At 39.5% G+C, this 72089-nt stretch overlaps 1 protein-coding gene and 1 non-coding gene across 3 annotated transcripts; both read right to left on the reverse strand.

Moving 5' to 3' along the window:
* Positions 1-5630: 5630 nt before the first annotated feature.
* Positions 5631-47348, reverse strand: Nedd1 (NEDD1 gamma-tubulin ring complex targeting factor). 2 transcript variants are annotated; one of them, XM_027392626.2, is made up of 15 exons: positions 47217-47348; positions 44329-44472; positions 40777-40871; positions 37365-37481; positions 35471-35611; positions 25842-26071; positions 24254-24455; positions 23697-23892; positions 20526-20654; positions 18262-18309; positions 16894-17099; positions 15706-15853; positions 14746-14902; positions 7646-7712; positions 5631-7217 (listed from the first exon to the last, which is right to left on the reverse strand). In XM_027392626.2, exons 2-15 carry the CDS (start codon positions 44462-44464, stop codon positions 7113-7115), a joined length of 1977 nt encoding a protein of 658 aa, XP_027248427.1. In that variant the 5' UTR covers positions 44465-44472; positions 47217-47348; the 3' UTR covers positions 5631-7112. The 2 variants fall into 2 exon arrangements, with proteins under 2 accessions (XP_027248427.1, XP_027248428.1); XM_027392627.2 differs by lacking the exon at positions 47217-47348 and adding an exon at positions 46903-46921.
* On the reverse strand, positions 14410-14554 carry LOC113833054. The gene has a single exon (XR_003480596.1). It is a non-coding gene; the product is annotated as a small nucleolar RNA SNORA79 (small nucleolar RNA).
* Positions 47349-72089: the final 24741 nt, after the last annotated feature.

The following is a 72089-nucleotide window of genomic DNA, read 5'->3' on the forward strand; positions in this document are numbered from 1 at the left end:
ACCAAAGTCAGCCCCCTGCCTCCAGATGCACATATAGGGGAGGGAGGGAGGGGAGGGAGAGAGGGGAGGGAGAGAGTATAAGCTTGACTAAAACCATTATTCTGATTCCTTGACTGTACTCCCCTGATAAGTTGTGCAGACCACACTTAAGACTTCACCTTTTGAGCAAATGCTGGATCCTAGCCAGGAAGATTGCACTCTCTGATTTCAAAGGCTGAAGTAAGAGGGCCCCATGTTTAAGGCCAGCCTGTCTCAAATATAAACAGATTCCAATGAACAAACAAAAGAAGGAAATGTAAAACTCTATTTGACAGTTTCATATTTCTCAGTAATGATTTATCATTTATCAAAGAAACTGTAAGTGTGAATGACAACCATCAGAATCCCCTAGGAAAATAAATCAACCTCATACAGAAATTCCTGATTTCTGTACTCAAAACACTCGGCTCATCAACAAACAATCATTTATAGATGTATACGAGGTGAGAGGAAAAACGTTAAAATCGTTAAAGTTGATGAACAACAAACTGTCAAGCAGCCAAGTTCAACTGTTAAACACTTAGAGGTTACCACCAAAATGCTACTTAGTTTTCCAGAAACCAAAAAACCAAATTTTATCCTGGGGAAACATTATTTTGCTGACTTTATTAACTATAAAACCAAAAATTTGGAAATTCTCAATCAATTTGTTTACCCTAACACTGCAAATTCCTATAGTTCCTAATAACTATTATCTGTAGACACGGCATGAATATGATACTTACAGGTTCAGTATGGATGGCTCTCCTCACAGGTGCTGTGGGGTTTAGTTCTGTGGAAGTTCTGCCAACATGACGCAATCTGTAATCACCTGGGATAAGAGTCTTGAAGAACTGTCTAGATGAGTTTGGCCTATGGGCATGTCTATGAAATGATGTTCTTAATTAGGTCAACTGAGGGGCAAAGACCCATCCTGGATGTGGGCAGCACCATCTCTTGGGTTGGGCTTCAGACTGAATAAAAAGTTGAACAGATATATATATATATATATATATATATATATATATATATATTATATATATTCTCTTTCTGCTCTTGACTGTAGATGTGACTAGTTGCTCCTAGTTCTGGCCACCTTGTTTCCCTGCATCGACAGACTGTGACCTGGAATTATGAGCTAAGTAAGCCCTTTCTCCCTTAAGTGACTTTTGTCAAAAGTATTAATAACAACAGGAAAGCAAACTAAGATTTGCATGCTAAGCTGACAACAAATTAGTATTTCACTTTATATCCATTTCATATTTTGAAGTATAATAAAGGTGTGAGGGATGGGAATGAAGTAATTTCAACATACTTGCACCATACATGAGAAATGATCACCTTTGTTGGTGGCACATGGGAGGGTAAAGATGGGATGCTCAAAAGTTCAGGGTCAACCTGAGCTACATACGAAGTTTGAGGCCAATCTGGGCTATGTAGACCTTGTCTTGAAAATAACAAGTTGAAGTAGTTGATATTATTCATAACAGAAGCATATATTTTGGAAAATATTGTCATGAATTCTTCCATCATCAAAACCCAAACAATGCAGTCATCAATGACAGAAATCTTCCTGTGACCTTTTGGATGTTTACAGACATTGGTTACTGCCAAGGTAAGTTTGCATTTTCTAGAACTGCATGTCACCATATAGCACTGGCTTCTATTGATGCTTTTGTAATTAATCCACATCACTGCATGTACCGTGGTTTGTTTATTCCTTTATTTGTTGACAAGTGTTTGGATGGATATATCCAGATTTTGGATATTACAATGGAGCTGTTGTGATCATTCCTGTGCAAGTTTTATTTAGTTGTCTGGAATAGAATGGCTTAGGTAGCTGCCTTGTGGATAACGGGAGAAACTGTAAAAATGTTCCCTAGGATGACTGTACCACTTTGTATTCTTCCAGAGTAAAAATCACAGTTGTTCCACTTCCTTACCAACCCAGGACCACGCCAGATTTCTAGGTCTCAGTATTTAAATAAACATGCAGAACCATCTCCTGGCTTGGTCTGCATTTGAAGATTGAGATTACATAGCTCTTCCCATGGGCATACTTACAGTCTTCCCATCATCACTGTCAAAGTGCTTATCTAAATCATTTGCCCACTTAGAAACTTATGTTGAATTCAAGATACTAAATGGCATTTCCCCAATATGCCTAGTGCTTTGAATCTTTCAGAGTATTTTTTGAAGAGTGTTATCAATTGTTGCTCAAGTCCAAGTTAATAATTTTTCTTTCAAAAGTTTTATTTGTTGACATACAAAAAACTGATAAGCTCAAGACTTCTGCTTGTTTTTTCTAGAACTTTCTTTTAGTTAAAAAATATAAATTCAATCTATTTTATTTAACTTTTATATAGTACAAAGTATGCCTCACAATTTTTGTTCTAAATAGACACCCAGTTATCCAACAAAACAAAATATAACCTTTCTCTATTGATTTATATTTTTATGCCAGAAATCATTTGAGGGATATATATGTTAGCACAAGACAGTGCAGAGGTTCCTCCATCTTGTATAGTGGCTGAGGACATTTTAGATTTAACTAGAATTTGATTACCTTGATAGGAAGCCCCATAGAAAATTACCCAACTCTATTCTAGGAATCTGAGGTCAAGATACTCCACTATATCCTAGCTTCTGTTAAGCTGCCTGCTTGTGCAAACCTCCCCACTTCAGCTAACTGTTTAATCTTAGCTTCTGCTTAATCTTGCTTACTTGTGCAAAACCTCCCCCTGAAGCTGCCAAGTGAGACTTGGAATGTGGTTTTTGCCTTTAAAAATCACTCACTCTAAACACCCAGTGCTACTCTTGGGTCCCAAAATACCTGAGTGTCGTCTTAGCCAACTGCAACAAAGACTTACAATTGGCTATCAACTGTGTTATCTCTGGTGGGCTCTCCCTAACATGTGTACTAGTGTGAGAATCTATTTCCAGACTTTATTGTACCATATTGATATGGCTGTATTTACACTTATCTGTTATCTTGTCTAGCTATACCTTTTAACAAGAAATTATGAAATATATACACCAATGTGCTATTTTTTCCAAGGTAGTTTGGTTACTCAAATACTTTGCACTTCAAAATTTTGAAGACAGACTCACAAATGCTATCTAAAAAACTGTTAAGATTCTTATTGTCATTCCATTGAATACATGTCAATTTGAAAACTGACATTTCACAGTACTGATGCTTTCAACCCCTGATGTGCATGCCACACTACTAAAGTTTACCTTCTCACTGGAGAATGCAGCATACAAGTCTTATCAAATCTATTTTCTCACTAGTTCACAATTTTATGCTCCTCTAAGTGGTATGCAATTTTCTCATTGTTACTTACATAGATATGAGATTTTTGTATATTCATTTGCATCTGAGTTTTAAATCAGGAGTGAACACTGGCTTTGTCAAACATCGTTTCTGCAACTACCAAAAGAATGTTTGCTTTGTGATAGACTGTTAAATTTCCTCATTATCCCAAATTTGAGTTCTTGAGAATCTCCTTTGGCTGTATCACTTTTTAATAGACTGCTGGATTTGAACTACTAAAATGTGATGTGGGATTATCTGCATTTATGTCAGTATGCTGGCCTTTCTGAGTTGGGTATCATACCCTGGTTTTACAATGCTGCAAGCACATGCTCAAAACGTGGTGCTTTCTTTAAATATATGAAAGAGCTAATCAGTTTTCATACTTGGCTTTTTTTTTGTCAGAAATACTTGTAGAATAGGTGATTTCTTTTATTCCCGATATTGATCACTTATGTTTATTTTTCTCAGTAGTGTGGCTGGTGGCTTATCACTTTTATTGCTAAGAACTAGCTCTTAACTTCACTATTTTCTCCCAGTTGATTTTGTTCCCATTGCATTCTTTTTTTCCTTTTTCTCACTTTGGAGCTCACATATTTTTCTACTTGCAGGTGGAAGCTGAGGTCACTGAATATAGAAATCTTTCCTAAAATAAGCTCTTGATGCTATGCATTCCTCTACAAATACTACACAGTGTGGTTTCCACACAGTGTGGTTTCGACAGTTTTAAGGATTTATCTTTAATTATTCAAGAGGAAGAGATAAGGGAGAGTGGGGGAGGGGAAGAGGGAGAGAGAATGGTTGCAGAGGCCATAGGAGGTTGTCAAACTCTGTGGAGCTGGAGTTACAGGAAGCTGTGAACCACCCAAGATGTATACAGGGAACCAAATTTGGGTTCTCTGGGAGAGCAGTATATTCTCTTAACCACTGAGTTTTCTCTACTGAATCTCATTTTCATTCAACTCAATACACTACTCATTTTATTTTTCATATTTAAAGTTTATATATTCATGTTTAAACTAGATTTCATATGTTCAGTACAGTTGGATAGTCTAAAGGTTTCAATCTGAAAAACTAACTTTCACAACCTAGTCAATGTAATTCTAGATATGTGTTTAATCTCCCTGTTTATTTTTTATTTGTCCCATAATTTATCTTTTTAACTACCTTCTTTCGGATCTCTCTCTCTCTCTCTCTCTCTCTCTCTCTCTCTCTCTGTGTGTGTGTGTGTGTATGTGTGTCTGTGTGTGTGTATGAGTGTATTAGTGCAGCACATGGGTGCCACAGTCCACAAGCAGAATCAGAAGACAATCAGGAATGTCAGTCTTCACCTGCCAGAGTTCTTGAGGCCAGGTCTTTTGTTTGCTGCTGGGTATGTCAGTCCATCGGGGTGGTCCACAGGTAATAGGGTTTCTGTTTCCGCTTCACACTTCATAGTAGACACAACAGTATTACAGATATGGTCTGCAGATTTGCTGTGGATCCTAGGTATTCAAACTCTTGATTCTCATCTATGTGTGACTACCCATGTAACCATTTCTAGACACTTGGGTTTTTTGTGGTTGTTGATGTTTTATGGTTGTACCTTATCATTTTCACTAGTTTATTAGTTACTTATAAATTTTTTTTCTATTACAGCTGACATTCTTTCTATGGCAGTCTACTTCCTGGTAGTATCATTCTGCTTCAGTTAGTATCAACACCTCAGGGCAAGACACTTCACTGCATCCTCCCAACCTTATCATAGCCCTACATCACCTTCACCTTGCTTAAGAACGCAGTAACATTTTACATTCACCTTTGAAAACCGGGAAATGTCTTTTGTATTTAACATTTTTCGTCTTTGTTACTTTGTGTTGTTATAATTTTATGGTATCCTTTGCCTTTGTAAACATTTCCCGGCGCTCCTCTCTTTGTGGTGGAACTCTTTCAGCCTTTCTAGGTCTGAAGAAAAAGTTTCATTTTGTTTTCAGTTTCAAAAAAACATTTTCACTGAGTATAAATCTGAACTGCAGATCCACCTTCAGAACTTTGAAGACATTCTGCCATGCCATCCTTTTCCTTCTGTGTCCTTTTTCTTCAGCTTCTTTTTCCAATTTTCCTTGCTGGCTTTAAGAAATTTGCTGTCATCTGTGTGAGTATATTTCAGGGATGACTGTGCTATGGTGCCAATGCTAACACACAGTAACTATTTTGCACATTTTTGTCTTTTGTTTTCAAATTTCCAATGGGGAGGTAAGGTAATCCCTATTATTCCATTTCAGCCAGATGAAAAAAGGTTCAAGTTCAGATTGTCAGCTGTTTCTGTTTTGAATGCAAAAAATTTATTTACTGTACTCAGCATTTAATCCATGACAAGTGCTTCATTTATACATATACCATTACTACATCATTTTTATCAGATCCCTTTTAATAACAATATATACACCTATAGAAAAGGGGAGTAGGAAAATATTAATAGATTAAAATATAGCATATAGACAAAGTACTTCTGCATTCTAACCTTGTTTGAGTGACATATAAGGAAACTTGTTACAAGTCATAATGCTGCCATATCCAGCGAGAAAAGACCACAGCATCACCTGGGAAAAGTCACATTCTTGTTTTGTTTTTGGAAATAATTATTCATAGGTTATATTTATTAAATAGATCCTTATACCTTCTATCACTTTAGAAACCCATAAAGTTAGGAAACTAAGCTACATTTTAGTAAGTCATTTTATACCAGAAAACAAAACTGGGCAACAGACCTATATACAAAGTACACAGTTGAAATCTTTGGGCAAGAGGCAACAAGATTGTAAATGGATGAGTAGTTCTCCTAACCAAATCCTATCAAACTGTGGATCACAGCAGGCAGAAGAACATGACCACCTGCTCCAACATGTAAATTCTTTTCATGATGAACCTATATAAATAATGCTGCAGTAAGGCAAGAAATAGAAAAATACTATTTGTAGCATACTATAATTAGATAAAGTTATGGTACAAAACACAGAAAAAATATTATGCTTTTCACATGCAAGGAGAAAATGGCAACAATATTGTGATATTTAGCATCTTACAATAAATTTTCATTGATTATAAGTTGAGCCATGGTGATTAAAACCTTATTGTATGATTTTGAATTCTATTAATTCATTAGACAATCAGCAGATGTACAGCCCTTGAATTTTCCAAAACTTTAGAAGTTTTTCATATGTAAAGTTAGGTAACCAGAGTATAAAGCCCTCAGAAACAGAACACAGCAACAGATATGCCAAAGGCACTATGTATCTGTACAACTAAAGCTTCAAAATGTACCACACATATAAGCAATAAATAAGTCATACCTGATGCCATCATGCTAACAAAATAATTATCAGTAGCATGAAAAAATCCAATTGCCACTTTAAAATTTTTTCTTCATAAAAAGTACACGAATGTTTTAAATGTTGACTACCTAAAAAAAAATTGAAATACAATTTGTCCATCAAAAATATGTTTTTAGTCATTTACAAAACATAAGAATACCCTTATATGCACATTTTCTTCTCTTAGGAAAAGGGCACTTAGTGTATAGCTAAGGCATTCAGAAAATACAGATCCTGTTGACTTCCCTAGTAGGAAGATGGTATTCTGTGTAGTTTTAATATAAAAATATAAATATGTCTGACAGAGATGGAATAGTGCCTGCTGCAAAATCCACTGTCAAGGTCATGAAAACAATACTGATTCTGTGTCATTCTCAGTTGCCAGAAACTTCCCAAATCATAAAAAATTAAGGTATTTTGAGTCTTCAGAAGTGGGCCCGTAGTCTTTTGTTTTCTTCTCGAAGCCTTTCAATTTCAGCCACCAAGCCTTCATTGACCGAGTACCTTTCCAGCAAACAGTGTATTTCATTCTGGAAAAGCAGGGAAATGGCTTTTAAATTACTGGCTCTTCACACACTCAGCAGGCTGTGTTTTACACACACTCAGCTGTCACTTCTTTTATGCTCAATTAACTAGCTAAATGGCATTTCTTAAACGTAACCACAAAGATTACCAGAGAAATTAAATATCTGGAAGATTTACAGTCACACACTTGGGAATCTTTTTGCTTACTCATCAAAGAACAAATCTGTGAGAAAGAAGCCTCAACTATCAAAAGTTCAAAAGTAGGTGAGCAGCTAAGATCTACTTCACTTGTTAAGATGTCTGTAACTCCACTCACCTATGGTGGCAATTAGCTGTAATAACAAGTAAAAATGTATTGGCTTTTCATGGATTTTTTTTTTCCCCTCAGATCCACACACTCTACATTCTTTAGGACACTGTTTGCTATACATACCATTTGCACATGAAACTGTTTAATCATCTCTACTTGCAAATTCACAATGTCCTTATGGCAAGCTTCCCTAGGAAAATATAAAGTCCTGTTAAAACTGTACAGTGTAACAACGGTAAATCATTCACAAAGCATTTTCATTATTTACATGAGTAGGTATTAATCACACATATGCCAGTGCACAGTGTTGTTTACTGTGTGCCTGGCAGTACAGTGATTCATTGACTTGAAAATTCAGGAACTCATTCATCTTCACAGTGATAACGAGCATTTTATCAATGAAGAAACAGAGGCAGAACAGTTCTAATTCATCTAAAGTCCCACAAAGGGCTGAACAGGTTGCCAGCCGGGCTGGCCTCCTCTACCTCTCAGGGTACTACACCCCTTCTTAAAGAAAGGGTCACTGTGGAGAGATAGACTAGTAAGCAGGCCAGAAAGCTCACTGTCAAAGTCTTAGCTACTGAAAAGAGGACTGCCAGTCGAAGGGAGCCATTTGTTTGGCTCTGACTACCTCATGCCTATAAAGGAATCAATAAAAGTTACTAACTAAAAATGATAATACATTATAGCACACATTATCAAATCATGGAAACTCCCATGTGTTCCCATCTGATATCACTGCTTAACTCTTGCAGACAATCTTAAGTCTGAATGTTACTGAGCAAAGACATGCTTTTCTTTAAAAGTGTATCTGCATAACAATGTGATTTAATGTTTGCACTATGCTTGCTTTTAAATGTTACAAAACAAAACAAACAAACAAACAAACAAACAAAAAGAACCAGTAACATGCTCTAGAAGCCTACAGTGGTTTATGACACAATTTAGAAATCCCATGTAATCCACTTGCTGTACCCTGTTCCCATGCTCCTGGCAACTGACACCTGAACTGCTTTCAGATTTCATCATTCCCATTTACTCTAGGCAATCCTGTATGTACCTTCAACGGATACATTCCAGTGTCCATAGATAATACATGAGGTATTGAATTTCCATTATTCCCACATTGTTATAAGTGATTGTACACACACACACACACACACACACACACACACACACACACACACCCACACACACACCCCTCAACTAATACATCCCAGTGTCCACAGATGACACATTGGGTATAGACTTGTTTACTTCTATGCATTCACACAAATGGCTTTTCAGAATGGTAGATGGATGGATTTGTTTACCACCAACACAACAGAGCTCTGCACTTGCTCTGTCACCTCACCAAAGCCAGGTATTAGTACACTTTCCAGTATTTTGCCATGAAAGTGACATGGTATCACAATAAATCCTCCATTTTTGGTTAGCTAAGTGGTTGAGTACTTTTCTGAGTTCACACACTGTTCCTCTTATAGAATACGCTGTTCATGAAATTTTTACTATTCATCATAAAGTTTTTTTGACAGCGTCTGACTTTGTAGCCTAGGCTAGCTTGGAATTTCTGATCCCCTTGCTCCTGAATGCTGGGGTCATAGGCATGCAGCACCTCATCTGACTCACTGTAGACTTACAAAATTTCTCCTTTGCTAACAATGAGATTAAGAATTCTATTCATGAGACAACATAAATCCATTTGTATTTCATCATTTGGAAGCTATGTTTAGTTCCATGTTCCCCTTTCTAATTGGGGTGTTTGAGTTCTTTGTATATTCTAGATACTAACCGTCTGTCAAATATATCACTGATACTTTCGGATTCTTCACTCAAATGATGTCTTTTGCTGTACAAAAGCTTTTTAGTTTTAAGTCGTGCCATTTGTCAATTGTTGGTATTAACACCTGTGTTACTGGGGCCTGCTCAAAAAGTTCCTTCCTATGGCAATGAGTTCAAGCCTATTCGCTACCATACCCTACTTACTGTCTACCAGAGTCAGAAGAGCAGGTCTAACATCAAGGTCCTGATCCACTTGGAGTAAAGCTCTGTGCAAGACAAAAGAATGATCTAGTTTCATTCTTCTACATGCAGCTATCCAAGCTGACCAGCATGAAGATGCTGTCTTTTCTCCTATGTATTTTTGGCTATTCTGTCAAACACACACATGGGTATAGGTATAAGAAAAGTCTGTGTCCTCAATTCTATACTGCTGAACTGTATGTCTGTTTCTATGCCAGTATGCTGTTACTTTTATTATTACAGTTCTGTAGTATAACATTGTCTGGGATCATAATGTCCCCAGCAGTTATTTTAGTGTTCAGAATTGTTTTGGCTATCCTGAGTATTTTGTGTTTCCAAATGAAATTTAAGATTAACTTTCAATTTCTATAAAAAATCGTATTTTTGTAACTTTTGGTAGGACAGCCATTTTCACAATATTAATCCTCCTGATTCACAAGCATGAGAGTCTTTCTTATCCTCTGGCACCTTCAGTTTCTTTCTTCAATGTCTTATTTTTTAATTACTTTATTATTATTTTTAAGTTTTTTATTATACAAGTCTTTTACTTCCTTAGTTAGATTTATCTCCCCACTCCCCACCCTCAGGCTATTATGAATGGGATTGTTTCTCTGAGATAGAAACAAAATCCTACTAGAGGAGCCACTAACATTTGGTAGCTGCTGGGAAAGAGAGTCTCCTTTAATGACATGACCTTGGGACACTGATCACATTCCAGGGCAGGGCCGACTCCCAAGAGTAGTTGGGGTCTGTGAGAAAACTCACTCCATAGACCAGGCTGGCCTCAAACTCAGATCTTCCTGCCTCTGCCTCACAAGTGCTGGGATTAAAGGCAACAGAAGAACTGACCAAGAAACACTTTAACATATTCAACATCTTTAGCCATTAGGGAAATGGAAATCAAAATGACTCTGAGATTCATCTTACACCTGTCAGAATGGCCAAGATCAAAAACACAAGTGACATCTCATGCTGGAGAGAATGTGGAGCAAGAGGAAAGCTCGTGCACTGCTGGTGGGAGTGCAAACTTGTACAGCCCCTTTGGAAGTCAGTGTGGCGGTTACTTGGAAAACTGGAAATCAATCTATCATAAGATCTGGCTATACCATTCCTTGGCATATACCCAAAGGATGCTCAATCATACCACAAAGACACTTGGTAAACTATGTTCACAGGAGCATTATTTGTAATTGCCAGAGTCTGGAAACAAAACAACTTAGATGCCCCTCAATTGAGGAACGGATAAAGAAAATACAGTACATTTACACAATGGAGTATTACTCAGCTGCTAAAAACAAGGACACCAGGAAATCTGAAGGCAAATGGATAGAACTAGAAAAAAATCATCCTAAGTAAGGTAACCCAGATGAAGAAAGACAAATATAGTATGTACTCATCATCTTTGGTTAGATGCATTCCCAAGCAACTTAATTTTCTGTTGCAACTATAACAAATTTAATTTTTCTTCTCTTTAACTTTCAGTATGATAAAAGCTGTAGTAAAAAACAGGGAGTATTAGCGATGTATTCAGAGATACAGCCTGTGCCTACCATGCTAAGTCCCAGAGTTGTGTCTATTCTCCAGTACAGTAATAAGACAATTTGAAAAGAATTTAGAAGTATATATTTAAAATAAAAAAGAAGGTATTAGAAAGGTTGGTGGCATAACTAGTAGAGTGCTTGCCTATCATACAATTGGCCCTTGGTACGGTTCCCAGGAATACGACAACAAAAGACAATCAGACAACCACTAACATAGCCAGGGGTTCAAAACTTAATTGTCTTGCACAAAAGGAAAATTCTAGATCAGGTCCATGCATACCTCTGCTTTTCCATCCTGCAGGTGTATTTATTTCAGTATGGCAAACCAGGCTGAGGTGCAGCAGGGGCCTGGCACTTGAGATACTCTTCCCTGGTAGGGGAACATACCCTTCCCTGTTGAAAGCTTGTGACTACCAAGAAAGTCAAGGTGAGAGGCTTGACATCCTAAAGAGGGCAGGTCTATAGAAAGGTATATGTCCCCAGGAGACACCTGCAAGCTCCTTGCTAGTAGTTGTACTGGATTGGATGACAGGAAAGCAAAGATAAAGTAGCAGTTGAGGAGCAGAGAGCATTTGGACATTCTTAGGATGTTGGTAAACGAAGACCAAGACTAGAAGATGGAGTGAATACTCCAGACTTCAGGTGCTGTCCCAAAAGGGCAAAGACTGAGCCATGAGAATAAAGCGAAACTAGGGTAAAAGAACTATGAAAACCCAAACCCAGCAACTACAGAGTCAAAGAACCTGCCTGACAAATGAAAATCTTGAAAGACCACTTATGATGCCACCTCTCAGAGCTAATACCAAGAACAAGTCTGGTCACTTATGAAACTGTAACTGTTAAAATTATCCAGAGTTGCAAATACAAAGAAATTTAAACTAGAATCAAAGAAAAGAAAAGTTCTTCCTGGGAGAAAAGAGATCCATGACTCTAGACTGAGCCTATGTAGGAGAAGTTCCCCATGAGAAGCTGAAGAGAACTAGCTAAAATATCTATAGATTTTTAAGAGTCACCTGGAAACTGGCCACTGAGTTTAGAATCCAAGAGCCTCTGCTGTCAAGTCTGCACTAACTTCCTCCCCGAGACCTACACTAAGTGCTCCTACTAAAAATAAGGGAGAAGCAAAGACACAGGGTTGAAAGGGTCCCTAAGGCACAGATCATGTGACATCTCACAGTGGGGAACTAAGCCTCTGAAGCTTCACAGAGAGGAGCTACCATGAGAGCTAAAGGGAAAGGCTGAGTCCCCTCCACTGCCCCTCTGTGCCCACAATGACAGGGGTAACTGTATATAACCTACTGGAAGCAGAGACAGAGCAACTGAGAAACCCTGAGTCACTTGGGCCTCAATGCACAGAAAGCCTGGACAGACTCACTAAAACAAACCCTAGCAGTACAAGCAGTGGCAGCAGTGGTGAAAGAGAGAGCAGTCTCACTGGGACTTCGATTCTCGGCAGGTTGAAGAAGGGGAGGCCTGAGCCCATCACTGTAGAACCAGAACTGACCCTCGAATGCAGTAAATACTACATCACTCCTGAGCTGAAAACCTTTCTATTAACTCTGTGTTTAGTCCTTCATAAACACCGCCTTTTGCTCTCCTTTCGGGCCACACAGTTCCTTCTCTATGCATACATTCTTAGAATTTATAACCATGTCTCTTCCCACGCTGTTCCAACACACTTCAGTGTAAAACAAAAATCTCTTCAGCAATACCTTTCTAAGTTTGCCCAAGAAAATTGCTCGCTTTCTGTGTTTCCAACATCATTTTATTTGCACTAGACTCAGCTTCCATCTAGGCAGTTTTGCTATTAGGCCACAAATATTTATGCAGTGCTCAAAAACCCTTATATCTTTTAAAACCATGCACTGAAAAAAAGAGAGAAAGGACTAAGGCAGACCACTTATAATCTATGCAACTGTCTAAGTACAGTACTAACAAAAAATAAGTCCTACTTAAAAAAAAATACCAGTACAATTAAAAAGCATAGTAAAAGTCTGATACATAAATACTGAATATGATCTTACTGAGCAAAACCTAATGAAAGGGGAAAAGAGAACAGAGTGAGGATGTGAAGTTACAAGAGCAAAGGAAAACACGCCCAGAGTTAAGGAACAATCACAAAACAAAGACTTTCAGAATAGACCACATGGCCACAACCAGCGGAGAAAGCAGATGAACAGGGTTTCTGCATTTGCTTTGTTTATGTATCTACTTTAATCCAGTTGTTGTTACGTGACAAAATTTCCTTGTCATATTGTCAACCGTGCCCTATTTGGCAATCTTGAACAAATTAATTTACATTTAAATACAGATTCATCAGGATGCATATGGCCACTGTGGGAAAATCCCATTTTTGTATTCTTAATATCTGACACAACTAGGCACACCATAATTATCAAAAAGACAATTTTTCAAAACGAAAATTTCTAATATGTAAAAATGTATTTTTTTGGTTTTTTTTTTGTTTTGTTTTTGTTTTTCGAGACAGGGTTTCTCTGTGTAGCTTTGGAGCCTATCCTGGCACTTGCTCTGGAGACCAGAATGGCCTCGAACTCACAGAGATCCGCCTGCCTCAGCCTCCTGAGTGCTGGGATTAAAGGTGTGCGCCATCAACGCCCATCTGTAAAAATGTATTTTAAAAATATTTTAAACATTAAAAAGAAATGTTTAGTCAAATTGTCTACCACTGAGCTATACCCCCTAAAAAAATGTGTTGCCCAGGCTGGTCTCGAACTTGTGATCCTCTTCCCTCTGCCTCCTTCAGCAAATCCTACAGGTATGCGTTTGTGTGTGTGTGTGGGGGGGGGGTGTAAATGAGTTACAATGCTGTAAAATAGAAGTATAGTTTTTTAAGGATCCATCAAAATATTTTAAAATAATAAAAATTGAATGGAGACCTGAAAAAAAAAAGGAAGGAAGGAAGGAAGGAAGGAAGGAAGGAAGGAAGGAAAGAGGGCGGAGGGAGGGAGGGAGGAGGAGGGAGGAGGAGGGAGGGAGAAAGAAAGAAAGAAAGAAAGAAAGAAAGAAAGAAAGAAAGAAAGAAAGGTACACCAATAAAAACTATACATCTCTGATTTTCTTTCTCATTATAATCCAAGTAATTACAGGTCAGAAAGGGAAGCCCCTCCCTCCCTCCCTCCCCTCCCCTCCTCCTCCCTCCCTCCCTCCTCTCTTCTCTCTCTCTCTCTCTCTCTCTCTCTCACACACACACACACACACACACACACACACACAAATCTCAGTAACTGAAAATAACTTCCAAACTCTGAAATAACAATGAAATAGCAAGACTGTAGAACATGTAACTAAAAAAAAAAAAAAAAAAAATGTTTGATCCCGCAAATTTCAAAGAATGTACAGATAATCCCAGTATCTTAATATTCTTTGAGTGAAAAAAAATCAATTTTAATTTATGATGACCTAAAATCCTAGTGGCCATACCTAAAGGCAATAGGAGGAACAGTCATCAAAACATAACTTTATAATGAAAATTCAAATGATGGGAAGAACAGTACAGAAAGATAAAACTTTGTTTTCTATGATTTTGTGGTCATCAGAACCTAGACATATATAGCAATTACCAACGTGAATTCTGGTTCTGGTTTCATGCAAATAAAAACAAATTCAGTGACTAGAGGAAGAACAACTGCTCAGTGCTACCTGAAGTCATCCATAGTTTCTTGTATCATGTTCTGAATGAAGCGTATTTGAACAGAGGTCAGGGGTGCACTTGGCTGATTGTTCCCAAGGGTATCGACTATTTTTTCTGAGAGTGAACTGGCTATTCCAGCAGCCACAGAGGACGCTACCTTTGGAACTAAAACAAATGGAGAAAATAATAATAGTTAAGTTGGACTAAGAGACAACAAACATTTCTAAATAAGATTTGGTAAAGAAAGACTTGGGAAACTCCAAAAGAACATTTAGAAAAACCCACTGTTTGAAATACTAATTTTCAAAACTTTCTGTGTCATTATTTTATAATAGTCATTTACCAGTATATAGAAACTGCCAACTGTCTAACGTAATAACACATGACAGAGGGATTAGTCTGGGAGAAGGCCTGAATCATTCCTCTTATAAAGGTTGCATGTGACAAGCTGCACCACAAACCAGATAACCCAGGACAATTAGAAACAAACAGGAGGAACACCGAAGCCCAACAGTGCCACAGGCGAAGGCCTGGCGTTTAACAACTGCAATGGAATTGCCTCTGGAAAAAGAAATTCTCTCAGGCAGCTCTTACAGATCAACTCAGCTCGTTCAAATGCAACTGGGTCTTAGGAGTCTAAGGCATAAATTCTAAACATAAAACTTTCATACTTTTTTTTTTTTTTTTAACAGATTCCAAGTATTTAACCATGCCTTTTCAAAGAGACCCACTTCATTCTCTGGACACTGAATTAAATCAAACCCTTGTATGTTAGACTGATCAAATCAGTGTTGCTGAATTTAACCACTCATGCCTTCTAACAAAAAAGGAGAACTCATGCTGGTGACCTGTCTACAAACCCACATTCCTTTAACTTTACTGTGGTCTCTCTTTATCCCTTACTAGGGAAATAATCATGGAATTTCCAACTTCACATTTTCAAGCACAAGGACATTCAGGGTGCTTACTTGGAGTTGAGGATCTATTGACCGAGGGTTCATGTATCAACTGGGCTTCAATTTGTTTTTCTGGCTTTTCAAAATTTTCAAGATTTCTTGTTTGGTTAGATGATGGAGAGGGATTCAGAATTCCAGGTTCAGCACCAGACGAGATCAACTTTGTATTTAAAAGAAACAGTGACTTTAAAATGTCATTTCTTACTTGCCTCTATTACCCACAAATTTTTTATCTAGTTCTCACTTTTTCCCCCAGTAGGTAGGGGTCATGGAAATGAGAAGAGAGATTGAGAAGGACCTAAAACTAGTAGCAAAGCAAGTTAATAATCAGTAAAATGATTAATTAATAATGAACAAAGATGTGAATATTTACAAAAAGTGAATCTACTAAGCCCTTGTTGATTACACTCACATGCAAACCACTGGGAAGAGAAGGAAGGTAGGCCATCACTAGACACTCCCACATTAACTAGACAGAAATTATCTGAAAATAAAGACATTCTTGTACTTCTGACTTGATTATCTTTTAAGTTCTCATTTCAAATATAAACTAGAAAACAGACAGACATTTGCATACCTACAGTCTTGACCTTCCCACAACCTTTGTCCCCAAGGTGCTAACACTAGCGGTTCTTAGCCACCTTAGATTTGCTCTAACACTAAGAACAACATGACCACCAGCTTGCTTTAGGCTGCAGTGGAAATGTATTTTAAAAGAATTTCCCCCTTCTCTACTACACCTTTTCTTTCATCTCTACTTAAGAAATTAGGATTTTTTCATTTCAGCACTTCTCAAAGCAGACACAGTGAACTGAAAATATGAATAAAGACACATCACCCACTGTTTTAGCTTTACTTCTTAGAAGTAAGAATTAGTTGGAACTTTCTTTTCCTCAATGAAAATGAAGAATGTACACAGATACAGGGTTACAATATACATTATTTTATCTTGATTTTCTCTTTTAAACCAGAAGCTCTTTTCTTTGCTTTCAAGAGAATAAAAACCATTTCTCCTCAAAAAAAAGAATAGGTATGAGGTATTTTCTTGCAGATGTGTGGTTATCTTCAGCACACAGACCAGGTTTTGACAGGCTTCAAGGCTGTTCTTCAGTTATTAAAAACTGGCATCAAGATTTAAAACTTGGGTCGCCCTTTTTGAGTGACAAACACTGAATTCAGGCATTATGTTTTGGTGGATACCTGCTTCAAGGAGTCCTTCGGCTCCTGCTTCCCCAGGCATGTTTTCTTCGTCTCAGCTGTCAGATCATGACTTTCATTTTCTTCTTTCCCTGGAGAGTCCGTAAAGAGATTAAGAGGACTGGAGTGCAAGACCAGAGTGCCGGAAGTGATTGGATTTTTTCTCGACGGGAACACTGAGCTCATCAGTTGTGATAGAAAGTCAAGGCCTGAAAAAGGAAAAGAAATGCCATTTGCACATACCAGTTTTCAACCTGAAACACTTGGTATAAGCACGTATTTAAAATGATGGCCACAGATACATGGAGGAGGGCCTAGGCCCTTCCCCAAATGACGAGACAGGCTTTGATGATCCCCTGTGGAAGGCCTCACTGTCCTTGGGGGAGCAGGCAAGGGGTGGGTTGGGGGGGGGATTGACGGGAGGATGGGAGTGGGAGGGAGAGGGAACAAGGCAATTGATATGTAAAATGATTGTTTCTAAATAAAAAAAAATGGGAAAAAATGATGGCAGATAATTTGGCAGAAGAGCGGGATTTGGATTCAGAGGACCGCCTTATTTCTTAGCATTTCCTGGAACTGATGTGCGTTTGGGAGTGCATCCTTTCACAGCTTGGAACTTTGGAACTCTATTTCCTCTGTGCAAGTATGGAGAGTCTTTAAAAGTACATGGAGAGTCTTTAAAAGTACATGTTCTAGAACACTACTGCACTCCAGAGGCTTAAGGAAGACTAAGGTGTACAAGGACCGGCCCGGACTACATGGCAAGAACGTCTTTTCTTTTTTTATGAAAATAGTTTCAAAACAACAAAGCACAATCAATGATTAGACAGCATTAGTGCTTGACAACTGTTTTAATTTGTATGTGTCTGTGGCAGCCTGTAAGTTGACTTTTGATGACGTATGCCTTTGACCTCCACGTAGTATGCATTCCTCTCAGTTTGGGTATGCAGGAGTTAGACTAAGAAAAGGATCATGGAAAAAGTGGTATGATGTCACTTCCAAGATCAGGTCACAGTGTGGCTTCTCTCTCGAGGCCCTCTTTCTCACTGTCCACTTTGAGGGAAGCCGCTGCTCTGCTGTCAGCTTAACTGAGGGGATACCCAAAGGGCAAGAAGTAGCCTCTCCAGTCAAAGGGCACACAAATGAGTTTGGAAGCAGTGTTGAATGCAGCTCTGGCTGATTTCCTCAATTGAGGCCTCAAGAAAGGAAAGATCTGAAGCCAAAGATCTGGCCAAGTGATACTGAACTCACAGAAACAGTGAGATGCCAAGTGTTTGCTATTAAAGCTAAAGGAGTGGGAAAAGTTGTTACACAGCAGCTATGACAGTAGTGCTTCTGATTTTCATGAAGACACTTCCTGAGATTTCTTACCATCTCCTTTGCCTGTAGACTCATCACCTCCTTTGTTGACTACACCATCTACAATAAAATAACAATATCAAATTATTATTAAAAATATTGCAAATAAAAAATAAACTTTAAATTTTTCAAAATTGCAAAAAGAAAAAGAAAGAAGGAAGGAAGGAAGGAAGGAAGGAAGGAAGGAAGGAAGGAAGGAAGGAAGGAAGGAACTGTAGCAAGTTGGATTTCCTATTTGCTTTCCCACTGACACTCTTGAGTATGGCTGAAGTCAAACATCATCAGGAACTAACACAGGGTTCCCTCTGACTCTTTTAGCTTCTTGCAGAACAGCAAATATGAAAGCTCATTCTATGCTCATGTAAGGAGACAGCAGCGCATGAACAAATCTGAAAATAGGTGCCAGTGCTCAACAACAGTTTTTAACTTGTTCTATTTGGTACCTTTTTGATTTGGGGCAAGCGTCTATAAAGTTAAACTATAATTTTTGCATATTTACACTAGAGATAATGGCTTGATTATCTCAAAAATCATTTGGGTAATTAATTGAAATAAGAATACTTTACAAGCATTATAATGTCATAAAAACACCTGGCTTTACTGATATTAACTTCAATCACAAACTCTTACAATAGTGTAATTATAAATTACCAATATATAACAAAAACTGTGAACTCAGTGTTCACATATTAACAGGAGAATGGGCAAAAGCCACTACCAGAAATACAAATAGCCAATGAGCAAATGACTGCAGATAGGAGATCTGTGTACATAACTGCACACCACATACTAACATACTTTGCTCTCACCTAGTAGCTATACATATTAACACACTCTTCTCTTTCTATCACCACACACACACACACACACACACACACACACACACACACACACACGAACGCTCGCTCAGATTTTTTAAAGTTCTTGGATTCTTCTTAATTTAAAAATTGTTTTAACAGATGAAGAAACTGAGGCACAAAGATTAAGCCTTTTTCTTAGAGAACTACACTCTTGAGATTGACCAATTCAACAAAAGCAAGCATTATATTTGACCATGGTTTCCTTACCACAAAGATGAAGCCTCAAAAATGGATACACAATTTTACAAAATGGATACTCAAATTTTACATTTGAAAAACAGTGCAGCAACTAAAAGAATAGGTAGGTTGCTCATGAATTTTCACTTTGCAAAAATGCCCCCTCCTTTAGTCTTAAATAGATAAGTTGCTCTCTTCTCCCCTCCACTCCCCCCAATACCCCCCAGGTAGGGAGGTGTGTGTGTGTGTGTGTGTGTGTGTGTGTGGTGTGTGTGGTGTGTGTTTGTGTGTGTGTGTGTTGTGTGTGTGTGTGTGTGTGTGTGTGTGTGTGTGTGTGTGTGTGTGTGTGTGTGTGTGTGTGTGTGTGTGTGTGTGTGTGTGTGTGTGTGTGTGTGTGTGTGTGTGTATGTTTAAATCCTCTACTATGGACACTTAGATATTTTTCTGGTTTTTCAATATTATAAAAAAAAAACAGTAAACACAAATCTTACAGATGTCTCTGAATATTTTCTAAGGTAAATTGGTAGAAATGGAATTAACGGGCCGGAAAGTATGAATAATTTAACTGTCAAATTGTCCTCTAGATATTTGCCTGGATCACTGATGATACTGCTATTAGCAATGAACCCATTCCATTAAGGAATGTGAGCCTCAGTAGAACTAAAAAGCACAGCTGGACAATGACATACTGTGTCTATGCAGCAAGGTGACAACAGTTATTTTTAATAGTGACATCTACAGGGTGGTGGCAGAGATGATGTAATATACACATGAAACTATCATATACAAGTGCAAAAGAAGAGGCAATATATTACCCAGCCAGGAAAACACTGAATAAATTATCAAGTAAATACTAATAATCTTTATTTTTACATACCAAGCATCCAAGATTTTAGGGAGGTTTATTTGAAGCAGATACAAGTCAAAGATTGTTTATAATGGTAGAAACTCCTTTAAGAAATTCTGTTGGCACCTAAGCTCAGACACAGCAATTGCCCAACATACAGAAGACCTTGATGGGATCCCCAGGACAGGGGTTGGATCAATCTTTATGGAAATTAAAATACTATCTTAGGAGCCATGTCCAACAGCCAGCATTTGCATTAGCATGCTAATTTCCCACATATAGGGTACAGGAAAGATCCCACTCAGGAACTGAGAAAATGCACAAACCACTGTATGACTTAGACCCACACCTGAGAGCACCAAGACACCACACCCACTGACCTGAACACTTACCATCTCTGACTGGTGAGAACATGTCACCTAAGCTATTTTCCCCAGTATCATCAAAGTTGGAGAAATCTTGACTTCTTCCACCATCTGCTTCCTTAGATAAAATATCTGTATTTATGCTTCGATGCAAGCCTTGGGAGAATTGGATACAAAGATGAGTGTTGTAACATGCATCTAAGTAGCTACCATAAGAAGCTAGCATGCAAAAATGAATGTTACCCACACTGTGGCAATTTTTTAACTGAGTACTAAGAAAGGCAGCGGAATATGTCAGTGAAGGATTTTTCCATATAAACAGCTCTTTTCTTCACAGGAATCACTTCAGTAGAAAGTTTCTAAAATCATCAATATGCTTTTGCTGCCCTCTTTAAAGTACACTGAATACAATATATGTCTCTTATGCTTATGACTGCCTACAAATGACTAAGACAAATCTACGAGGCAAACAGCATGACAACTAAGGTACAATGTGAATCAGCTAACATTTATTCTCCAACTTGCAGAAAGCAGACCTCTTATCCCCATATAAAGTCTTCTGTCACCAAGAGTGGGAGCTTAACTTGACTCTCAGCATTCTCAAACTAATGGACTTACTAACTCACTTTATTACTAGCCATAAGGAAAAAAGAGTATCAGACTCATAAAGAACAGTGCAGTAGGCAACAGTAAAGGGTTTGCTAGTAAGTACATGACTTTAGAGCTAAGGCTTTGTGGGAGAAACCATAGATTAAGAACCATCTTGCTTGTGATAGGAGTGTGAGTTTCTGAGAGATGCAGCAACTGGGTGAACTCCAGCTCCTGGACTGGCAGCACACTGCTATATATTTTTAAAAGGAGCTTGACGGCACCTTGGTCTCAAATGGAAACTGAAAAGCCTAAAATGAACACACACAAAAAAAGACAACTGAATTTTCAAAGCTGACCAAGCCCAGCTAAAGAAATCAACTTAAAAGAAAAAAGCAACTGCTAGAAAATCAGAGCAGCTGTAGCTCACAACACTGACAGGTGTTTAGAGCAGTGGTTTCAGCCAGACACAGAGGCACAGCTATAAACCAGCACTGGGAGGCTATGGAGTCCAGGTTAGCTTGGGCTACATAGTGAGAGGATGAAAGGGAAGAATGTGGGCAGGGAGGAGCTTACTTCCTTTTTTCTAGGTTTTTAACTTTTTGAATGAACATCCTAGCCTTTGAAACAGAACAGAGGGCTAATATCATAGAAAAATAGTACTGAAGCCTTAATTTTCACTTGTTAAAAACTGTTATTTCCTACTTAAACTGAGGACCAGCAACAAGTCTACAGAGGCTCTTTTCAATAACTAAGTTGGATAACTCTAGTAGAAAGAAGAATTTTTAAAACTTTAGACTAATTGTAGATAAACTTCAAAGTAAGTCATCATCATGGTCATGATTGTGACTACACTATCACCAATACTATGGTTTACCAAGTGTCTCATGTGCCAGTTACAGATTCACCACCAACATATTGTTTATTGAGTGTCTCATGTGCCAGGCACTTGGGATACATCTTCTTGGACTGCCATAACCATCCTAATCATTAAACATTATCTTAGTGTATAAAGGGAAACCAATGAGACTATAGAGGTCAGGGCAGCTCAGTCACAACAGTGCTTGCCCTGCATCAGTAGAGGCTAAAGATGATCGCCAGACCACACAAGAAAAGAATAGCAGGGTGCCTGCAGTCCAAGCAATAGGGAAGCTAGCTGGCCAGCAAGCTTGGCAAGGTCCAAAACACAGAGAAACTCTTGACTCCAAACATAAAGTGGACAGTATCTAAGGAATGTGGCACCTAAAGCTGTCACCAGGCTCCCATGTGCATAGGCATGTGCACACACAGACACAGACACAGACACAGACACACACACACACACAGACAAGTAGGCCAAACACAGCTGTGTCTGTGAGACAGAGTAAGAAAACATGACTAGGACAAAGTGCTGACTGTCAAATGGCAGGCTCGGGAACTTACCACTATGCCTAAAACTTCTCTGTAAGTGGACAGTTACTTCAAAATAAACAGAAATCTGTTTGCCAGGACAAAGCAAAGACTTGCTTTGCCAGACAATTTGAGACTCTGTTAAGGCTGTCACTAATGGGTAACCCACCAGATACAAGCCTTAATTTGCTAGTGAGTGTGGTCATCCTTAAAGAACAACTATTTGTTAACAACGACATTCTAGTTCACAGCTTATAAACTACCATTTTAATCTTTTAAAGTTATGAATAAGAATTGCAGAATCATTTATGAAAATCATAGCAAATTTTCATAATACAGCTAAGTCAGCATTTTAGGAAACATTATTCAGTTATATTTCAAAAATAATTTCTTCTAATGCAACAGCCACAGTGTTTGTCTCCAAGTTCTTAAACATGAACCTAGTTACTTTCCTGTATGTTGTGACTATTCTATGAGAGCAACATATACCCTTCACAGTAAACTGATAATGAAAATAGTTATCCCCACACTATCAAAATCAACACATTTGATTTTGTCAAAGCATTGGTTTTGCTGCTATTTAGAAATAGTAAATTCATACCGAGAAGCAAGGACCTGTCTTGCAAGGTAAAAAGCAGGGTATAGGCATCACTACTGAGTGTAAGGTGCTTTTTGAGAAGGCAGGCTGTGGTCCTAGTTTCTACTCTTGGTGCAGTAAAGCCTCTCCTACACCACAGCTTTCTCTGACAGGAAGGAGTCAACAGGGTTATCAGAAGAGATCATCTATACACTATAAACTCCCAATTAACAAACTACTAGTTTAATGTATGCCAGGCATTTCCAAATATCTATCCTATCTCCTGACTTCTCATTTTGTGATATGAAACATTAAGAACCATGAAGTCAAACCAGACAGACAGCTCTGGCGTTTCCACTCTGCTCATGACAGAATGAAAAACCAGCCAATCTGAGGAAGTGTAAAAGGGGATGACTTCTGAGTCAGCACTCCATACCTAAAATAATCTCACAACAGGAATTCAGCTAAAGAGAATAAGTGCTCCCAAGAGCTCTTTAACAAGGCAAAGTTAGTAGGTTTCATTTCTTTAAAGAATCTACAAGTCAGTTTTGCCTAAATAGTCAAGTGAATCCCAGGTTCTCATAATTACTAACATCTGGAGAAAAGAAAAAGCCCATAGAACACTCTGACATTAGCTAAGTTACCTGCTTTGTCCTGCACAGCAACAGCTCCTCTGCCCACAGCTGTCCTCACGGGCTGTGGGAGAACCGTGGCAATGGAAGGGGCACTTGCTCCTCTGACAGTTCCAGAATTCTGAGCAGCCCCACTGCCGCCACTCACAGAAATACTCCGTTTGCTCACTGATGTGGTCTTATTTGAGCAGCCTTTACTTAAACTTGACTGAATGGAACAGAACATTTAAAGGGTTGGGTTACTAATGTGTCATACTACACATTAATATTTTATAAATGTTCTGCTAAATTAAAAACTTAATTTTTCTTCTTATAAATCTGAAGCTTGCTGGAATATCTGAATTTTGCTCTGAACAAATATGCATTTTAGAATATTTTTGATGAAGGTTTACATAATAATTAAATATTAAATAAGTTTAAAATCAAGTCTCAGATGGCTATGTATAACATCACCATATAAAATATCTATAAATTAATACAATGCTGTGTTCAGTGGACAAGATATAATTTTCATTTTCTGAGCTAGGATTTTTAGTAAAACTGGAAATGTTGATAAGAGAATATCTCACCTTCATCAGAGATGTGGAGTACTGAAATGCTATACACTGTACAGATGTCTTGTGGGCACTGATGGTTTTCACTGGTGACTTCAGCATCCTTAAGTCATATTGATATATTTTCCCACGGGAAGATCCAATAGCCAAAGTGGCTCCATCAGGCATAAAATCTACTGCAGTCAGAGGAGTGTCAGCCACCAAAGTTTGCACTAGCCTTTTGAAAAGGAGAGGGATTTGCAAATGCATTAGTATATGTAGGCATATCAGCCTATATGGCACAACTATTTATCAAAAACACTTAGCCAGAAATTGTCAAACAATGTGTATCCCAAATAGTTGCTTAAAGCACTTTGGAGTCTGTCTCAGACACATGTAACCTGTAAAGAACTAAACATTCCACCCTACCTTTCCACTCACATCACAAAGGCACAGCCTACATTTTCCAGGTAGACCACCTACTTCCTGGAGTCAGTACTCTATGGCAGAGAGTGTGGCAAGTCCCTAGTGTCACTCCACAGACAGCCACCAGCCTCAGGGCTGAGCAGGCACCACATGTCCACTTAGTGGCCTGCTTGTCTCTGAGGGACTGCAACCTTTCACAGGAGCAGATGCCACTCTTCAGCTGTGCATCTCTTAACCAAAAGTCTAAAAGCAGCACAGTTCTTATGGCCAATGGAGACTGACTTGCTATTTACTGGTCTGTCTGGTACTAGACAAAGAGGAGAAAAAGGCTTTCTGAGCTCAGAGGCTGCCAGAAAGTAACTAAGTCACTGGCTCACTGGAGCAAGGCCCCATTCTGGTATCTCCTAATAGCAACCTCAGCATTCTACAAGATTTTCAAATACTGCTTATCGTTGAGGACAACTCTAGCAGCAATTTTTTGTTTTGTTTTTGTTTGTTTTTTAAATAAAATTCTAACGTAAGCACAGTTATCACAAACGAAGGGTTTGAATGGTTCAAAGATCATCTACCTAAGCAGGGCCAACATTTCTTAGGGACATCTGGTAATGTCTAAAAACTATCATACCTCAGCAAATGTCACAGTGCTTAGTGGGGAGAGACCAAGGACATTGCTGAAATATATTACAGTGCTCAGAGGGGCACCATTACTGAGAAACACCAGGCGAAAATACAATTAATTTAGAAACTCTGATACAGAAAATAAATTTTAAAACAAAACTGCTTTAAAAAATAAGTATGTTTAGTCATATTTTACAAAAGATTCTTAAGACTGATGAAATAAAGATATATAATGAAGATGTTTCTCTCTCTCTCTCTCTCTCTCTCTCTCTCTCTCTCTCTCTCTCTCTCTCTCTCTCTCTCCCCGTGGACTAAAAGTATCCTAAAACATTCATGCCATATCCATTATTCTTTTCTATATGACAAAATAAGAACTTCATATTAGATACATCAAATGTACAAAATACTAGATCTCCTTGATAGAAATTAGATGCCTGTGTAAGTCACAAATATGAGCATTCAGCAAGACAAGAGATTAATATCAAGTTCCAGGTCATCTTTAGCTAACGGGCAGGCATGAGGCCGGCCTTGGCTAGGTGAGACCCTAGCTCAGAACAAATACTCATGATATCACACTTACTTCTTACTTGAAGTGTCATAGAGGATGATTCTTTTATCCAGGCCTATGGTTACAAACAGCAGTTCATTGACAGGAGAGAAACAGATGCCTGAAGCTGGAGCCTTGTGCGTACTGTCAAAGCTGTGGTATGAACTCTGACTGTTCACATCCCAGAGCGTCACTACTCCATTATCCGAAACGCTGCCGAGGAGAGACTTCCTAAACAAGGAGTACTTCACGTGCCGGACAGGCTGTGATGTAAGGACATACTAATGTGACTGCCAACATTCAGAAACACCAGAAACATTACTGAATTCCACCAATCCTGTCTACACCAGGCTAGGTATTCTTTGATTTAAAGACAGACATATTTTAGCCACAAACCCCACCACGTTATTTAATGTGCTGTAAGATGATCCATTAGTTGAGTATCTGTCATGATTTTATTATCATGTAGAACACAGCTTTTTCAATCTCCTCCATTTCAGAGGAAAACTGTTACTATAACACATCCACATTGACTACATTGATTAACCAGGGTTAGAGCAATCACCATAAATACAGGGCATAGCCAGTCAAATCCCAAAAGAACACTGGGAGAGAATGAAAACAGCTTGCACTTGTTTCCTTTATACCCCTTGGATTCTGGGAAACATTGGTCTGTGTGGGGCCTGTGGAACTGAGAACCCAGCACAGAAGAAACACAGTAAGGCCTAAGTACAAACAAAGGAGGGATCAAAACTTCTAGACTGGGGCAGGCCTAACCTCCTCCTGGATATGCATCCTGAGGGCAGTGCTGGCCTTTCTCTAATCCCCACCATTAACACAAGCTTCCTTTCGAGTTCATCTGGTCTAGATGATTCAGGCTGAGTAAACAGGTCTTGGTTAAAATAAATTGAATTATGCCTACTTTTCCTAAAATACTGCTTCCAGATTTCTATTGGTAACTTAATTAACTGTGCTAACTTAAAATTAATTTTGCTTTAAAAACCTCATAATCTACTTAATTCTAAGAGTTTTTTCTCCAACAACAAAAATAAAGAAAGAAGTCTGACTAAAGAAACATATTACCAAACACTGACAGTAAGATAAATTACTGCTAATGCATTAAATGTGGTGCCTCACTTTCATATAGTTAAAATGTACAAAAAGAAAATGATTCACATAGTTTCCATTTTTGTTGAAGAAAAAAAGGACATCCAGATGAAGACAAAATCTTTCTTTTGGTCTATATGTGAGAAAGGAAAAAAAAAAAAAAAACCTGTAGTCTGATTGCTAGTTTTAGTTATTATATTTTTGTTTGGGAGTAAAGCTTCCTTCTGAAGTCCAGGTCTGACTGAACCTGGAATTGTCCTCTCCATAGATTATGAAGGATCTGACAAGCTTGGAGTGACTGCCTAGTATGCCATGCATTAGACCCTGAGAAATCCCAGCACTCCAGCAGTTATTACCACCAGAATTAAAGGTCAAGCTCACTTCAGCTATATAGTGAGTGAGTTGGAGGCCAGACTAAACTACAGGAGACCCTGTCTCAAAAACAACTGTTATTTTTAATTAGAAAAGAAAAAAAGTCTAAGAGAGAATGACCAAATGCCACAGCCATAAATAACTGCAGCTTTCTAAATTAAATTATTCAAAAGAGATACTGCAGTTTAAAATGTAGATTTTATGAGTTCAGTGAACATACAAACAGGATTGCTTATTTACCTCATGTGTAAACAATTTTCTTGTATAAATAAAATTGTTACAGGCAGTTTGGTGACGTAGTGTTTGGATTTACAGGTAAGAGCTGTCCTAATGTAGGTAATTTCAAGGCCACAGACCTCTGGTCCTAAGTAGGCATTCTGAGGTTGGCTCTATGAGGTAGTTACTTAGATCTAGGGATGAGAGAAGAGGGTACATACAGGTAAGCTCCAAGCTACAAGCACTCCAGCCCTAGTCTGACATGACCTTAGGAAGACAAGCTATTATCATCAGTTGTGTTCCTTTCAGACTCCCAAGCAGATTCTAGACCACTTCATTCCTCTCGGGGCTCCTAATTTTCTTTCTGCTCTGCCTCCTTTCTGCCTCAGCCTCTGAGTGCTGGACTTCCTAGAATGTTTGTACATTCATTTGGCAAACAACCAAAGTATAAATAAACAATAATTTCTTAAGTTTTCTATAGCACTTTTAAGAATTCATGAGGACATAGTCAAGATTTGAATGAAAGGTACAAATAGAAAAGTCAAAGAAGTAGTATTCTGTCAAAGGACATAGGGTTCATCATAATGTCAGCCGTGGCAGTGATCTGCCTAAACCATCCTAAAAATACTGTTACCCAGAATCTGCAGCAAATACACAGCTTGCTACTTTATGTAATGAAATTTTACAGATATTGATATGACCTGATTAAGTTATAACCTAAATTCTATATATTACTTCAAGTTTAGGTGACCTATTGGCAACATAGTAAGGGGGAAAGTTTAAAGATAACCATAAATATTTCTGATAAACCCAGCCTCATGTAGAGGCTTAGCCAAGATAAACCTCTGTGTTGTCAAGTAAACACTACTGTAATTAATGACCCTTCTGTACAGACCTAGGCACATGAATCACTGGCACTGCTGTGTCACAGTCTTTGACTTTCTTGCTAACTGTGCTATGCCCCATCAATTAATCAACTCTTATACATATTCTTTTATTGAAATAAGACTTTTTCTCATACAATATATTTTGATTGCTTTCCTTTCCCTCTCCTCCTCCCAGTTCCTCCTCCCCTCCCCTCCCCTCCCACCTGGATCTACCGTTCTGTCTCTCCTTAGAAAACAAACATCTAGGCTCTAAAACTACACAGAGAAACCCTGTCTCTAAAAACCAAAAAAAAAAAGAAAGAAAGAAAGAAAAGAAAAGAAAGAAAAAGATAAGAAAACAAGCACCTAAGGGTTACTATTTTAAAATAAAATAAAAACATATCAGAATAGCACAATGTAAACAAATAGAAGAAAAGAGCACAAGAAACAGACAAGCACTCCATTGCACATTTAGGAATCCCATTAAGACCATAAGTATTAGTCCTTTGCAGATTTTTTCCCAGAGACAATAAAACAATTATTTTTATATTTTACTATTTTTTTATCTTTGATTTTTTACATCAGATACTATCAATTTGATACCCCTGTCATTTGTTGGAGATATAAGGTTCAAAACTTCCTTTTTTAAAAAAATATTTTTTCTATTTTGTCATTTTTACGTAACACTTAATTGTTCAATGTTTAAACATTTTCTTGGTAAAGCACTTCCCGTGCTCCCTGCAAATTCTAAACAGCTGAACCCCAGCAGCACTGTTAACTTGCTTTCTGGGCGACCTCTTCAGATTGTGGGCTGTGGTTCAGCAACACGTTCATCAGCCTTGGACAGGACAGAGCCTAGAAACTCAAACACATGCAGCGCTTCTGATACTAACAGTAGAGTGCATGCTTAAATAAGGGCCATTGACCCAATGACGGCTTTTGCTTGTGTGGGGGGGAGGGGGAAGGGGGCAATATGGAAGCAGTTAAAGGCTCCCAACCATGTACTTGAATAAGCAGGCTGCTGCATGATGACTTATGGCTATCCACTGACTGAGGTGTTGCTGGGGACTGTGGACTCCCAGTTGGGTATTCATTCACCTTTCACCCTTGCAGCATCACCATGTACTTGCATGTAATGAGCCTGCATACCTTTCCTCTTGTTAATCTACTGTCAGTTCTTTCTGGCAGATTCAATTACTAACCTACAGAGAACAGGCAGTGAAGCTGTCTGCTGGGTTAATTTGTCCTTTGCAAACTCACTTCTTGTTTTCTTTCCCTTTGCCAGGTACCTACATTCTAAAGAAAAGATGCACCTAACTGATTAAGAAAGGAACAGGAGAAATATCACTCATTAGACCTCCTACTCACTTATCTTTATTTAGATTCACAGAACCCAGAACATCTGCTGCCTATCAGTACCATCACAATTCAAGTCACAGACATAGACACCATGGGATTAATGCTTGCTCTGGTGCCCACTCACTGTCTACGACTAAGTGAACCTGCTCCTAAATTTTACTGGAAAAAGTCAAAATTGGAAGAGATTTTCAGAACAATATAAAAATATAGTGCTTGTGATTATAAAACTTTGGAAATTATCTAAAGCAAAAGAATCTTTAGGTAAACAATATAATAAGTAATAAAATGCATATAATCACTCAAAATTACTTAGGAGGGTTAGTGTGACCCTGCCCAGGACACAGCACAGTGACAAAAGAAAGGCAGAAAGCAAATTTAGACAAAGAAAATGATTATGTAAGAAAGACAAAGCTATATATGGAAACACATAAGAATAATTTTCAAATAATTTCCATTAATGTTAGGAAGAGAAAAGCATAAGAAAAAAATCTCTGAAAATAGGTTCAAAGTAGCAATTTATTTTATGCTCATGTAGTTAGACTACTGAAGAACATAACACAGACACTAGGCAAGAACATAACAAATGATAAAGAAACACACAGATTATTAAGGACATGCTACCATGCCAAACTTTTCCCCAATATAAATTATACTGTTGTTCCTATAAACTTAAACATCACTAGTCTAGAAATAAAGCTCTGCAGTCAAATTTGTTTTAGTATAAACCCATGTAAAACATAAATTAAATTATAATTAAAAGTTTTCTGTATAACACTTCTTGGGGTCTCTACAACTGAACTATATTCCACCCCTAAACTTATTCTTTACAAAATAATTATAATTTTAAAGGTAACTAATAATTACTTGCAGCTACCATATCTCTGCACTCAAGGAGGCTTATTAATACTTACAAAATATATAAAATATAATATTCACTTAAGGAAAATAAGTGGGTTTAAAAATGTACTATGGCTCATTTTTAAATCTCAACTGCTTTACCTAAAATTCCTGTTTTAATCTAAGGCATCAATAATGTAGATCACATTTTTAACTGCTTGGGAAAAGGTAACATGGGTTAAACTCTGGCGGAGCCCAAGCTGCAGAATGTGCCCAGCACTGACATGCAATTACAGCTTCAGAAGCCGTCAGCCAGCAGCTCTGCAGAAGCAATGCAGTTCTTTTCCCTTGGAGAAAGACAGTGCTCCACATAAAACTAATAGCTTCAATTCAGCTCAGACATCTCAAAGTAAGATTCTAAATATATTCAGGCAATCTCATTTCTGATGAATTTTAGTCTGATGTAGATCCAGAGAGATGCCAAGGATTTGTCACTCCTCTCTAAGCCAATTTGGTGATCATTACACCCTCAAATCCTTGATTGTTTATAGAAACAAAAATAAAGTTTTCAGTTTAGTCATGGACATGTCCTGTGTCCTGTCTATGACTTTTTCTCAATAATCCAGACCCTAGGTACAATAAAATCAACCAACACCAAACTGAGCTGAACAACAGTATATTTGAATTTAAAAATGTCAACTTCTGACACACTTGAGAGCTTATAAACTGAATTATTTAAATGAATATTTAATATATTTGAAATCTCAAGTGAATTTTAATAAATCTTAAAAGAATGTTTTAATATATGCTAAAGCAGCAATTCTATGCTTCTAGTAATAATAGATTTACTGCAGTTAAATTGTAGGGAAAGAATCAATGTAAAAATGCCTTCAAATATTTCAATATTAAGTAAAACTTGAGTGTGCAGAATCATTACAATGACTTTTCTAAGAGATCTAGAACTGATCTTTACATATAAAGAAGTCAAGTTCTATTTTCTTGCCTATGAATTTTTTCTCTTAATGGTACAGCTTATTGAAAAACATGAGATAATACTGTGAGTATACACACACACACACACACACACACACACACACACACACACACACACACACACAGAGCCCTTTGTACCTGGCAGAGGCAAAAATGCACTCTAGTTTTTTTCTTTACCTTCTTACCACACCCCCCCAACCCTACTGAGTCTAGTTAGTGCTTCCTATCCACACACATGTTTAAGGTAGCCCACTTAAGTACAGGGAAACCTACAAGGGGTCTCCTTTCTGAAGAAAACAGCAGCCACTCACAACCTGAAGCTCTCTGCCTCTGGAGGTGTCAGAAAAATAGTCTTAAACACAAAATATGATTCCAGAGAACAAATTACAACTAGTAAATTAGCAGGGTTTGAAAGAAGCACACAAATTAAAGATGTTCAAACCAGGTTGAGGAGAAAAATCATAGAAGTGGTTTTAATGTCTTCATATGATTCATTAAACAGTCCCAATAGCAGCTAATGTTCATTGATCTCTTAGCCTAGTGTTGTCAAGTAAATACAAAGCCTACAGAAGCTACTGAAGAGATACAGGCTGCCCAAGGAGAAGGCAGCATGTCCAGGAAGAGCGCAGATTCTAATTGGTCTGACTGACACTGCAGATGAGTTTTATGTATCCCTATTTTCCTGAACTAGAAGATAAACTTAATTCGGTTTTCTGATAAAAATTAATCAACTAAAAATTTTTAAAAATTAAAATTGCAGCAATCTATCACCTAAGATTTTAAGAGTTTTTCTTTTCATGTGAGAAAGGGATATGAATAAAGATTCAGTCACTGTACACCTGAAGACATGTAGTGTTTTATCTGCCACTAGTTGTGGGTGGGGGGAGCTCTACAAGGTGGAGGGCTGGAGACAGTAGGACCCCTGAGCTTTGAAGAAGGAAAGGGGGAAATATGGAGTGGAGTGCCTTAACTGGGAAAGAAGGATAACGCAGAGGAAGGAGGAGGTGAGGGCTTAAATAACACTGAGGAGGTTTGAAAAAGTCATAGCAAGTCATATGATTATGTTTACCTAAAATCACATATATATGTGTATGCACACAGACCCCAAATGAAGTTATGCTACTTGAGGTGATAAAGCTTCCCCCAAGTAGTTCTCAACCTGCGGGTCACAACCCCTTTGGGAATGAACGACCCTTTCACAGGTGCTGCCCAAGACTATCAAAAACCACTATTTCCATTATGATTCATTTCAGTAGCATAATTGCAGTATGAACTAGCAATGAAAATAATGTCATGACTGGGGATCACCAAGAGGAACTGGATTAAAGGGCCACAGCATTAGGAATATTGAGAACAAATGGTCTAGACTATCTAACAAAAACCTCAGTACTAAGCACGAGAAACTTCCTTTTATGCATTTTGGTCAAAGAAGTTCAAAAGACCCCCAAAACAAAATAAGCTAGCACCACTCCCCTTGATTGCCTTCTACAACTTGAAGGTAAGGCTCTGTTGAAGACACTACATATTTTTATCATGGGGCTTGAGGAATCAAGCTGGTATTGACCTGAAAGGCTCTTCCCTGAAGTCTAACTCCCACAGTAGTGGAAGGCGCCATGTAAGCTGCCATGGGAGAAAAGTTACTAACAGTCCCTCCCAGCTGTAAAGCCCCTGAACTGCAATAACCACTGGCCAGGCAGGATACCACAACAGGGGATTAGACCAACAGCCATCTAATCCAGCTGAAGGCCTATTCAATAGGATAGAACTCATGCCTAATACTGTAAGCTTGGCTAAGAACCCATGGCTGGAGAGGTTACAGATACCAGAGAACCTACTACTGCCATTTTCTTAAACTAATATATCTTGCAACTGTATCCAGAAGCTTCAGATACTCCATCTTAAATAACCATTCACAACTTCCACCAAGCTAGGAAGTGAGCTGAGAGAAAATAAGGCTCCTATAGCAGCTGACCTCCAGTTATACATACTGTGTACGAGCATATATACTGTGTGTGAACTGAAAGCCCTGGAATCACACCTTCTCAACTGTAACTGAGAAAAACATACTAACCAGTAGCAATGCCTACATGAAGAGAATGCAATGTAACTCAGTGACCACTGGGTGTGAAACAGTAAATAGTGACAAGTCCCTATGTTGGCAATAAGATGCTAGCAAAATACAGAAAGCAGAAGTATGAGAATATATAGGGCCATATCTAGTTTGCATGTAGAGAGCCAGGCTAAAGTTTATGAATATGCTATGTCCCTATACAAAACACAACAGAAAAAAATCACATTACTCTGGTTCCTTGTAAAGATATAAATTTGACCAAGGTATGATTGTTTACAGTGGTTCCACAGTAAGGCTTAGGCTTTATATTATCAAAATCCAAATAAAGAGAAAACAGTGATAAAACATAGTTTCTTTTTACAAGATTAATATTCTAAAGAACCTATCTGTGAAAACTAAACCCATTAAGTCTCATCCATAAATCCTGGAAAACACTGTTATTCCTAAAGGGTTCTGTTGTTCAGCAATTCTAATTCTCACACTGATTTTGTTTAAAAAAAAAAAAAAAAAACACCCAGGAGTTTAAATGACACCAAAAACAGAGCTTAGTGTTGCCCAAGGTACCCAGTCTCCTGACAACACTGTACTTACTGGCCTCCTGCTCTGTTCTCACTCCTTCTATCAAATCCATGCTCCTTCCTCATTGCTTCTGTCATTTCCTCCATATGAAACACTCTTTTCCAAGAGTTCTAGACCAGCCTCTAAAATGCTCAGTAATTTCTAAATATGTTCGTACAGTCACACCTTTATTGTTTGTGTCTTCCAAGTAAGATACAAAGCTGGGCAATGGCTAAAGACAAAGACGTAAGCTGTGGTCACCACTATAAATAACGTATACATGTAGAGAGCTAACTCTAATAAATCAGCATGCAGCAACTGGAGAAGGTCTGTCACTATTCTAAACCACTTGCCTCACTCACAACTTGTGTATACAGCTCCCTTATTCCTTATACACAAGGACCGAAAGGTACTAATTGCCTGTCCAATTAAGTATCCTTTAAATTTTCCTTAAATAGCACATATTATTAAAATAATAATTTAAAAAAAAAAAAACCTTTTTCCAACAGCAAAGATCTCTTGCCGTTTGTCTAATACTAGCTGTGGCCAAAGTGATGAGAATAAAAAGCCTGGTACCTGGAGTTCATACCAATACCTACCTCACTCCTCTTAAATACAACATATCCAACTAAAAGATCTACCTTACTGGAAACAAGTCTAGAAACTGTCGAAGATTGTTAGCCAATGAATAGACTTATTAAGATATTTCTCATTCTTTTAAGAAAAAAAAATTAAATTATTTTTTGATCAAGGAAAATACCTAATTGATTAATTTTTTGTTCCCCTACAGATTTCTGTGCCAACCTGAAATGTATGAGTAAGCTTTGACTCTTTTAACTACCACATGCTTTTAAAATGCACTAAACTATCTAAATACAATAATGCCGTATTTACAGAACAGTATGAATGTGTATATCTGTCTTTATGGTCAATAGTTTGAATTATACAATACTTCTGTAACAGAAATGTTATAGAAAGATTAAAATCCTAGTTTTAGGACTGTATTATTAGAAAATAGTTGCATTTTGTTAAAAATACAGTTATAGTATAGGTCAAATATTTGTCTATAAGTAAATTCATACAAACACTCTAGAATGTATTAGCTTACTTTATTTTTTTCAATCACTACCATTAAAAATTAGCTATACATTTTCAAACAAGCTAAATAAAAATTTTAAATGTCAAATAATTTAAACTTATTTTCTTATGTAAAGCAATTCAAAATATAATTTATTAACTTCATTTTGAAAAAGAAAAAAAAAAAAAAAAAAAACATACTGTACCTGATTACTTCCATGGCCAAAAGGTGTACCAGATGTATTAGTGGTTACGCTGTGCAAAATAATCTCACCACTGAGAGACCCAGAAGCAATGTAGCAATCATTCCAATTGTATGCCACACAAGTTACTTCACCTTTATGATCCTGAAAGAAACAAATACAAGAACAGCAGCCATTAACCCCCATATTGTGATGAACAGAAAAGAGCACAGCTGTCAATCAATAGCTGTGCTAACATTTTCTTTCCAAAACAACGCTACTGAGATGATTAGGACCACACAACCAACATGGAGTCTCCACAGAAGACAGTTTTCAGAACCATATTACGTGTCCACGGACTCTGAAACATTCTAGAAGGATAACTTAATGTTCACCTTAGAGAATTGACTTCCATTGAAAGATAACATTTATTTCAAGTTAAATGTTTGTTCTTCAGCAATAATGTTCAACTAGAAAACACTGAAACATTAGCACCAACATGACAGAACAAATGCTAAACAGTGGCATCAAGGAATCAAAGGGATAAAAAAGGTTATCACTGTCAGATGAACTGATTTGAGAGACATAAAATTAAATCCAACCTTAAAGTGGGGAGGGGCAGTCCACACTTGTAATCCCAGCACTAAGACTAGCTTGTACTGCACAGAGTTCTAGGCTAGCCTGAGCTATATAGCAAGGTATTATTATCTCAAATGACCAACAAGCAAATAAACAAAAGAAGAGGCAAGTTATGGGGAAAGGAAGGAAGCCAGACCTAACAAAGTAGGAGAAAAGCAAAGAAACATCTGAGACATCAGAGAGCAACTGCTCCCACTGGCTAAGCACCTTCTCTGCTAGGGTTTCACACACTAAACAGTCAATCTTTAAAAATTCTAGGGGCATTGTCATTTTCCCCACTGTGAAGCTGACAAAGAACCAGGTCTTTAACATCTGACTCAGCTTCTCCATCTACACATGGGAATAATGCTTGCTGCTTTGTAGTTACTGAAATAAACAACAGCTTGCATATTAAGGAACTCGACAAAAGCTAACTATTTCACCAGCAGCAACTCTTCAATTACATGTCTTTCTCTACAGCTGAGTTTAAAGAGCCTTCACTTTAAGTGAAGTGTAGCTAAATATCTAGCTACACTTAAAACAATAACCTTTAAAATTAACTCAATGATGCTAAGATATACAGCATTTACTACAAAATAGTCTGGAGATGGGATGATGAGAGAATGGGTAAAACATTACTGCCACATGGTAACAGGTAAAGGAAGTTCTTCTCTGTGTATGCATGGAGTATGGATACACAGCTATTTATAATTTTCATATTGACTCTTTTTAAATAACTCAAAAATAATTTTGTAGTTCCCCTTCTAAATATTAAAAAAGGCAAAAAGAAGAGTTAAGAAAGTCTTAACCATAGCCCTTCCTGAGATGAACTACCTAAGGGAACACCAATTTTAAATAGTTAATTATTTTAAGAACTATTTCATTACCAAATTTGAAAATATACAAGCAAAAATAACATCAATAGTAGCAGCCATCAACACTCCAGAACTAAGAGACTGAATGCTCAACTCTGGTTACTGAACTCCAGAACCACACACACTTTTCCAAAACTCTTAAAACAAAACAACACTACACTCAGAAAAAGAAAAACCCAAGGAAGTAGTTCATTCAAAATAGGAGAAATACATCAATACCTGAAAAATATATATTATAAGGAAAAGGCAACAGGCAACAGATCAACACTTTTTATGAAGAAGTTTCAGCTAGACAGCACCTGTATTTTCCCCAACAAGTCTCCTTTCAATTATAAAGCACTTCATCCTAAGGGCAAAGTTTGGTAACCATTCCAAACAGAGTGTGAGCTGGTCATTCTATAAATATTTGAAATATATTCGCTTACCTTAAGAGACCGATGAACTCGTTTTGATTTTAAATCCCAAATATTAACAGTGTTATTTAGGCCTCCACTTGCCAGATACATTGATGTGTGATTTAAATCGACACATGTCTGCTTTTGCTATTTAAACAAACAAACAAACAAACAAAATTAGCCTAACAGGGCCCAGAGATGATACAGTCTCACCCAACACAATAAGCAGAACAATGAAATTTCGGAATTACAAGCAAAAAGATGCTGATACTCGAAACTAAAAATTTTGCCTCCCATCATCATTCATAAAGATACAACAGCTTATTCATCTTGAGATGTCAAGAAAACTCAAAGACTGGTGGCATTCTCTACTGAAGGATGGTGTGAGAGGAAGCCTAAGAACCAGCAGTTGGCTTCCCATCAAGGTGCACTCACTATCTTCTCTTGCTTAGATCTGCTCTAGGATCTCTATACAACATCTTAAAACTAATCTTTGCTCACAAAATGCTAAACATAAGAATTTTAAATGTTTTCTAAGCTGGGCAGTGGTGTGCACGCCTTTAATCCCATCACTCTGGAGACACAAGCACGCACATCTTTGAGTTCAAGGCCAGCCTGGTCTACATGGTGCATCGAGAGCTACACAGAGAAACTCTGCCTTGAACATCCAAATAGATAAATAGATAGATAGATACATAAATAAATAATGGGGATCTAGCTTAGATGAGCAGATGGGGATCTACAGATGAGCAAGGTTTTTAAACAGGTCAAGACACATTCCCCAAGTCTCCTAGCAACTCTCACTCGAAGGAATCTTAAGTATCTCAGCAAACCCAGACCTCAGGGGCTAGTGGAGTGAGTGGCTCAGTAGCTGAGCATTTTCTGAGCCACGGTGAGGTTCTGGGAAATCTACCACCAAATATAAATGCATGTAGAAACACAAACAAAATAAACTGGTCTTACATCTTTCCTCAGCTCAGCCCAGGCATAAACTATCAAGGTGAAGGTGCTTAAAAGCCCTCAATTCCTTGTCACCCTGGTCCAATCCATCAAAAAAAATCTATAAACTCCAATCCTACAATAAATTCCACACACCTCCCTTCATCCAAAACTATTACTAGCACTAACCCAAACTTTGCCCAAACATAGCAGCAGCCTCCTAGGCTAGTTTTCCTGTTTCCATCCCTGCTTCCCAAAAGCCCATGCCCCAATAAATACAGTGGACAAAAATTTAAAAGAAAAATTTAAAAAGCCAAACCGAGCTGGGTATAAAGATTTTTAGTTACTCATTCTAGAAGAAACTCCAAACCCATCAACCTGCTGTCAGAGCTGTATTTGTCTGGGCCATCAAATACAAAAACAAAAACAAAAAAGGGGGAAATAAAGTCCAAAGAAAAGCCTTCATGACTTCCAAACAGCAAGCTGTGCAAGCATAGGCAAATCACCTCACATTTTAGAAATGAGTTCTACATCAGCTGTTCTGAGAGGCAGGCATCCCCAGAACAGTCTATGCTCCAAAGACTCTTACAGATGGTCCCTTTCCACACCCCTACTGGATACTGACCAACAGTATCAATTGACACACATAAAAAAGAGCAAGACATACACCACATCAGTGTTCTATCTCTGAAGGGATCAATAAGATTTACTTTAGAATCTACTTGCATTGCAAATCAGTTTTCTAATAACCATTAAAATAACTTTTAAAAGAAACAGATAAGAATGGTGTCCACCAAAAACTGATATATTGGTATGCCAGCTGTCACAGTATAATTATTATAAAGCTATCAAGACAAAATCTATACTTCAAACATGAATACTTGTTAATAGAAGGAAGACCTTCTTATGTTAATGTATTATTAATGCATCTAATGAACTTAAATGATAGAAATTTTATGGTATCATAGGAATCCTGTACCCATAAGACAAAAAAAATAAACATATAAGTTTTTAAATCTTAAATTTCAAAGTTATTTTATAGCTCACTAAAGCCATTATATATAGTTAATACCAATCTGTCCACTTCAAAGAGAAAACACATAAAATTAAAAACAAAAACAAGAAGTTAAATTTCATTCTAAAATAATTTATAATATATAGAAAAGGCCTGAGAACTTGAGTTGCATGTGAGTTAACAGAGCCAAGACACCACCAAAATAATGACCAGATATACTGCAAAAAATTCCTAATAAAGGATATGCAATCACTGTTTGCAAAAGCTTTTATAACTACAATACATTCAAAATTATAACTCTAACTAATTTGTCTACCTGCTTCATAATGTAGTATCTTAAATGGGGCGGGCTAAAACTACACAAATACATGGAGTATTTACCAAGTCCTCAGAATGATTCATATTTGTATACTTCATCTGTTAAAGTATTAAAACAGAAAATAGAATTTGAAGTATAAAAGTACAAAGTATACTTTAAGTGGGAGGAGGAGAGCATGGTAGTATTCCAAACACTAAGGCAGCAAAGGCAGGTGGATCTCTACCACTTCAAGGACTACACAGACAGACCCTGCCTTAAATAAACAAATTAATAAACAGAACCAAAGGGCAGAGGTGCTTAAGCCTGATTTTAAAACGAAATTCATGAAGAGCATCCAGTTGTGATGGTTAGAGGGACTGATTTGACTTCGACATTAAATTCAACAGTAGCTTGTTGGCCACTTCTGAAAGGGCCCAGAGACCCCAAGATTGCTGTAACTCCTCTATCTGAAGAGTGCAGTCTGCCCACTGACCAGGGGCATTCTCCTCTTCAACCATACTTAGCCCCACTTGCGTCCGACTCCCATTCTATCCTTAGACATTCTCTCTATCTAAGGTTCCTCACCTGGGCTGCAAGTAAGGTTTAAGCTAAAAAGAAAAACAGGGAGGAAGCAGCAGCAGCGAGAAGAGAACAAGCCACACCTTTTTATTTGGGTGTTATTCTCTTTGAAGAATAGCTTTGGTGTGAATGGAAATGAAGAAACCAGTGTTAGCCTGAATGAACTGAAGAAACAAAAGGATATTCACTGTGTGATATGGGGCCAGGATTCATTGGAAAGCTCATCTGTTCCAGGTGCTTAAGGAAAGCCCGGCAGACCGGAGTCCTAAGTGGTCAGCCTCTAAAGTGGAAGGATGCCTTCAGAACTAGTCTTTTGTTTACCATCCTGAACCCAGACAGCAGGACAGTTACATCGTGAGGGTTCATATGGTCAAGTCACCTAAGTCACACAGCAGCAAGAGAGGAAGCTGAAGACTGGGCCTTCAACTGCTCTACTAGGACTCAATATATATTATCTCAGCTAATAGTCTTTCAATAGTATATACACTCCACCTGTTATTGCAGTATTCAGAGTTCAGGAGATAATGTTTTTAAACACAAGAACCAGGACAAATAAGTCACTGTCACTTAAGCAAAAATGAGATTTTAAATGATTTAAAAAGAAAACTTACCCCTTCAGCAAGCTCCAAAAGTGGAACGGGTTTACATTTGCAACTTGACACCACTATTTTGTCACCACTGGAAGATGCTGTCACAAGGAAGTTATCTAAATGAAGAGTTAGGAAGTATCAAACAGTCCATGGGCACCCACAGCATCTAACTATGGTCACAGAGCACAGTCATGTAAGGCAACACCAAGACACAGATGCAAATACAGCTGATCCACAGCTTTCAAAATGCTAATTACTAATTCTCTTTTTCAGGACAGCAGGGAGAACCATCCCTTCTGGCTATGCTATCATTTGAAAGTTACTTAGCCCTTATGAAACCTTACTCCCTTCCCAGGGTGGGCCAGGTCTAATTTTATCCTTTCAGAAGTGAGAACATGATAAAAGCAGCACACACAAATAATAACCAGCTTTGTCATTACAAAATCTGTTCAGGGGACTTCTTTCTTAACCCAGTGCTCAGTATGAACTTTAGTGAGACAGCTAGTGTCCACACCACACTCCCACATCTCCCAACAGAAAAATGAAGACTGCTGTTTCCTTGGGACTAGAATCACCGTCATAGATGCTTCAACTGCAAATATTAAGAATGAGTATTATAGAGTACAGTAAACACAAATGAGTGTGGTTAAATAGAAACTGCTTATGTTATGTTAATCTTAAATTTTTAATTATCTTACTCTATAAATTATACATGAGTAATAAATAAGTAAACACAAAACAATGTATTTTAAACCAAAATGATTAAATGATTTAATGAAGGATAGTCTGATTTTTCAAAGTCATAGCACAGTAACATAGCTGAATGCTCTACACACACACACACACACACACACACACACACACACACACACACACATATCACATTCTAGGTATGGAGGTCAGAAGACACTCAAGGAAGTCATTCTCTCCTTCCACCAACTGAACTCAGTGAATTCAGCTCATTTGGTTGAGCAAGAAGCATCCTCACCGCCCCCTGAACCATCTTGCTATCTCCAGAATACAGGAATTTTAAACTTTCCACTTTCAGGAAGCAAAGTCTATGAATGGAAGCAATGGAAATATCTAGATAATCCTTACTGTATTATTGTGGACAGAAATTCAGATATTTTGTAAATAGATCATGGGTTGGGACAAATTTTTTGTTGTTGTTTTGAGACTCAAATGTAGCCTAGAATGACCTTGAGAATGTAATCCTCCTGCCTCCACCTCCCAAATGCTAAGATCACAGGCATGAACCACCATGCCTGATTTAATGTGATGCTTACAATCAAACCCAGGGTTTCATTCTAGCAACTGAGCTACAAGCTCAGCAAAGTTCATCTATTCTGAACTCCACTGGACTCAAGGACAGAGGGTCACCTTCTACCACAAGAATGAAGTCTCCACTGGAGTAAAGGATAAAGTGTCAACTTCTACCCTAAGAATGAAGTGTCTACTGGAGTCAAGGATGGAGTGTCACCTTCTACCCCAAGAATAAAGTCTTCAGGTAACAGGTAAGCTGTCATCAACATGAACTGCTCATCATAAAAACACAGAGTCTAAGTTTCTCTGGTTTGTGGATTATCAAAGGAATCAGCACAGTGCCGAAATCCACAGAGCTAGTCACCCATGCCCTTCCCTTCAAACTCAACTACAGGCTTGCTTTTACATTCCAAACATGTCTGAAATGAACAGTTCCTGGTAAGTGTTAAGTGGAAGTTCCCCTACCAATTACAGAGCAATCTGCATACATCATTTCTGGGAGAAATACAATATTTTTTACCAACATAGTGCCACAGTGAAAAGCCATTGACTTCTTTGCTTACCACATTTCATCCCTTAGGACAGAGAAAGAACCACAGGAAGAGGGGAAACTAGTTTCTAAGTTTTTCTTGTAGTTTTAGATAAGCCTGTTCTACGACCTTACGTGGTGGAACCCTAAGTTTGCTGAGTCTAGAACCATGGTCTTCAGTAACAAAGGGCATGAAAGAGCCACAGCTTCATTAGGAGTACAACATGAAGCTCTCTGCACAGAAACAGGATCAGCTTCTGAAAGTCACACAGCACTCCCTCACTGCCACTCAGCCATTAATGTTAGCTCCTGGTAACATTGCCTGTTATGAAGCTACACAGAAAAAAAAAAAAACAAAAAACAAAAAACAAAAAAAAAAACCTATTACGAATTGTTTCTTTTCTTAAACAGTCCCAGAAAAACAATGAAACTATAAACACAATTAAAAACTAAAAATAGAGAGGAGCAATTTCATACACTTGTCACTTTCCTTAAAATAGTTTCCACAAGACAGGCTGGAGAGTCCTTCACATAAGTTTGATTAATAGAGTATCAAAGTAATTGGTTTCACTGCTCCAACAAAAAAATCAAGGGATGATCAAGAGGGAAATTTAATTCAATAAGAAAAGTTGTCATTTGTTATGTATGTGCAAGAACAGGCATTTGAGATTAAAAAATCCTAATACATTTGTTCATAAATCAGTCATATTTTAAAGCTTTGTCAGTTTTCCTTTCATCAGGAAGAATATTAATACTTTGATACTGGTAAAAACCAGACAATTCTTAACACTTAATGGTTGTTTCAAAACAGTATGTGTTTCACAGAAGATTAATTTCTAGCATACCAATGACAATGGAGTATTTTTACATCAAGAAAACTAAGAGCACTTCATCTACAACAGAGGTCCTCAGCTGTGAGTGAGTCCAGCAACTCGAGGCATTTTGGGCCATTACAACTGGGAGTTAAAAGCATTTAAAGGTTGGGTAGTAGAGGCCAAGGACATTTCCTAGACTCCCATGATACCTAGGAAAGTCCCCAAACAAAGAACTGTCAGACCAAAATGTCAATGACATAAGGATGATAAACCCTGGTTTACAGGCTCCCCTCATACCCATTCAGAAGCTCACCAACGCAGGGAGCACACCAATCAGGAAAGCTCAGAAACTCACCAACACACAGAGTACACACACCAATCAGGAAATCTCAGAAACTCACCAACACACAGAGTACACCAATCAGGAAAGCACAGAAAAATTCAACCCATTTTGTCTGTTGGGAAACAACACTGTTTTTATCACAGACAGAAAAGACAAACCCAAGTGTATCATCAGGAAGATTCGAATGGTGGATAGTTGTGGTTTGTTGTTCTTTTGTGTTGTGTTTTGTTGTTGTTGTTAAATCTCCTCTCCATCTTGCATCTGCCCTGAAGCTCTCAGTGAATTCCAGAACAGATTCACAAATACCCAAATGAAGATAAAGAAAATCATTCTCAAATCTCCCCATGCTCTATTACCCTCCTTATTTGGTGTATTCAATAAGAAACTGCAGACAATAGAATTCTATTACCTGTATCTAAGACTAATATACAGCAAGCTTGAATGAAGTTACAATTTTTTAAAAAATAAAATCAACAAATAAAAGCACATGCATATGTAAAATTTTAACTTTTTTTAAATCTATGGTAGGGGCACAAAATATTTTTCTTTTTATAGACCAACACAGTTTTAGTGATTACTGAAGACCAATGAAAAGTTGTTACTTTTTTTTTTTTAAAGGATACTATTGCTGCTCCAACATAATGAACTGATTCCATGTGGTGACGTGTGGGGGTTGAATTTATCCACCAATGTCATAGATGAAGCATCCCATATTTTAATATCATCTCCTGATGAAGCAAATCTGAGGTTTTCCTGCATGACTGAGCCTATAAAAAGTTTAGAACAACATGTACAATTATGGAAAAGCATGTTTTAAAAGCTAAAATGCCCATTTCTGTCCACTTTTATTCCAAACATCATACACACTAGAGTGATCTACAGACTAGTCAAATCACATACTCTTAGCTCATCCTCCCAGGAGTCTACCCCAGCAGCCCCAATAATCCCAAACTCCTCAGGCCACCTTACAGGATAGGTATGTCCATGCAGATCTCCCAGCTCTCTCCTCTGGGACCACTAGATCTCAACACTGGTGGTCTTCTTGTCTATGTATCAAGCCAAGGTCATCCTCATCTTAGTGTCTCTTCATCTGCTGCCCCCTCTACCTGGAAAGCTCCTCCCAGATTCCCCTAAGCCATGCCCTTATCATTCAGGTCTCAGCACAAATATCTCTGCCTCTAAAAGGTAGTTTTCCTATCTACTGTGGTGAAAGCAGCCCTTTACCAGTTACCCTATATTCCACCCAACTCAATGTTTTTCATGAAACTTCTGTTGTCTTATTTGTTCCCATAACAATATCTGCCTCCCCATATAGGAGACTTGAAACATTCCTGATCCATAAAGTATACCACAAAAAAGAGTATCTATGTTCTCATCTTTAGAAAAAAAAAAAAAAAGTAGCACAATCTAGTATTCCTAGAAGCCTCAATCCCATTATCCCAAGTTTTTCAAACTCTAAAATTAGCAACATGTTTAAAGAAATTGTCAATGTGTCCTAACTATAACTCTTGGTTCACAACCTCTCACTTTTTATTCAGTGTGATATTCCAAACCATAATTCCAACAAAGTGATACCAGAAGCCAAAGTAGTCCAGAGAGAACTTGAAAGGCTGCTGGAGATACTCTGAAGAGCAGCAGGTGGTGTAGGAGACAGTGTAAAAAAAAAATACACAGGAGAGAAGAAAGGAAAGGCATACTCGAAACCTCAGTACAGGTGGTACAAGAGTACTGACCCATAGGGTTGGGCATAGTGGCGAAAGTCTTTGATCCCAGAACTCCAGAGACAGAGGCAGGAGGATCTCTGAGTTCCAGTACAGTCAGGGCTACACAGAAACCATATCTTAAAAACAAACAGACGAATACTGTATTATTACCCAATAATAACCATCAACAAAACAGTTCTACTGCCTGTATCTAAAGACTAATATACAGCAATGAATTTGAATGAAGTGGGCTGTAGCCAACTTTTTTTTGTAAATAAAATCAATGAAGTTTTTAAAATTAGGGCATGCTGGGCGGTGGTGGCAAACGCCTTTAATCCCCAGCACTTGGGAGGCAGAGGCAGACAGATCTCTCTGAGTGTGAAGCCAGCATGGTCTACATGGTTTTTCGAGACAGGGTTTCTCTGTGGCTTTGGAGGCTGTCCTGGAACTAGCTTTTGTAGACCAGGCTGGTCTTGAACTCACAGAGATCTGTCTGCCTCTGCCTCCCGAGTGCTGGGACTAAGGGCGTACAAGCCACCACCGCCTGACTATGGGTGGTCTTAATTAGCTATAAGATGTCTGTGTGCAGCCGGGCGTTGGTGGGGCACACCTTTAATCCCAGCACTCGGGAGGCAGAGGCAGGTGGATCTCTGTGAGTTCGAGACCAGCCTGGTCTAAAAGAGCTAGTTCCAGGACAGCCTCCAACGCCACAGAGAAACCCTGTCTCAAAAAACCGAGGAAAAAAAAAAAAGAAGAAGAAGAAGAAGTTTGTGTACTGGGACGGTGTCAGGGAACATAGCTCACACGGCTCACTGCTGTCTAAAAATTTCCAAAAGCTTCAGTTAAGAAGTTAAGTCTCTACAGCTGAGGAGCCAGGCATGATGAAGCATTACCCATAGTCCCGTAGTCCCATCCCTTGGGAAGCAGAGGAAAGAGGACTGACATGAACTTGAAGCCAGACTAGGCTACAGAATCACACCCTGATTCAAAGAAATAAAACCAATCTGGGCTAGATAGCTCACTTTTTTTCAAGACAGGGTTTCTCTGTGTAGCCCTGGCTGTCCTGGAACTTGCTGTGTAGACCAGACTGACCTCAAATTCACAGAGATCTTCCTGCCTCTGACTCCCGAGCACTGGAATCAAAGGTGTGCGCCGCCACTGTACGGTAGATAGCTCACTTTTTTTGGGGGGGAGGGGATTCGAGGCAGGGTTTCTCTGTGGCTCTGGAGGTTGTCCTGGAACTAGCTCTTGTAGACCAGGCTGGCCTCGAACTCACAGAGATCCACCTGTCTCTGCCTCCCGAGTGCTGAGATTAAAGGCGTGCGCCACCACTGCCTGGCTTAGACAAGGTTTCTACTCGGTGACTATGAAGCATGTACCCTACTCGCCCCGTTGCCCTGCTCAAGGAAAAAGCAAGCGTGGAGAGTAGAACTCTTAAGTGCAGTAGACACAACTGCAACAAGTTGCTATCATAATGCCGCACAAGGTGCCTACTGGGCAGTGTGGAGCAACCGGTGGATCAAGGGTCCCAAAAGCTGAGTTAAGCGACCTGCCCAGGTCGTTTCAGTTTCTCCTCGCTTGACTTCTGGGATCTGATATCGGTCGCTCAGAGAGAGTTCCGAGCCACACTCGGAACGCACCCCAGGCCCAGGGCGGCTGCGGACCCGAGAGAGAGCAGGCCGCCCGGGACAGCTCTGCCCGCAACTCTGGGGCCCGCGATCCCGTCCCGGGCCGAGGCGACTGACCCCGGGGTCCCCGCCGCCGCCCTGAGCCGGGTGCTCGCAGCCCCGCATCCGGCGGAACCTCACCTCTCCGGTATGGGGCCACAGGGGGCCCAGCTCCAGCCGCTCCTCGCTGCGCTTCCGCTCCCGCCTGGACTGTTAAACTTGGGCGGCCGGAAGTCCCGCCCCGCGTGACGTCACGGGAGAAGCCAGGGTCTGAGCGTCCCGCCAGCTGGGTGGGAGCCCAGACAGGGGCGGTGCAAAGGGAGCTACCCTATCCTTGTAGCTACTGCGCCTTTGTTACTTTCGTGTTGCTGGTTGCTGCTGTGTGTCCAGCACTGTGTTAGGCTGTGGGTGTGTACTAATGGGCTTAGCCTAGAGGAACAGTAGATGTGTGAACTCTCAGGTCCCTTGGCCTGATGGAGCTCACAGTGGCCTGTAGGGAGCTAGTATCAACAACTCTTTATGTAAACATAGAGGGAAAGGGATAACAGAGTAAAAGATGGGGAACGTAGGGAGCTAGTATTAACAACTCTTTATGTAAACATAAGGGGAAAAGGGAAAGGGATAACAGAGTAAAAGACAGGGAACTAGAGGCCAACTTTGGCAGCTGTCAGTTGCCACAAAAGGATGTCACAGTCATCACAAAGAAAATGTGAGGAAGTCTCTAATAAAGGAAATTAACGTGGATGTTGGTTTAGGAAAGGATTCCATGAAGAAGCAGCCGCGTGAAGCTGATAATTAAGAAAGACCTAACCCAAATTGAACCCTAACCCTGGAGGTTGAGAACAAACTCAGGTGGCCTAAGCCTCTGAGCTAACCATCTTTAAATCCCAAGCCTCTTGTGCTGCTGGATCGGTTCCATGAGCACCAACTCCGTGGTTCTTTTTCTGAAGGAATTTGTCTCGGGGTGGAAAAGAACCAAAGAACTGAGTTTTCCTTGCTAAGTGACTGCTCTAGTGACAATTTTCACTTTGATTACTGAGACGGTGTTTCTATGGAAAGTTTATACGTTTGTCCTAGGTGCACACGCAATGTATTTCAGAACTGGGTACATAATGTCTCGGTTATCTGTACCCATACTGCATAACTGGAAGCCTACAATGTCCCAATCCCCACGCCCCCACCCCCCCACACACACACCCCTAGAAGGGAAAATGAAGTCCTACATAGCTTCCAGAGACTGATGGGGAGCAACCATAAAATGAAGGCTGTGAGTCGTATCTGCCTCAGGTATTCTGAAGCTTTTGGTTTTATTATGTTTTTTTGCTGGGGATTTGGCCTAACACGTTGAGATCTGAGAAAGTCGAGTAAAGAAGAGAAGTATGCTTCAAATAGAAGAGACAAATTCCTAACACTGTAACCAGCAAGAAATTTAAGATTTGTATTATATGGTGTGGGAAAACGTCAACACCAAAACTATTTCTGTATTAAAAGTGAAATATTTCTGCCGGGCTGTGGTGGCACACACCTTTAATGCCAGCACTCGGGAGGCACAAGCAGGTGGATCTCTGTGAGTTTGAGGCCAACCTGGTCTACAAAGCAAGTTCCGGGGACAGTCAGGGCTACATAGAGAACTCCTGTCTCAAAAAAAAAAAAAAAAAAAAAAAAAAAAAGTGATGGACTGGAGAAAAGGCTTAGAGATCAAGAGCACTGACTGTTCTTCCAGAAGTCCTGAGTTCAATTCCCAGTAACCACATGGAGGCTCACAACCATCTGTAATGAGATTTAGTACCCTCTTCTGGTATGTATGGAAACACACAGGCAGAAAACTGTATGCATAATAAATAAATCTTTTTTAAGTGAGATATTTTATAACAAAGTAAATAAGCTGAGCACAATAGCTCACAGTAGTTAGTATTCCCAGCACCCAAGAGACTGAGGCAGAAGAAATGCCACGAGTACCAGCCTGGGCCACACAGCAATACATTATCTGAAAAGAAAACAAGAGTAAATACTATTCTCTAGAGGAACAGAACCAATAGCATAAAAATATATAAGCCTTATTAGAGTGACTTACAGGCCAGCCCAACAACAGAAAGTCCAAGGATCCTGTTGCTGTTTTGTCCACAAGGCTTGATGTCTCCGCTGGTCTTGAGTATATGTCAGAATCCCAAAGAAGTAATGAATAAGAGCAGCAAAGGAATGAACTTGCCAGTGAGAGTGAGAGCGAGCAGGAAAAAAAAATGAAGGCTTCTTCCTTGCTCCTGGTGTGGGCTGCCAGGAGAAGGTGTGTCCTCTGAGATCTAATGATCTGAAATTAAGGTGGGTCTTGTAACCTCAAGTGATCTGGATTTAAGGTGGGTCTTCCTACTGCAAGTGATCCAGTTAACTAAAAATGCCTCAGAGGTTTGTCCAGAGGCTTGGTTTTTAAATTCATTCCTGATGTAGTCAAGTTGACAAGAAAGAATAGCTATCACAGAAACATATCCCATAATCATTGTTGAATATTTCAGTGGCACTCTCTCCTATCTAGGAGGGAGGAATCAGCAGTGACGTAGAAGATTGGGATGCCAATAGAATCCCTGCTTCTAGCTTGCGCCTTTTTCCCTATAAAAGGACCCCTTTCCCTTGGCTCGGGGCGCTTGGCCTCACAGAAGCTAAGTCTCCCGGGTACCCGTATCTCCAATAAAGCCTCTTGCGGTTTTGCATCCAAGCTCGTGGTCTCACTGATTCCTGGGTGCGGGTCTCCTTCTACGAAAGTACCTCTTTGGGGGTCTTTCAGTCTTACTGAAGACCCAGACATAAATTCACACAGCTATGGACACCTGATTTTTGATACAGAAAACAGAAATACACACTGGAAAAAAGACAGCATTTCCCACAAATAGTGATGGTCAAACTGGATGCATTCATACAGAAGAATGCAAATAGATCCATACTTGTCACCCTGCACAAAACTGAAGTCCAAGTGTGTCAAAGACCTCAACATAAAACCAGTCACACTCAACCTAATAGAAAGTAATGTGTGGAACAGCCTTATATGCATTGACACAGGTGACAACTTTCTGAACAGAACACAAATAGTGCAGGCACCAAGATCAACAATAAATAAATGGGACCTCATGAAACTGAAAAGATACTGTAAGGCAAAGGATACCATCAATAGGATAAAGAGGTAGCCCACAGAACGGGAAAAACATTTTACTAACTCCATATGTGATACAGGGCTAATTTCCAACATATAAAGAACTAAAGAAACTAGATATTTAAAAAACCAAATAATCCAATTAAAGATGTGATATGGATCTAAACAGATAATTCTCTATAGACGAATCTCAAATGACTAAGAAACACTTAAAGAAATGTTCAGCATCTTAGTCATCAGGGTAATGCAAATAAAACCCACATTGAGATTCAATCTTACATCTGTCAGATGACTAAGATCAATAACACCAGTGACAGCTCATGCTGGTGAAGATATAGAACAAGGGTGAACACTCCTCCACTGCTGGTGGGAATAAACTTGTATAGACCCCATTGAAATCAATATGGCAGTTCCTCAGAAAACTGGGAATTGACCTACATCAAGACTCAGCTAAACCACTCTTGGGCAGATACCCAAAGGATGCTCCATCCTATCACAAGGACACTTGCTCAACTATGTTCATTGTGGTTTTATTCATAATAGCCAGAAATTGGAAACAACTTAGCGATTCCACAACTGAAGAACGGATAAAGAAAATGTGGTACATTTATACAATGGAGTATTAATCAGTTGTTTTAAAATGGCATCATGAAATTTACAGGCAAATGGGTGCAACTAGAAAAAGGTCATCCTGAGTGAGGTAACTGAGACCCAGAAAGACAAATATTGTATTTATTCACTTAAAAGTGTGTAGCACAAGTTCTGATAGGTCTTAATAATAAAAACCCAGAGTCAGATATCAGAGTATATGCTGAAAGACCAGAGAAGGAAAGGAGCCAGCCACTAAAGAGACTTCTTACCTATGCCAAATCCTCAAACCAAAGTGGACTAGCCTGTCTCTAGGAATCCTCAGGTTGAAGGCTCAAATTGCATCCTCAGACTGCTTCAGACTAACTGATGCTCAGACTGTCTCCTCCCGCCTTATATTCCTCTCTCTACCCAGCCATATCACTCCTGTCTCCACCTCCTTAGTGCTGGGATTAAAGGCATGTGCTGGGATCACCTTTTTTGATCATAAACAAAATATCACCACATAAGTGGATATTAGCTTTCAAGTAAATAATAATCAAGCTATAATCCACAGACCCAGAGGGTTTAGGGAAAGAGAGGGACTTGAGGAATGTCTGGACATCCCTGGAATGAGAAAATTTTGTGGGTAGACTCAGTATGGATGGGGACAGGTGTGGGAGGGATCAGGGGGTAGGGAGATGGAAGGAGAAACAGCTGGAATTGGGGAAAACTTGAGAAATGATGTAGAAACAGTGCTGTGGAAACTTCCTGGAATCTAAGAGAGTGATCCTAGGGTCATCACCCCTAGTAATAGAGAGGATACAGGGATACAGAGTCTGAAGTGGCCATCTTTTCTAGTCAGACAAGGCTTCCAGTGGTAGAGTTTTTGACCCAGGAGGTCCTGTGAAGATCCGTAAACAACCAAACTGATGCTAGGACTAAGGGTACTCTCTGAAAACTGACAGCAGGGCCCCACTGCCAAGGACAACATCCATATAGCTCACTAAATGTAGAGAAGTACTGCTGGTGCCTACATGGATTCTTGGCCCCTTTGTTCTAATCTCTTTGGTGTGGGAAGGTACTCTGCAGGATACTGAAAGACAAACCTGGACACCATCCCAGCCACAAAACCCTTGAGCTACAATCTGTCCTTCCTCCAGGATCTGCTGGGGCAATAGTGGCAAGGAACTTGTAGTAGTAGATATTTGATTTAACTTGACACTCATACTGTAACAGGGAGCCCATGCCCTGCACTGCCTGGATGGGCAGGAACCAGAGAGTGGATAGCCCAGAGACCTAGGGTAAAAACAAACACAGCAGGAAAACACACACACACACACACACACACACACACACACACACACAATGAAGTGATTCCTAACAATACTCTGCTGTATTCATAGAGGAGTGCCTTGTCCAGTTGTCATCAGAAAGTCTTCCTCCAGCAGCAGATGAGAGTAGAGACCCACAGTAAGACATTATGCAACGAGAGAGTCTAAATTGGAAGTCTCCACTGGGTCTCTCCCCTTGGTGATTGGGGCAAATAAGAGTCAGAGATTTGACTCTTTTGTCTGCTACTGGGACTCTTTTGCTCCTAGATAAAGTTCCCTTGTCCAACCTCAATATGAGGGCTTTTGCCTTATCTTATTGTATCTTGTTTTGTCAGGTTTGGCTGTTGTCTTTTGGAGACCTGCTCTTTTCTGAAAGAGAGAGAGAGAGAGAGAGAGAGAGAGAGAGAGAGAGAGAGAGAGAGAAGAGAGAAGATCTGGGGAAGAGATGAGGAACTGGGAGGAGTGGAGTGGGGAGCAAATGTGGTTGGGATATATTGTATGAGAGAAGAATCAATTTTCAATTAAAAGAAAAAGAAAAGGAAAAATCAACATAATTAATCATATTTAGTAATTAGAAGATGCTTATATAATTACTTAACTATGGCTTGCAAAAAGCATTTGAAATGGGCAATATCCCTGTGTAATTAAAAGCATAGGAAAGAATGCTAGGAAAGAATGGAGAAAAAAACCATCAATTGGTCCCAAGTATATGAAAGTGCACAGACAGGTTGAGGAGGTACTTCAGCCAATGAAGTACTTGCTGTGCAAGCATGAGGAACAAGCTTGATCTCCAGTTCTCATGAAAAAGTCAGGTCTCCTGACTTTAATTCTTGACAGAACCATAGCAAACTAGAAAACCAAGCAATTTACCCAAAACTAACTGTACAGGATGCTGACTGTAAAGATTGTGCAAGAAAGTATGGTGGGGAGGGGGATCACTACAGAAAAATATAGCATACCACATACTCTACTATGAATAATATCTATGCAGTATTAAAATGTGCATGTGAAATGCTAATTTAAACAAAATTATAATGCATTGATATTGGCTTGATACTGGAATAAGGGTGTGTGTGTGTGTGTGTGTGTGTGTGTGTGTGTATCTGTGTGTTTGGGATAGAAGAGAATGCTCAGAAAATTGATTTCTTTTTTTTTCTCAGATTTTTTATTTGAATTAGAAAAAAGATTGTTTTACATGACAATCCCAGTTCCCTTATCCCTCCTGTCCCCCCCTACCGCCACCCCCAACTAAAATCCTACCTATCACATATCCTTTCTGCTCCCCCTGGATGGTGAGGTCTTCCATAGGATGTCATCAGAGGCTATAGGCCCTTTGGGATAGGGCCTAGGGCCAGCCCCCATGTGTCTTGGCTCAGGGAGTATTCCTCTATGTGGAATGGGCTCCCAAAGTCCACACCTATGCTAGGGATAAGTACTGTACTACTACAGCAGGTCCCATAGATTTCCGAGGTTTCCTCACTGAAACCCATGTTCCTGGAGTCTGGTTCAGTCCCATGCTGGTATCCCAGCTATCAGTCTGAGGAGCAAGAGTTCCCTGTGAAAGGCCCGCTGCCTCTCTGTCTCCCCCCGCCTATGCCGATGCTGGGTGTTCTCTCTGGAGCAGCCGGGATGGGCTGGGAAGGATGGGGGCTGGAGAGTGCAGCGCGGGCGATGCTGCTTGTCCGGGAGCTGCGAGCTGCCGCGGAGCCGCCCTGCTTCCCCCTCATCCTGCTGTCCCTGCCCCCGCCGGCCTCCACTTCCCCCGCCCCCACGCCCCCCCCCCATGGGGAACCTTCGTCCCAAGGTCAGCCACCTGGGCGCGGAGGGAGGAATCAAGTCTGTTGTACCAGACACCAGACCTTGAGAATATGCTGATCTGGAATGGCTCTGTGCCTCATTTGAACCATCCAATAGAATCCCTGTTCCTCGCTTGTGTTTTTTTCTATAAAAAGGCACCTCTCCCTTGGCTCGGGGCGCTTGGCCTCAGAAAAGCTAAGTCGTCCGGGTACCCGTCTCCTAAATAAAGCCTCTTGCGGTTTTGCATCCAAGATCGTGGTCTCGTTGGTTCCTGAGTACAGGGGTCTCCTCCTACGAAAGTACCTCTTTGGGGTTCTTTCATTTGGGGGCTCGTCCGGGATGAAGACCCCCCACTCAGGGACCACCGACCCACGTTTGGGAGGTAAGAGTTGTGCGGATCCACTGTTTTGTCTTGTCTCGTCTTGCCTGTCTGTCTAAATCCGTCTTGTGAATTGCGCTTGCGTTTGTAGTATACAGCTGTGTACATTTGTAGGCGGATCCGAGGAGGGACTGACGGGTTCGAACTCCCGACCGCGGCTCCAGGAGACGTCCTGGTAGCGTTTGTAGCCCTCGGCGTGAGGGATTTGTACTTTGGAGCCCTCGGCGTGAGGGATTTGTACTTTGAACTTAGATCTATGACTGGATATCTTCCCAGTCTCTTTGGAGAAGGCCCTCGGCTTGAGGGATTTGCAATCTTTACTGGGGACGAAGAAGGAGGGCCCCCTTCTTCGACCCCCCTCTCAATTCTTCCTTTCAACTCTCTGTCGAAACCGCTGCGAAAACCTGTTCTGTGTTGTTTGGTCTTTGTTTTGTAATTGATGTGCATAAACGCAAATGGATTGCTCTTTGTTCCTCAGAATGGCCAGCTTTTGACGTGGGCTGGCCGCGGGATGATACCTTTAACCCCCCCTTCCTTTCCCCTCTAATTGCCCGTCGCTTTTCTAGAGAGACTAAAAGAAGCATATAGGATGTATACTCCCTATGATCCGGAAGATCCAGGACAGGCCACCAGCGACCTGGACAGGGATCAATGTGCTTTTTGCTATACTTCATGAAAAGGGGACTTTGACAAAATTTTTATGTTGACTGAAAAATGAAAAAAAAATATAGGAAACTTAAATAATAAAAAGGAAATTTGTCTAGGAATGTCTAAGAGAGTCAGAGAAATGAACTAAAAGGTTATAGAAAATTAAAGCAAGCAAGTCATAGCAGAGAAGATTGTTACAGAAAGTTATGGAGGGTCAAAGCAAGTTGTAAAAGGTCAGAGGAAAGTTGTTAAAAGTCAGAAAAAAGGTTATTATAAGTCAGAGAAAAATGTAAACTGTGCTATGGTTTCTCATGTCTAAAATTTTAACCATATTAAGCTAATTCTGTTTTATATATACTTGTTTTAAAATGTTCATATGACTTGACTGGTCGCCATTTTGCTAAAATTAAAAAAAAGAATACTTAAACCGCCATCTTGACTAAAGATGACCGCATGGAAATTAGAGGTACCATCTTAGAAACAAGTTTTTCAATTGAGATTTACAATGTTAATGCTTCTATATATTACAGAAAGACCTTAAGGGAATTTAAATTTCTTTTTAAAACCAGTTTTTTTATGTTTGTTTTTATTAATGTTTGTACTTAAAGAGCTTCAATTTAAAATTATTTTTGAGCAAAGCCTGACAATGTAAAGTTTTTGTTTTATGAAAGATGCTGATCTATTATAAGATATTACAGTTTATATTTTAGAAATAAGTTTAGGATGTTGATAACACACACCTTTAAGCTCAGGATGTTGGTAGCACACGCCTTAAGTTTAGAACATTGGGGATACACGCCTTTAATCCCACCACTCGGGAGTAAGAGGCAGATGGATCTTTATGAGTTCAAGGCCTGTCTGGTCCGGCAGATCGAATTCCAGGACAGGCTCCAAAGTCACAGAAAAACCCTGCCTAAGAAAGAAGTTAAGCTACTGTTTAAGGAATATAAGGTAGCTCTATGCAGTTTTAAGTTCAGCTGTGCTGTTTCAAACATCTTACTAAGTTAAAACCAGTTACAGTCAGACTAAAAATTATTTCCAGAAATAAGACCTTACCTAGCCACATGTAGATACTTAATGTGTGCTTAAGGCAAGTAATTAAAACAGACAAACAGACCTCTAATGCTTCAGAGATCTTCAGAATATGGCATTTAAATTGTTATCTTTAAAGTTTATAATGTCAGACAGACTGCCAGATCCTGACAGTGACCCAAAATCTCCAAAGAAGATTACGAGGCACCTCAGTTCCCGCACCTGGACCAGTGAGCGAGATGCTCAGATGTGAAACCTGCCGCCTGCCAGAACCTGGCCGAGACTGTGGACAAAGCTGCTGGACACTGGAAAATTGATTGTACCCCTTTGCCTAGACAAAACAAAGTCAGTCTTTTCCATGTCCCTCTTCCAAAAGAGAGAAAATAAAACCTCTCACAATATAGGCCTGGCGAAGATTGTTGTTCTTTGAGACAGCTGCCTCCAACGATAATGGAGAAACTTGGGTTTGGCTAACTGTATATGGACTTGCTTCTAACTGGCTTCTGTCACTTTTTAGTAGATTCGGATAAAACATACCCTTCTCAGATCTCTGAAATATTACTGGTTGTCAGCTTGACAGCATCAGGCAGTCAGATCCACTATAGACTAGTAAGTATGTTAGCTGATAAAATAATGACTACCTATTTGTTCAGGCACAAGCTCAAAATTTTTAAGTTTATTTTGGTTGTCATCTAAGTACAAACTTAAAGGGCTTTTCATCAGGCCAAAGGCACCTCTGTCCAATCCATACCTGGCTCTCTGGACAGAAGAAAAATGTACATGCTTATAGCCCAAATCTGTAGTTTTTGCTAGGACTCAAAGTTATAAATATGTTCTTGCTGTTTGAACAGATATCCAGATATCTGCTTTTTCTGCACTGTGGGCTTCTATAAATAAGTTTTAACCTCTGTTCCTAGTTTAAATATGTCTTAAACAGGTTTCTGCTTCTGACAGACATCTGAGTACCAGTTGCTGACTTCAGACTGTTCTAAGTAGACTGCGAACCCTAGACTTGCTATGGATGTGAACCAGTCTGCTGATATGGACACCCCCTATCTCTGCAACAGTGTCTGCTAACCAGAAGCCCCTGATGGATTCCCCATTGCCTAAATTCCTTTTTGTTTTTGACTAGCATTTCAACCTTCTGGGGTCCCTAACTTCGTCCCAAAGTCAGCAGGAAGCAGTTTGGAAAAGAATTTCGCCGTCCATTCTCCCTGGTTGAAATGCTAAGTCAAAGGGAACTTCCTTGCGTGGGGATGCCAGTACCTATCACTCCCTGATGGGGACACTAGAGACTGGGTCCTCCTACTCCCCCTAGCATACCCCTAGGCCATATGGGCTCACACCTTTTAAAAAAACTTATAAAGACCAGAGGGACCATCCTACCATTCCCCATTCCTACCAGATCGGGGACACTGTCTGGGTCCGGCGTCACCAGACCTCAGCGCCTACCAGTTGTGAAACTGCCATGCAGCACAAGCTCACATTGTCTGAGGTCTCAGGAAAGGGGCTATGCATAGGCAGTACTGGTTTGACCCCCTGCGTCTCTACTACCGTTCTCAATGCCACTATTGACTTTTGTATATTGACAGAACTTTGGCCCAGGGTCACATATCACCAACCTGAATATATTTATAGGGTACTAGAGAAGTCAACCCGACATCAGAGGGAGCCAATGTCCTTAACCGTGGCCCTATTATTCGGGGGAATAACTATGGGAGGTATAGCAGCTGGCATAGGAACCGGTACGGTTGCCTTACAGGAAACTAGTCATTTCAAACTTCTACAGCAAGCCATGCATACCGATATCCAGGCCCTAGAAGAGTCAGTAAGCGCACTTGAGAAATCCTTAACATCACTCTCTGAGGTAGTCCTGCAAAACAGACGAGGGTTAGATTTGTTATTTCTACAGGAAGGAGGACTATGTGCTGCCCTCAAGGAAGAATGCTGTTTTTTATGCAGATCATACAGGTATAGTTAGGGACAGCATGGCCAAACTTAGGGAAAGGCTTAAACAGAGACAACGGCTATTTGAATCTCAACAAGGATGGTTCGCTAAGTCCCCCTGGTTGACTACCCTTATATCCACGCTCATGGGACCTCTGGTTATCCTATTTTTGATCCTCATATTTGGTCCCTGCATTCTAAATACAGGCCTTAGTCTTAACTCAATAATACCACCAGCTATCCAGAATATCCAGAGACCTCTGAATGAAAGATTCCATTCAGTCACAAGAGAAATGGGGGAATGAAAGGCCCGCTGCCTCTCTGTCTCCCCCCGCCTATGCCGATGCTGGGTGTTCTCTCTGGAGCAGCCGGGATGGGCTGGGAAGGATGGGGGCTGGAGAGTGCAGCGCGGGCGATGCTGCTTGTCCGGGAGCTGCGAGCTGCCGCGGAGCCGCCCTGCTTCCCCCTCATCCTGCTGTCCCTGCCCCCGCCGGCCTCCACTTCCCCCGCCCCCACCCCCCCCCGATGGGGAACCTTCGTCCCAAGGTCAGCCACCTGGGCGCGGAGGGAGGAATCAAGTCTGTTGTACCAGACACCAGACCTTGAGAATATGCTGATCTGGAATGGCTCTGTGCCTCATTTGAACCATCCAATAGAATCCCTGTTCCTCGCTTGTGTTTTTTTCTATAAAAAGGCACCTCTCCCTTGGCTCGGGGTGCTTGGCCTCAGAAAAGCTAAGTCGTCCGGGTACCCGTCTCCTAAATAAAGCCTCTTGCGGTTTTGCATCCAAGATCGTGGTCTCGTTGGTTCCTGAGTACGGGGGTCTCCTCCTACGAAAGTACCTCTTTGGGGGTCTTTCACCCGATGTTTCTGTGGGTTTCACCAGCCTAGGGGAAAGGGTCAAGATCCCCTGAGCAAATTGGGAGCATGGGAAGAGGGAGCTAGGAGAATAAGGGGGGAAGAGGAGGGATGCAGAGGACATGAGGGAGCAGAAAGGTTGACTCAGGCAAAGAATGGAAGATAACAAGAATGGAGATACCATAATAGAGGGAAACATTTTAGATTTACAGAGAAATCAGGCACTAGGGAAATGTCTAGAGATCTACAAAGATGACACCAGCTAGCAATCTAAGCAACAGATGAGAGGCTACCTTAAATGCCCTCTCCTGATAATGAGATTGATGACTGACTTATATGCCACCCGATAGTCCTCATCCAGCAGCTGATAGAAGTAGAAACAGACATCCACAACTAATCACTGAACTGAACTGGAATCCAGATGCAGAGAAGGACCAGTGAAGAGCAGAAAATTGATTTCTAATAATCTGTATTAGAAAGTCAGTGAGCAAAGCCTAAAATTGAAAAAAAATAGGAAACTATACACATATCTGGAACTGAATACTAAAGGGCATTAAAGGGAAGTGCATGTAACTACAGAGCTTTATTATGTGTAGTTTTGTGTTTCAAAAAAGTCAATTTTTCATGCCTAGTTATCACCATCTACTTCCCAAAAGTCAACTGGATTTTTGCTGTGTCATGCTGTCATTGTTTCATCAACACAAATTTGTGGACACTCTTAAGTTTCTAGCAAACATGTTGGGTTCTGAAATGACCTGGATGATTAGCCAAGTGTCAGCATTCTTCCAGGGGTGAAACTAGAAAGCAGCCAGGCCCTTGATTCCCCAGAGGTGGAAGGGAAGGCACTTATCAAGAAGAATAGCATTGTTAACTTGGAAAATTTCAAATCACACACAGCTAACATATAAGTGGCATAAACTTCTATGACATCCAACAGGAAACACGCTGGACAGCAGAGCAAGGAATTAGCATTGCCTCTGGAGTTCACGAGGGCGTCAAGAATAAGCAAGGTGGCGAGCACTCAAGAGACACAGCAGTGCCTCATTATGAGGCAAAGGGTACACTATGAGACCCCAGTAAATGTGTGATGGTGGTTAGTGTCAAGCATTGTACATTCTGTTTTCTCCCTCACATAAATGCCTATAATTAAAGTTTATAATTAGGCCCCATAAGAGCTCTATGTTAGTAATAATAAACTAGAACAATTACAACAGTAATAAGAGTGGTACATGTTCTTTCTCCACAAATACCATATTGTACTGTACTTAACCGGCCTCTTATGAAAGGAAGTACTTTGTTTATGGCTTCTCTTCAACATTTGTGAACTGTCACTTGGTAAAAGTTCATCTTGTAACTAATATGTCTACCAAGTGTCTACCACATGGGGTAACACATACAATGAGTATACTCTTAATTTACCACCAGGTGAGATGGAGCAGAACAAAGCAAGTTTCTATCATGTTACTCAGAATGGTACACAACTTTAGATGTATGATTAATTATTTCTGGAAGGTTCCATTGAATATTTTCAGACCATAGTTGATAACAGGCAACAAAACTGTGGAAAATGGTTAATGAAGGCTACTAAAAGGGCTTTCAGGTACTATTAGAGGACCTATTATATAAGCACCTTTCTCCTCTTCTCTACAGCTTATCCCAGCCATTTTAGGGAGCTGGTTGCTCCTCATGGTTCATCCTTGTGTGCTGTTCACTGAACTCTCCTCTAGCTCTCTTTGGGACTTTATTGAGATGTGTGCTCAGATTTCTTCACAGATGCTTTTGTCTGGACAACTTTACATAAACATTCCCTACACTGTGTCTTCTTGCCCTACCTACTTTGTCTTCAAAGCATATACCTGATTGATCTTTCACATTCATTTACTTGTTTGAAAGTGCCATGGGAACAGATACTTTGTCCTGGTTGATTCTCAGTCTATTTCAAATACTTACGGTACTGCCTATCATACAACATACATTGGATTGAATAAATGCTTCAATCCAAATGCCTCAGGTGAGAGCTAGCTCACATACTTAAGCACTACCACACTCTTTCTGCCAAAATAGTCTCCCTTTCCATTGCTCCTCATAACATCCTTTGGGCTCAAATTAGGTATCTGCATATTGATATCTAAATTTCCTCTCCCATAAACTTCCAAAACAACAACTTCATCATCAGACTCAATCAGATTCTTTGTTGACTGTCTGCCAACTGCCCACTTCTTCCAGTTGCTACCAGGACTATATTGACTTGGATTATCCTCCACTCTTAGCTAGATGGTTGAAATAATGCCCCCCCTTGGCTTTTACCCTTCCACTATCCTCCAGAAATTCTAATAATAGTCTTCACAAAAATGCAAAACTGATCTCATGCCTGTTCCTCTTAAAACCTGTACTAAACTCTTCTGCATAGACACTTACTTTGGACTACCTCCACTGCCTCATGCTAACTTGTCCACATCTGAGGCCACTGGCCAGCCTTAGGGGTCAGATATACCATTGTACTGTGCAACCACTGCCTTTTCCACTTGTTCCTATCACAGCGTGGTTCCATGACTCTTTACAGGGCTCTTTCCAACTGTCTCTTACAGCAAGGAATTCTGGCTACTATCACAGCCTCCTGTGTCCATGACCAAAGGCTTTAAACTTGAAAATTTAGGAATGTGCTTGACTATGAAAAATGAGGGTTTGTATCCCCATTTCTTAGCATGATGCCCAAAACAAAAGAGATAATTAAGGAAAGATTGATGAATGGATGGATGCATTCACACATACATGAATCTGATTTTGAAAATCTGTTATTAGAATCCAGCAATAAAGTAGATAATGAACTACAGTGAGGAGTTCAGAAACACATGGATTAGTTAAGAGCTAATCAACATATTGCAAGCAAGACAAAGAAGGTCTGGACTTAGACAGAGGCAAAGGAAATGAAAATGAGTCAGAACCAAGAAACTTTTGTTCCAAAAAACAAAAGCTATTTTATGAGCACACACAACTGATTGACAGTGGTATGTTTTCTGAAGGATGTTTTAAATTTAGACAAAGAGCTGGAAAGCCAGACAACTCATAAGAAGTAATCAATCAACAAACTTCATGAAAGCCAAAAGAGGTGATTGAAGCAGACAAAGAGGTTAGGGAGTCGCACAGACTTCCTGATACCGAAATAAAACAGTGTGTTTCAACTGCTGAAGAGTCAACAGGCTGACAGGAGAGTGAAGACTTTAGTGCAAGAGCTAGAAGAGATTCCTTTTGTCTTTAATGCTGTAATAAAATTTACAGACAGTCTAAGATATTACATTGACTTGGAAGCTTTACATTAGACAAGCTCCCTTCCATTTGGATAAAGGAGTTATAAAAATAAAGTTTCTGGGATTTATTCAGGGAAAACAACTAACTTCTAGGACACGCTATAGGATCAGTATGTATTTGTCCTATTTACATTTGACACCTTTAGACTCGTAGCATGATAATGCCTGTTATCACAGCTCTGAGACATGGAAAGACTCCTTTATGCAATCTATGGTGTTGGCTAAAATGGGACAGTAAAGTCATTCTCTAGAAACATACTGGGTATAGGGTATCAGAGTTTACATGTATCTAGACCCTACCCTCATTTAAACAAAGAAGTGTGAATTATTGGGTTGTCATGACTGACTTTGAAATTTTTCATTTTGAGGAAAAGCTATCAATATTTTTTCCTGAGTAGATAATGATGCATCTTATAAAACTTTTAATCCATACCAAAAGGTTGGATTAAAAAGAAATCATTGCTTATCCCTGATAGTGGGACACAATTGCTTTGCTTTAAGAAAGTAACTCATTCCTCTGCCCTGCTTGGAGACACCTGAGGTCTGGGACTGGGCACTGCTGACTCCATCCGGGTGGGACCCAGCCCACCCAGAGACTGTCAAGGCCCCAGTACCAGTCCTGCCACCATCCACAGGAAGAGGAGAGATAGCAGAGTATTGGACCTGTCTGTACCCACTGGAAGGGAACCTTGCTCCCATACCCACTAGGAGAGGAAGAGACCCCTTCTACACCCACAGGAAGAAGGCATGGAAGAAGACAATATAAAAACACATTCAACAACAGAAAAACCAATATGACACCACCGGAGTTAGGGACCCTACACCAGCAGCACCTGAATACAACACAGATGAAGCAGAAGAGAATGACCTTAAAAACAACTTAATGAAAATGGTAGAGGCCCCCAAGGGGGATATGAGAAAATACCTTAAAGAAATGGAAGAAAAAACAAACTAAAAATTATGAGAAATTAACAAACCTCTTAAGGAAACAGTCCAAGACCTAAAAACTGAAATAGAGACAATAAAGAAAACACAATCTCAGGGAATTCTGGAAATAAAAAAGCTGGGTAAATGATCAGGAACTACAGATACAAGCATAACCAAGAGAATACAAGAGATAGAAGAGAGAATCTCAGGCATTGAAGATACACTAGGAGAAATAGATTCATCAACTAAAGAAAATGTTAAGTCCAACAAATCACTAACACAAAATATCCAAGAAATATGGGACACCATGAAAAGGCCAAACTTAAGAATAATAGGTAAAGAAGAAGGTGAAGAAACCCAACTCAAAGATGCAGGAAACATATTCAACAAAATCATAGAAGGAAACTTTCCCAACCTAAAGAAAGACATGCCAATGAAAGTACAAGAAGACTACAGAACACCAAATAGACTGGACCAAAAAAAAAAAAAAAAGGCTTCCCTGACACATAATAATGAAAACCCCAAACATTCAGAATAAGGAAAGAATATTAAGAGCAGCTAAGGAAAAATGTTAAGTAACATATAAAGGCAAACCTATCAGAATTATACCTGACTTTTCCGTGGAAACTTGAAAGCCAAAAGGTCCTGGATAGATATTCTACCAACACTAAGAGACCAGGGATGCCAGCCCAGAATACTATACCCAGCAAAGCTTTCAATCAATATAGATGGAGAAAACAAGATATTCCATGACAAAACCAGATTTACATAATACATATCCACTAACCCAGCACTACAGAAAGTCCTGGAAGGAAAACTACAACCCAAGGAAGTTAACTCAACCAGAAAATCATAGGCAATAGATAATCCCACTTTACCAACAGCCAAAAGAAAAATGGGGTGGAAATCCACACACAATTCCACCACCACCAATAAATCCAAAACAAACAAGAATGATCAATGGTCATTAATATCCTTCAATATTAATGGCTTTAACTCAACTATAAAAAGACACAGGCTAGCAAAATAGATACGAAGACAGAATCCATTTTTCTGATGCATACAAGAAAGAGACCTCAAATTCAAAGACAGATGGTACCTCAGAGTCAAGGGTGGGGAAAAGATTTTCCAATCAAATGGACCCAAGAAACAAGTGGGGGTAGCAATCCTAATATCTAACAAATTAGACTTTATATTAAAATCAATCAAAAGAGATGAAGGAAGTCACTTCCTACTCATCACAGAAGAAATACATCAAGATGAAGTCTCAATTCTGAACAACACCCCATTGGCTCTACTAGACAGGACCACCAGACAGAAACTTAACAAAGAAACAAAGGAACTTACAGAAGTTATGACCCAGTTGGGTTTAACATACATCTATAGGACATTCCATCCAAACATAAAAGGATATACCTTCTTTCAGCTCGACATGGAACCTTCTCTAAAATCGACCACATACTTGGCAACATAGCAAACCTCAACAGGTACAAAAAAATTAAAATAGCTTCCTGTATTGTATCAGACCACCATGTTTTAAAGTTAGAATTCAACAACAACACAAATTGCAGCAAACCTACAAACTCATGGAAATTGAATAATGCCCAATTGCACCATTCCTGGGTCAAGGAAGAAATTAAAAAAAAAAAAGAAATTAAAGATTTCCTAGAATTCAATGAGAATGAGGACACAACATGCACAAACTTATGGGACATTTTGAAAGCAGTGCTAAGAGGAAAGTTCATAGCACTAAGTGCCCACATGAAAAAAACTAGAGAATAGTCACTCTAGAGAATTAACAGCACAACTGAAAGCTCTAGAACACAAAGAAGCCAATACACCCTGGAAGAGTACACATCAGGAAATAATCAAATTGAGGGCTGAAATCAATAAAGTAGAAACTCGGGAAGCAACACAAAGAATCAATGTAACGAAGAGTTGGTTCTTCGAGAAAATCAATAAGATAAACTTTTATCCAAATTTACCAAATGCCAAAGAGTGAACATGCAAATTAATAAAATCAGAAATGAAAAGGAGGGGCATAACAGACACTGAGGAATTCCAGAGAATCATCAGGTCATACTTTGAAAACCTGTATTCATCAAAATAAAAAAACCTAAAGGAAATGGACAATTTTCTGCATAGATGGTCAGAGAAAGAAATCAGAGAAACATCACCCTTTACAATTTCCACAAACAACATAAAATACCTTGGGGTAACACTGACCAAAAAAGTGAAAGACCTGTATCACAAGAACTTTGAGTCTTTAAAGAAAGAAATTAATGAAGAAAGCAGAAAATGGAAGGATCTCCCATGTTCTTGAATAGGTAGGCTCAACATAGTAAAAATGGCAATCTTGCCAAAAGCAATCTAGAGATTCACTGTAATCCCCAACAAAATCCCAGCACAATTCTTCACAGACCTTGAAAGAACAACTATCAACTTTTATATGGAAAAACAAAAGACCTAGGATAGTCAAAATAACCTTGTACAATAAAGGAACTCCCGGAGGCATCACCATCCCTGACTTCAAGCTCCTGAAAACAGCTTGGTATTGGCAGAAAAATTGACAGGTAGACCAATGGAATTGAATCGAAAACCCTGATATTAACCCAAACACCAACGAACACCTGAATTTTGACAAAGAAGCTAAAATTATACAACAGAAAAAAGAAAGCATCTCCAACAAATGATGCTGGCCTAACTGGATGTTGACATGTAGAAGACTGAAGATAGAGTCATATATATTGTCATGCACAAAACTTAAGTCCAAATGGATCAAAGACCTCAACATAAATCCAGCCACACTGGACCTCTTAGAAGAGAAGGTAGGTGGTACCCTGGAACAAATTGGTACAGAAGACAGCTTCCTGAATATAACACCAGTAACACAGACACTGAAATCTACAACTAATAAATGGGACATCCTGAGAAACTGAGAAGCTTTTGTAAAGCAAAGGATACAGTCAACAAGACAAAAAGGCAGCCCACAGAATGAGAAAAAATATTCACCACCCCCATATCCAACAGAGGGCTGATTTCCAAAATATACAAAGAACTCAAGAAGCTAGTCTCCAAAACACCAACTAATCCAGTTAAGAATTTGGGTATGGAACTAAATAGAGAATTCTCAATAGAGGAATCTAAAATGGCTGAAAGACACACAAGAAAGTGTTCAACATCCTTAGCCATCAGGGAAATGCAAATCAAAACACCTCTGAGATACCATCTTACTGCTGTCAGAAAGGCTAAAATCAAAAACAACAATGACAGTTTATTCTGGAGAGGATGTGGAGAAAGGGGATCACTCTTCCACCACTGGTGGGAGTGCCAACTTTCCACTTTGTAAATCAGTATGGTGGTTCCTCAGGAAAATGGGAATCAATCTACCACAAGATCCAGCAATCCCACTCGTAGGCATATACCCAAAAGATGCATATTCATACTTCAAGGAAATCTGTTCAGCCATGTTCATAGCAGCATTATTTGTAATAGCCAGAACCTGGAAGCAACCTAGATGCCCCTCAACTGAAAAAGGGATGGAGAAAATGTAGTACATTTAGATAACAGAATACTACTCAGTGGAAAAAAATGGAATATTGAAATTTGCAGGAAAATGGATGGAACTAGAAGAAACCATCCTGAGTGAGGTATACCAGCCACAAAAGACAACAATGGTATGTACTCACTCATATATGGATTTCAGATCTAGAGCAATGAAGTAGCAGCCTACAGTCCACACAGCCAGAGGAGCTAGGAAACAAGGAGAACCCTAAGAGAGACATAGATGGTCCCCCAGAGATGGGCAAAGGGACAAGATCTCCTAAGCTAATTGGGAGCATGGGGTGAGGGGAGAGGAAATTAGAAGAAAGAGAAGGGGAGAAGAGGAGAGATGCAGAGGACATGAGGGAGCAGGAAGATCTAGTCAGGGGAAGAATAGAGGAGAGCAAGAAAAGAGATACCATCATAGAGGGAGCCATTATAGTTTTAAATGGAATTCTGGCACTAGAGAAATGTCCAGCTACAAGGTTGACCCCAGCTAACAATCTAAGCAATAGTGGAGAGGCTACCTTAAATGCCCTTCTCTGATGATGAGATTGATGACTACCTTATATGCCATCCTAGTGCCTTCATCCATAGCTGATGGAAGCAGAAGCCGACACCCACGGCTAAACGCTGAGCTGAACTCTGGAATCCATTTGCAGAGAGAGAGGAGTGATGAGCAAAGGGATGAAGACCAGGATGGAGAAACCCACAGAAGCAGCTGACCTGAACAAGGAGTTGCTCATGGTCCTCAAACTGATAGCTGGGTAACCAGCATAGGACTGCTCCAGACCCCCTGAACGAGGAGGTCAGTTTGGAGATCTTGAAAATCTATTGGGTCACTGGTAGTGGATCAGTATTTACCCCTAGTACACAAATGGACTTTGGGAGCTCTCTCCACATAGAGGGATACTCTCTCAGCCTAGACACACTGGAGGGTGGGGGGTCTAGGCCCTGCTCCAAATGATATGACAGACTTTGAAGATCCCCATGGAAGGCCTCCACCTCCCTGGGGAGCAGAAAGGGGTTGGGACAAGGGGTTAGTGGGAGGCAGGAGAGGAAGGGAGGGAGAGGGAACTGAGATTGACATATAAAGAAGCTTGTTTCTAATTTAAATAAAAAATTGCTTGTGTGCGTGCACACACACACACACACACACACACACACACACACACACAGACACACACAGACACACACACAGACACACACAAATATTTCTCCCTTCTGAAAAAAAAAAGAACTCAGCATCATTTCTTGAGTATACTTCAGTAATATTATAGATATTCAATTTTATGTACTACAAAGTCTGTTTACATTAGTTTATACATATTCTGAGCTTCAGTTTTCTCTTATATCAGTCTATAGTCAGTTGGTAATTATTTTCTGGCTGGAGACATGCTCAGTGGTTAAAGTGCTTGTTGTATAAGTGTATGGATCAGATTTTAGATTCTCAGCATCTATGTAAAAGCCAGGTGGGCATGGCCTGCCTGTAAGTGCAGCCGCAGAAGCTAGAGACAGCATCTCTAAATATCACCTTTGGACCTCTGTATGCATGTGTGATGTCAGAAATTATCTTCAGTTGTTTTTCAACCTTACTCGTTGAGCCATGATTTCCCTATCAAACTTGGGAGTTATTGCTAGTCTTGTTCTAGAGATCAGGTCTCTACCTTCTGAGGCTGGACATGTGTGCTCACAAACATGCAATCTGCATACACACACAAACCACACATACATGTGAAAATGGAAAAAGGGGGAAAATGAGTTATTTTAGTATATCTGGCCTTATTCCTCCTGTCCATATAATATTCTGCTCAGTGAACAATTTTTTATTTTCTACTGGTACATGCTCAACGTTTTATCCAGATGTCCTTTGTACATAAAAAATTTTCATATATGCAAGAACCATATTGCCTATACTGTCATTATTAATGTGATATTAACAGCATGTTTGGTTTTGAATATTCCAGCAACTGCATGTGAAAAAAATAAAAGAATCAACTGAAATGTAATCCAAACAGAAATTAGACGTTATGTCTAAAGTTGTCATTTCAACACTTGTTACTCAAATTTTAAAATATAGTAATGTACAAATCACTGCTAGTGTGGAAATCATCCTTTTTTACGAAATGAAAGCTTGTATTGTTTTCAAAACTCACATAGAACCTTAAAAATGAATGGATTTTAGCCTCTCAAGCCTAAGGGCAAACTCAGAAAAAAAAACAACAACAACATATGTCATATGCAATAACATCTCTGCTAGGGTACATGCTAGCCTCCCAAAGCTGATACCCTGAAAACATCCTGTTGGTTTGTTAGCCAAGTTTCTTATAATTCTATCTCATGCCAAAATAATGGTTACATTTCCATAAAGAAAAAGAAAGCTAATCTTATTGTAGCTTAATATACCACCTAAGCCATGTGCTTAGGTGAAAAGGACGAGCTAGCTATTCAGTATCTGAAGAGCTCAGCATCTGTTGCTCCTACGGTTCATCCTATCAAACAAACCAAAGCTTGATTTTATGCCTTCTTCTGATAGCCAGAGTGTTTGAGCCCTGAGATTAGTGAGCTTGGTGTTTAGGTAGTCTGGAATAAATAACAAGACTCTCTGTGGTGAAGAGGGACAATTCTGTTCCTTGTATTAAAGTTTCCTCCATTTCTACATAGTGCTTGTCCTAAGGCTTCTGTCTTCAGCCCTCCCTTGCTAACTGTGTTCTTGTGTGGAAACCTCTGAACCTGTGGCTTTACTGTTTCTAAACTAGATATTCCACAGCAGTTCAAGCCCATAAAGCTTACAATGATCACCATTCCTGACACCAAGTGTGTTCTTCCTACTGTCTCTTTCTGTATTCTGCACCTCAGCCAGCTCAAAGGACCAACCTCTCCTGTCCCATTTCCTTCCACGTTCTAGCCATCACTAGATCATACAGGTTTGCTTTGATTTGCTGTTTCCTCAAGTTCCAGGTGCTATGTGTGTCTTAACACATCTCCCTCCATTGACATGACAATGTATGAATCATCTGGCTGTAGGTCTGTCCTTTTCTACTACGTGCTCCACTCTATTGCCAGACAGACCATGCTACAAAACAAATCCAGTCACATCCATCCTATTTCAAACACACTTTGGTGGCCCCTCATGATGTTTAGTTCAAAATTCCACACACCCATCTATTCAATTGCAAAATATTTGTTAGACACTTCCCATGCCCCAAGAGTTTGTAGCAGCTGTCATGGGTGCTGAAAACAAAACAAAACAAACAAAAATTTTTGAAGATTTTCTTTTTTTCCTAAAGAAGTTTCCAGTTTTCCTTGGGTGAACATAGATTTCAAGTTTCTTGGACAAAGTTATGGGACAAAGACTGCACTGCAATTTATGGAGCAGACACTTTGATGGTGGCTGCTTTCTTCAGCCTCTCAAACCCCATGGAAGATGAGCATCAAATTCGTGACCTGAGAGGTTCCGACCAAGATTTTGCCTACTGTAGACTACTCACTCTTACTCTTGTTTGTTTGGTTTGAACAGAGATGAAGCTCTTTAAAAGATTAAAGATTCCACCTGAAGAGAGACTTCTTTGCATTTCTTGTAGCTAACTGATGGATACTCTCAAAGAGGTTGCTCACAGTAGCTCTGCACTCCTACACGATGATGGAGAACCCTGTGTCTTCCTGAACTGGAGGTTAGCCTCTGGGTCAGAAAGCAGTCCTATTTTGTGTTCCTAAATACAAAATAAAGATGTTTTATGCTGCTTATTTCAAATAGCATCCAAGAATTTTGATGCAACATTATATAGTTAAATTACTTAACTGGTTTCATGCATGTGTCCTGTAATAAAAGGTGCATTAGGCATGTTTTATGTGCATGGTTTGCTTTTTAATGAAAATAACTCATTTTAAACTTGAGAAAAACCAAGGAACTCTAAAAATATTATCTATCACCTGATGACCGAAGTGACTGCTTTTCTCCTTCTAGAGGATGCTTTCTGAGGTGTTATTTCTGACAGCTCCAAGTTTTTGCCTGGTTCACCTGAGCTTTAATCAAGAATTTCCTCTTGGGGTGGGGGGGAGGTACCTCAGACAAAGTGTTGTTTAAGGCTGTCCAAAGTAACTCCCAATGCTGGAAGACCGACAGTAGATGGTTGTTGAAATAGACAAAACAAGTTTCTTGGCAGAGTCACTCCCTCACCCTGCCAAATTACAGGCCATGAAGGGCTTCATGGGTGCTAGCAAAAATGCTGTTTCTTTATGTGAACGCTATTTAGTAGGTAGATTCAATTTTTGTAACTTCAGTAGGGTGTTTGCTCAGAATTTGCACAGTATGTGTATTGTACTTCAAAACAATACAAATGGAACCATCCCCTCCTAACTTCAATAAACATACATTTTCATTCACACAGGTATGTATACCCACATGCACAGATGAAAGAAGTTGTTTTTTTCTTTTTTAATCTGTTTCCTTTGATACAGTTAAGTTGTACTTCTTTAATTCAAACTCTTTTTGGCAGGATGGCTGTTTTTCAGCATGCACTATGACAGAGCTAGCACACAGAAGATACTTCATAAACATGCATTGAATGAATGAGTGAACTAGCAAATGAATAAATGATTCAACTAAAGAAATTAGGAACAGATGTCTCAAAGTAGGACTATAATAAATCATAATCCTCTACAAAGCACAATTTCGTGCATGATTATCTTACCCAATGGCCAGGATCTTCAGGCAGTTTGTACCTCATAATCATAATAAGGACTAAATATAATGCTTAGCCAACCAAACCAGGAACTTCTTGGTATTACCCAGACATTCCAGGAAGAACAAGTCTCCATTACTTTGAGATTGCCCTTAAAATGTTATGATTAGAATACTGCAGAGTAAGAAATGAGGTGTCTTGCTCTGTTGGCTTTTTTGTTTGTTGGTTGCTTGGTTTTTGTTAAAGATTGAATAGTAGATATTAAATAATTTTTAGGTGGTAGAGGCATATTTAGCCTCCTGGTTCTAGAGGCTTAGAAGTGTATGGTTCAAGTGTCTTGCAGAACACATGGGAAGAACCTTCTGATGCATCATGACATAGAAAAACATCTCATGGTAGGACAAAGCAAGTGAGCCAGAGAGAGTTCACTGTTATTAAAAGTAAAACAACAATCCTGGGATAACCCATTAATAATCAAACTATTCATGAATGCAGAGCACCCTTGATGCAATTACCTCCCACAGTTTTTATCTTCAACTATTCAAGGGTGACTTTGGAGAATTAGTTGCCAACACAAGGGATCTGGGAAACACCTAAACCCCAACAATGAATTTAGAACTACAGTGTGAGTATATTGAAGCTCTGTCCTCCATGTTATAAACCAGCTGTTCTCAATGGTTGGGTCACGACCCCTTTGGGGGGTCAAGTGGTTCTTTCATAGAGATCTCCTAGGACCATCTGCATATCAGATAGTTATATTATTGTTCATAACAGTAGCAAATTACAGTGATGAAGCAGCAGTGAAAATAATTTATGGCTGGGAGTCACCACAGTAAGAGAAACTGTA

Source organism: Cricetulus griseus, assembly GCF_003668045.3.
Source record: "Cricetulus griseus strain 17A/GY chromosome 1 unlocalized genomic scaffold, alternate assembly CriGri-PICRH-1.0 chr1_0, whole genome shotgun sequence".
Taxonomy (NCBI): Eukaryota; Metazoa; Chordata; class Mammalia; order Rodentia; family Cricetidae; genus Cricetulus; species Cricetulus griseus.

Bases quoted from the DNA above. Each gene is read 5' to 3' on its own strand.
- Nedd1 (XM_027392626.2), bottom strand. From the start codon at position 44,464: ATGCAGGAAAACCTCAGATTTGCTTCATCAGGAGATGATATTAAAATA. The intron at 7,713-14,745 runs GTAGCACTGAGC...ATATTTTCCTAG, and splicing joins GAAACTATGGATGACTTCAG to GGAAGCTTGCCATAAGGACA. The intron at 7,218-7,645 runs GTATGTATAGCA...CTGCTTTTCCAG, and splicing joins AACAGTTTCATGTGCAAATG to AATGAAATACACTGTTTGCT.